The sequence below is a fragment of the Mirounga angustirostris genome, unplaced genomic scaffold, assembly GCF_029215605.1.
Source record: "Mirounga angustirostris isolate CCGP_5_RB_7025 unplaced genomic scaffold, mMirAng1.0.hap1 SCAF_8, whole genome shotgun sequence".
NCBI lineage: Eukaryota > Metazoa > Chordata > Mammalia > Carnivora > Phocidae > Mirounga > Mirounga angustirostris.
The window spans coordinates 113,653,573-113,715,795 of NW_026991716.1; the positions used below are offsets into that span (position 1 = coordinate 113,653,573).

Below are 62,223 nucleotides of genomic sequence, written 5' to 3' on the forward strand. Positions count from 1 at the left end.
TTTACGCTGTCTTAAGTCATCCAGTTTGTGGTATTTTCTTATCATAACCCTAAGAAACTAAGACAAAGGCCCATGTGCCAAATCTCATCCTAGTGGCTTTGGATCATAGTCAAATAAGATGTGGTCCCATCCTCAGGGAAATACCAGATAGGATTTTTAAAAAGAGACAGAGAAAGAAATCAGTTAAGAAAAGGGCTTTAACAACACTACATATAGAGTACATATGATATATATGTATCATATGTATACTCTTAAATAAATAAAAAAGTTGGGCTGGGAAAAGTGGGGCTCTGATGGGATGATACAGGTAAGAGGGCCTCTGTCTTCTCCCTGTAGAAGTCCTGAGATGACAATTTTGGAGACTGAAAAGATGGTTTGTGTTGATAGGAAGAAGGAAGCAGGGATCACCAGAAGTCAGGATGTTTTCCAAGAACAAATCATTACCTTCGACAGGGAAGTCAGACTGGTAGATGACAAAAGGTAGCAGACAAAGGACACACTTGGTAGTTTCCTTATGGTGCCCTTCCAGACAAGATGAAGTGGTTGAGCGAGCTGAGTGAACAGCTATACGTATGGATTGGTGATTAATTAATGGAGCTATGCCGATCTGAGCTGAGGTTTCCAGTGGAATGCCAAGGAACTCTTACATAAGTGCTGCCTTGTTCAACATTTTTATCAGTAGCCTAGAAAAGTCAAGCATTACCAATTTTGTCTTTGATGGGTCAGACTGACTCTGTCTAAGCCTAGAGGTACATTAGAGGGATGCACTTGAGCCACATACTTAAGGAGGGCATAGGGAGGTCAGCAGATGTTTTGAAGAGAGTGACCAGGTGGTAACCTGAAGGAAAATAGTAGTGACGTAACACAAAAAAACGCAAAAAAGCATTTGGGATATTCAGGCTAACCAGTAAAGGACCCAAGAAAGACATGACAGGCGAGAGATAGAATGTTTTACTTATTTTGAAGGGTTGTGATCAATGGAGAAAATAATAGGAAGGCAGTCTCAGCTTGATATAAGAGGAACTTTCAAGATGTTAGAGTATTAAAAAAATGTTGACAATGAAATTTGAAAGAGAGCAAATCTCTGTGGATCAACCGACAAATTTAGTAAAAATTCTGGCAGGATTCTTTTTTAGGAATCTAATAACTTATTCTAAACATACAGGAGAATAGAGGTGCACCTGGGTGGCTCAGTAGTTAAGCATCTGCCTTCAGCTCAGGTCATGATCCCAGGGTCCTGGGATCAAGCCCCGCATCGGGCTCCCTGCTCAGTGAGGAGCCTGCTTCTCCCTCTGCCTCTGCTGCTCCCCCTGCTTGTGCTCTCTCTCTCTGTCAAATAAAGGGAAAAAAAAATCTTAAAAATAAATAAATAAATAAATAAATAAATAAATAAGAGAATAAAGGCCTATACGTAGCTGAACCAGTTTTGAAAAAGAAGAGCAAAAATGTCATTCTTGCCCAAAGAATGGTAAGATATGCCACACACCCATGATAATAAAATGATGCAGACCTGCTACAGCCACAGGGAAATAAGCCAATGGAACAGAAGAAAGAACTCAGTGACAGACTCGTGCTTTTAGGGGAACCTGGTACATGATGGAGATTTGACTCAGTGGCGAACAAATGGATCACTCAGCAGGTGTTGTTGAGGAAACCGGTGGCCTACAAGGGGAAAAATATAGTTGGAGGACTTACCGTTTATAAGAGTGGATGTAGAACTAAATATGAAAGAAACTCTGAAGCAAACAGAAAAAAATATAGAAACCCATATTTATGATTTTAGAGCAGGAAGGACTTAGATGAAACTCCCAGAACACAAAGTATAAGGGGAAAATATTCAATGATCTATTTCAAAATGAAAGATAACATATACAAAATTATCAGATTAAATGCTGACAGATTGGAAAGTTATTTGCAACATGAACACCATAAGAGGTTAATGCCTCGCTATCCAAAATACCAGAAGTAAATATCTAGGATATACAGACAAATTCACAAGTGAAAAATAAGAAGCCTCATTAGAAAATGGTCCTATCAAGGGGCGTCTGGGTGGCTCAGTCGTTAAGCGTCTGCTTTCGGCTCAGGTCATGATCACAGGGTCTTGGGATCAAGCCCCGCATCCGGCTCCCCACTCAGCGGGAAGCCTGCTTCTCCCTCTCCCACTCCCTCTGCTTGTGTTCCCTCTCTCACTGTCTCTCTCTGTCAAATAAATAAATAAAATCTTAAAAAAAAAAAAAAAAGAAAGAAAATGGTCCTATCGAAATGGACCTGCGAGTCCTTGGTTTCCTCGTTCACTCATTCAATACATATTTGAGTGGGATCACACATCAGCGCTGTTCTCAGCACTGGGGATAATACAGCAGACAAAATTCCCTGCTCTTACGGTACTTAAATACTCCACAATATTCTCTTCCATCAATAGGAAAAGGACATTAGTGTCTACTAAATGAATTTGCCCTTTAAATGCCATTGATATCACTTTACAGTTGGAGGAATTTTTAGGGTGCATTTCTCTTAAATCCATACTTTTGCCTGATGACAACCCCCAGGGACACACAGGTTTGACAGGCACGGAGAGCTGACACTTCACCCGTGTTTAGACTGTAAAGCCCAATGGTTAGGTGGATGCAGAACGCCAGTGGATCACGGCCCTTCGTCTACCGCCTGTGCACGGCATTTGGCAACTTCTCTGAGCTCCAGTTTCTTTACCAGTAAAAATGGAACTAAGGGTCCGACTTGCTATAAAATTGGTCTAAGAAGGGCGCTTGGGTAGCTCAGCTGGTTAAGCGGGGCTGCCTTGGCTCAGGTCGTGATCCCAGAGTCCTGGCATCGAGGCCCCGCGTCGGGCTCCCTGCTCGGTGGGAAGCCTGCTTCTCCCCTGCTCGTGCTCTCTCTGTGTCAAATAAATAAATACATAAAAATCTTAAAAATATATATAACGAAGTTGGTCTAAGGATTAAATGAGATAATATAAAAGAACAGCATCCGGCACATGATACAAATGTAACGTAGACTATTTTTACTGCTGATTATGGCATTACCATCCCAAGAATTGTTCCTTTCCCTGCACACTGTATTTCTGAGTTCGCTCGCTAACCTCTTTGGCTTCTTAATCAGGTCATTCATTTTTCTTTTCATAATAATGGGAAAAGGAAAGCCTATGCTCTCCTTGACACATGGGGCGCGTGAGGCGAGTCTCATGGATTAACCATTAAGCCCAGTGTGTGAGACCGGCGCTCAGGGTTGCAGGGCCGGACGCAAAGCGAGAGACCGACTCGCCAGGCCCAGCCCTGTTCCCCACAGGAGGATTCAAAGGCCTAGAGGTGGCAGGTGCCCTGCCCTGCGTTTCCTCAGCGAGCACCATGACACTACTTCTGCGGTTATGATTAATTGATTATGATTAGAGAAGATTCTCAGGCTTAGGAAATCGAGATTGTGGTTAGGAAAGAGCCTAGTCACCCGGCTGGCTTTGTAACATGGGAGTGAACCGGCGACAGGAATACGCTCGCTTAATTACAGCTCTAGACCCAAAGGGACTCGTGGTTAGTCCGGGTCTGAAGACCTCGAGAGACTTCGCCTGACTCTTCCTCCGTGCGGTGGGTGGAGCCAGCCTTCCTCATTAGAATAAGGTAAACAGATTCAGCCCAGTTATAAATGGAAACAAATATGTGGCCTCAGTCACTGACGGCTGTAGAGAGCGGTGCCTGGCTGGAGAACTCAGTGCAGCAGAGAGAAGGGGCCAGAACATGAGTTCCAAGTCAAAATTCGTAGGGATCATCGGAGCGCCTTTCTCAAAGGGCCAGGTGAGTAAAAAGCGTGGCCTTGAATAACTGAAATTCATGACAAAGTCTCAGACTTTAGAATTAGTAAGGTGCTAATGTCTGCTTAGCTCAGTTCCCTGGGACAGCCGGGCCTGAAATAGATAGATGTATTTTAAAGTCCTCTTAACCATTTTGCAACATTGGAGAATTATGGTAACAAACTCACTGATTCTTGTGGCTCCTAATCTCAGCGGCAGCCAGTTTTATTTGAATCGACTACATTTTTCTTGGTATTCTTTAAGAGAACATATTTTTATTTGAATGGTAATGGGCTGTGTCTGTATTATAGCTACCCATTGAGATTCCCATGTTCTCGTTGCTTTGGGTTTCAATAGCGTATATGCCAAGGCCAGAGGATTTTGAGAAAACACTTTGGGTTCCTCATGTCTTAATGCCTAGAAGCATCTCGTGGATTGGCAGCAATTTTCAGACTTCTTTTAGTCTGCATAACCTAAATGTTATTGGTTTATGCAACTTGGTGAATGATTCATATTATTTCAGGGCTTTCATTATCCTGTGAAAATGTTGGTACATGCGCTAGGTAGAATCTTTTGTGCATGTCTCTTTGAGGGAGGGAAAAAGAAAAAGGAAAGAGAAGAAAATCCAACTGGAAGTTGGCAACATTGAAGGGACTAATGCATTTATGAAATGCCCAGGTTGCCAACACATGCCAGCAACCTTGCACTTTGCAGCCTTTTTTTCTGGTGAGCGCACTCATTCTGGCAAACAGTGTGATTAGAGACCTCGGACTTCAGCATGCATCTGTGCTTAAAGGGGGAACGCAAAGAACAAAACAAAAGCAAACAAGACAGCGTGACTTGGAACTCCGAGGGTTGATATTTTGTCATTGTGGTTGTTTCAAACAGGGTCTTCTCCGTTTTCCAGCGTTCTCTTTGCCCATCTGGGCAGCGGATCACTCCTCTTAGTTTTGAACTCATGCTTGGCACTCTGGCATTTTATTGCAAAACAGATTAGGAGAGGTCAGAGGGTAGAGACCCAAACTGCATTTGGAGTGTCAGTAAACACTGCTGCGCCTCCCCTGGGAGTCCTTCAAAGCTCTCTCCCGGAACACAGGGACATTTTGCTGACATAGAAGTGTTTCTTCTAGCGCTCGGGTTAATTGCAAAACCCACAATATACTCACCTATTCTTGTGACAGGTTCTAACGAAGACAGAATGAAAATAACTGACCAAAAGGAAGGAAAGGAGGAAGGAAAATAAAAATTTAAGAAGGAGGAAGGAAGGAAAGAAGGAAGGAAGGAAGGAAGGAAGGAAGGAAGACAGGCAGTTGGGCGGGAGTGGGGGAGGGAGGGAGGCAGACAAGCAGGTAGCAGCCTTAATATATTCCGGCCCTCGGACCTCAGCAGAAGATTTTATGCTATGATAATAATAGCCCATTGAAGGGATAGTATTTTGAAACACAGCCTGATGCATTTTGTTTTTAGTATTTCTTTTTCTTTTCCCCTACAGCTCTTCCCCTATTAAAACTTGGCCCCATGAGAAGGAAGCTTATTGTTTCCTGATAGTAAGGGCTCAGAGAGAGATATTTCTACCCTAAGCCCTAGCATAGGAGGAAAATGGTGGCCTACATATTAGCATCTCTCCTCAGCTAAAGGAGGCAGAAGTTTACAGATAGGCAAAGGAGAGAATTAAGGGCAGAAGGTTGAGTCTGAGAAAAGATTCCACTCCCTTGCAAGGCACTGAGCGGTGGGGGGGGGGAGGGGAGCTGATGACAAAATATGAGAGAAGTATTATATTTATTGTACAGTTCACTAAGGCTCAGAGAGGTTTAGCAATTTGCCAAGTTACTGGCCTTGACTGTGTGATTCCAGACAGGATTGTATGATCCCGAAGCTTATGCACCTGATTTGTGTTAATGCCTGTCAATCCACCGCAGACTTGATGCTTGTGGCCAGTTAGGGCTGGGGGCCCAGCTTCGAAGTCAGTGGAGCTAAGGAAGTGATTTCCAAAGTGGGCAGATAAACCAAGCAGTGAGAAGAGACCAATAGTGAGAAGCAGTTTGAATCAAACAAATAACCTATCACTCTGGAAAATCTAACCACTGCATTAGCACAAATAGGATGTCAACTAAGGGGTCTATGAGACTTGTTCCAAAGCTTGAAAGGAAGAGGGAAACGGCCAGGGGTTTTTCTCAGGGTGACAGTTTTTGAGCATCTATGAAAGGCTACAACATGTAGCCCCGTGAGCAGAAAGAACCTTGGGCTGAAATCTAATAACGGAGGAAAGACAAAGCAACCACAAAACGAAAGGCAAAATTAGAGCCAAGCGGCACTCTACTGAGGTTTAAAGAAGGGGCAATTACGTCTGCTCCAGGAGGGAGGTGTGTGGGGGTGGTCATGCCAGAAGGCAAGGGAGAAAAGGAGCAAAACGTGTCGGGCAGAGGGGTGGCGGGCGCTTGGCGCCCAGAGCAGGAATGTGACATCCAGGGTCTGCCTGGCAGCCGGGGCAAGTCAGCTGTCAGTGGAATTAGGTAGAAATAGCTGCTTCATTTGGTGCCGCGGCCCCAATCCTAGGGACAGACGCACGGGTCTTCTGGCACGTCTTCTCGTTGGATAACCCCAAATAACTTCCTGTGTCTACAAGCCTTGTTGGAAATTAGAATCAGAGAGCTACAGAAGAGAACTGTTTCTTTTGGCCGCTATTCTGCCAGGAAGCTGGAGAGGATTTATGGCAAGGAGGAAGTGTGTTCGCCTCTCTGACGTATAAAAACAGCAAGTGGAGCATTCTTGTCAATCCTGCTGAATGAAGCAGGTCAGAACCTGAAATACCGGGTTGGTCTTTGTGAATTCAGCTCCCAGGTGATGAATTTCTGTGGCCTGTTTTCTCCCCAGGAGCTCAGCAACTTACCCCCGTGCGGATGTGCATGTAGGACACTCTCATGCCACACTTGATTTTTTTCTTATGCTTTTTTTTTTTTTTTAAGATTTTATTTATGTATTTGACAGAGAGAGACAGCTAGAGAGGGAACACAAGCAGGGGGAGTGGGAGAGGAAGAAGCAGACTTCCCGCCGGGCAGGGAGCCTGATGCGGGGCTGGATCCCAGGAACCTGGGATCATGACCTAAGCCGAAGGCAGACGCTGAATGATTGAGCCACCCAGGCGCCCCTCTTATGCTTTTATCCAAGTTGTTTTCTGGGTTTGCAGAGTAGCTCCACCACACCATCCCTTTTCCTGGAAACCTACTCATGTTGCAAGACTCAGCTGAAATGTCATCTACCCCATGTAGCCTTACCTGGCACACTCTGTCCCCGGCAGAGTTCGGAGCATCCTGTTTTTGTTGTTAGGACCTCTTGTATCGGCACTGAAACAAATCTCCCAAGTACTGTAATTGGGGTTAAATATACACATTCCCTATTAGCTCATGAGTTACTCAAAAACAAAAGGCCTCTCTTTTTAGTTGCTTGCATCTCTGTCTCTCAGAGTACTTTTGCACAAACTACATGTCACCACGTTGATAGCGTGGTGTCTGTCGTGGGAAGAGGAGACACAGGTTCTGGGATCCAAAGAACCTGGATATGAACTAAGGCTCTGCCATTTGTTCGCTGCGTGTCTATAGGAAAATGAGATAACCTTTCCGATTCTAGATCCTCAGAGTTGACATGGGACTCATTCAGTCTGCCTTGCTGGGATGATTCAAGGAGGTGGGGTAAATTCCTGGCTCTGGAGGAACTCAAAAAACGATAGTTACTCTTCACCTGATTGAAGAATGAAGAGTTTCTATTGTGGGCATCTGATCATGTCTGAATTATTTTATTTTTTAATCATTCAGCCACGAGGAGGGGTGGAAGAAGGCCCCGCAGCATTGAGAAAGGCTGGCCTGCTGGAGAAACTGAAAGAACAAGGTAATTTTTCCATTGAAAGATGACCAGCCTGATTTCCTTCCTGCTCTGAAGAAAGGAGAGGCTCCTGCTAAAAGGGAATGCATGTGGAATGACATTTATCCCACAGAATTGCAGCATGAGTGGTAATTTTAGAAGTACATCCTATTAAAAAAAAGCAGTGTATGGAGAAAATTCTCCATAGGTATTGTTGGATGAATATCCTCACTCAGATATTTTGTCTTTCCAGCCAGGCTATTGTATAAAAGAATCTGTGGGCTAGAACTGGGGTTGGGTGGGTGGTAGGGGAGTTAGGGGAAGTGCGAAGGAAAAGCAAGGGGCAGTAGGAAGTACTCCGCTAGCAAGAAGACTCCTGTTTGCAAAAGGAAGTAAGACAGTGATGATGATGATGATGATGAAGGTGGTGACAGCACATAGTGTTTGCACAGTGTGAATGTGTGTATGCATGTACTATACATATACATACATGAGCCTGCAGATAGAAAATGATATAGAGTTTAAAAGTATAAATAGGCTAAAGCAAATGTCGTCTTTACATGTAAAATCCTGATGATGTGTTGGCGAGGACACAGAACAACTGGGACTGTCGCACGTTTCTGGTGGGCATGCTTAATGATACGGCCACTTTGGAAAGCAGTTTGGCAGTTTCTTAAATAAACACCCATCTGCCTTCTGGCCCATCAAATCTCCTCCTAAGTATTTACCCAGGAGAAGTGAAAACACATCCACACCAAGACTTGTACTTGAATGCTTCTAGCAGCATTATTTATAACAGCCAAAAGAACGGAAACAATGAAATACCCATCAACTGGTGAAGCGATAAATGACAGGTGGTACATCCACACTGTGGACTCGGACTCAACCACAAAAAGGAACGGGCCACTGACAAGGGCAAGAACATGGATGAACCTCAAAGACAGCATGCTAAGTGAAAGAGAGCAGACACAAAAGACTACCTACTGTATGATTGCTTTTACATGAAGTTCTAGAAAAGGGAAAAGCATAGGAACAGAAAGCTCATCAGCAGTTGCCTTGGGGTGGGCACAGAGAATGACTGCAAAGGGGCATGAGGGAACTTGCGGGGGTAATGGAAGTGTTCTAAATCTTGATTATGGTGGTGGTTACAAGACTGTACATGTTTCTAAAACTTATTGATCTGTACAGTTAAACTGAATGAATTTTAGTAAATAAGAATTATATGTCATGAAGCTGAGAAAAGGAGGGGGAGAGAGAACAGAAGGGTTGTGTAAATGGACTGGACTAGTCTCTCAGTTAACAAGCATAATTTGATCAGATTTTATATCAGGCTAAATCTCTTAAAGGTGTTACTGAATCATAGATATGCACAAACATATAATAAATACAATATACAATGACTGGTTAGTTCAAACACTGAACTGATCTCATGTCAGTTTTACCTGAAGCTCTGTACCTTGACGCCTAATGCAAGTCCTTCTAGGAAGTGCACCCAGGTCCTTAGGAACCTCGGGTTACCTGCAATATCTCCTTATTAAAAAAGTATAATAATTAAGCCTTTATTTCCTGAGCTCACTGAAGTGTTAAGCTCGTTGCTAATCATATGCTTACTGAATTCTGACAATACCACTGTGAGGCAGATACAAAGCACAGGGGAGGGAGCTGAACTACTCCAGCAGGTAACAGATTGGATTGAAACCAAGGACTGTTAATTACAGTCAGAAAATTTAGAAAATACTGGTTTAGGGCACCTAGGTGGTTCAGTCGTTGAGTGTCTGCCTTGGGCTCAGGTCATGATCCCAGGGTCCTGGGATTGAGCCCCGCATCGGGCTCCCTGCTCGGCGGGAAGCCTGCTTCTCCCTCTTCTGCTCCCCCTGCTTGTGTTCCCTCTTTTGCTGTGTCTCTCTCTGTCAAATTAATAAAGTCTTAAAAAAAAAAAAAAGGAAAGAAAATAGTGGTGTAACTGGTGCATTTCCTTCTGGGCATGTACATAATATATAATATGTATTTTTTTAAAAACAATTTATTACAAATACAACACATGCTTATTGGAGAAATGTAGAAAGCACATAAGCAGGTAGGGCCACACAGAGATAAAGACAGCGAGGCCGCTTATTAAGCCCAAACCAGAAGATGATCACTGTCCTACTTTCATGTCCAGCCTCACTGGATTGATTGCACAAGTGTTTACCGAGAGCCCAGTGTGCAGCTGAGATGACAATGTCAGGCAAAAGCAGACACGGTTTCTAGCTTTGCAACTTGAATGGTCCTTCCTGATGTTTTCTTTGCTTATCCTTATAAAAGTACACTGTTTTGCAAGTTTGGAATCATCCTACACAGACTGTTTTGTAATCTTTTTTTATGTAGTGACCTAAAACTTTTGCTTTTAATTACAGAGTGTGATGTGAAAGATTATGGGGACGTGCCCTTTGTTGATGTCCCTAGTGATCCTCCCTTTCAAATTGTGAAGAATCCGAGGTCTGTGGGGAGAGCCAATGAGCAGCTGGCCGGCGTGGTGGCAGAAGTAAAGAAGCAGGGAAGGACCAGCCTGGTGCTGGGCGGAGACCACAGGTCCTGCCTAATGACTCTCTCTCTGAAGTCGGGCACAAAGGGCCTAAGGGAGTATAAGCGAAACCGTGAGAGGAGAGAAAATACGAAAGGAAAAGTGCTGATCAATACTTTATACCGATCTGCCTTTTCTTCTTTTAATTGTTTCAGTTATTTCTTTTGGAAATAGAGACTTAGCTCCATTTAAAGTCTTGCATTACCTTTATTACAGCAGAAAATATATGACATGAATGGATTTCAGTAAAATATGCATCACAAACTTACATTCCTAGATGAATAAACACAAGGAAGTTCCTGGCCGGGTTACTATACTTGATTCCTGATAGCAGGAACAACTCATTTAAGTCAACATTTGAAAGTATGTTTCCTGTTCTAAAAGTAATAATTTCAAACTTTTAAAACACACACACACAAATAAAATAGTAGTAATTGTATTTCCTAACAAACATTTCAAGTGAAATTGCAAATCGGGCATATTTCCTTCCTGCCATACTGTTTCCCTTATACCTGATTTTAACAACCATGTGATCCAGTGCTTTGTTCTTAACCTAAAGTTCAGATTTCCTTATGTTACCTCATGGTATATATAAGCATAATTTTTACTGTTGCATATTTTTCATCAGGGTATTAAATCACTATACATATCCATATTGCCACATATTCAGGTAATTTTCAAATTTTCCTGATTATAAATAATGTGGCAAAGTCCCTTTCTGTGCATGAGCCTTTTTAATGTCTACTCTTGAGGTCCCTGAGTACATTATCAGAGGTCTGATCAGATCAGAAAGTACAAACATGACAATGGCTCACTTCAGCTCCGTTTTCCTCCAAAGCCGAACCATTTCCAGGGCTCCTGTGTGACAAAACTGCAATTGAGAGACTGGGGCTCACTTTCTTTTTTAAGTGGAAAAATTTGTACGTGGAAATGTTAAGAGTGGCAAACAGCCACAAGACAAGAAATCTGAAGGGGAAACAAATACCAAACTGGATAATCAATACCTAAGCTTCAAGGCAGGTTCCCCTCACTTTGAGCATCTACAAGTTCACAATTCCCTGAATGACACTTGACCATCCGCAGGTGGGAGGACACAGGTGCCAGATAGCAAATCCTAATGTTTGACATTTTATGTGAGATATTACTTAGTGCTTCCATTCTGGCACATTTTCTAGAGCTTGGAGTGTTTGAGTTGAACTTTGAGAGTTCTGGACCAGGATAAGAGTGGGTCTTTAAATGTGTGGCAGGAGAGCAGGAGTTCAAGCAGAGCTTCTGAGCATTGAATAGCAAGTGAGCACTCAGGAAATGCTGGTTGAACTAGATGCAAGGATTTCTGAGTGATGCTCCCCAATTGTAAAATAATCGGATTTTAGGAAAAGTGGACTCTGTAGTAATTCACTTGAGAGAATGAAGTATTTACCAAGAGACATGAGAGTACAGGAAGCGAGCCTGATTTAATCTTGAGAATTAAATAGTGTCTCATGCTAAGGAATTTCCTGTGTGACTAGTGTTCTTATACAGATTTAATTTTTGGTTAAAACAATAATTTGCAATTTTATTAGAAGGTGGTTTCCAAAAAATAAAAAATCACAAGTTTTTTAGTAAGCCCACTGATGAAAACTTACCTTGTTAGTAATTAAGCATAAGCTATGCTTTTCTATTGTTATAATTGTTTAATTGGCACCTCCAGTTAAAAACCTGCCAGAAATACCAGCCATTTTGACTTAAAGGAAAACCAAGTGAGAGCACTGAGTTAATAGTATGATGGATGGAATAATATTGCAAACCTGATGTTCACACACTTTTTTCCCCTAAAGTATGGCGGTTGGAAGCATCTCTGGCCATGCCAGGGTCCACCCAGATCTCTGTGTCATTTGGGTGGATGCTCACACTGATATCAACACTCCAGTGACAACCACAAGTGGGAACTTGCACGGACAACCTGTGTCTTTCCTTCTGAAGGAACTAAAAGGAAAGGTAAGGGGCTGGTTTGTATTCTATTAAAAAGGAACTGTCTCTTTAGCAAAGTCGAGGAGATAGAAGGGAAGGAAGAACCCTGGTGCCATCTTATTTTTGGTGTAATCTCAAAGCATTTTCTCAACAGCCAATAAGCTAAGGGTTGGTGCATAAAGGAAGTGAGGCTCTGTGCCTCTACCTTACTTGATAGTTTGCAAACTGACTTTACATATATCTTCCCTTTTTATTCTTAAGCTAATAACCTTTTTAGTATGTGGGGCAGAGAATAATCCCTTATAAGCAAGTTAGCAGAGGTTCAGAGGTTAACTGACTTGCTCAAGATCACATGCCAAACACAGCAAGGCAAGGGCCAGAACTGGTCTATAACCTACCTCTTTCTCCTACGTGACACACAGCCTTTCATGCTTCCCAAGCATCCCCTCCACATCATGGGACCTTTTTCAAAAATGGAGTTTTAAAATATGGATTATAATGGTTTATTATTTAACATCTTTACTGTGAGAAGTTCATATCTACATCATAAGAGGAAGAACTAACTCCTTGCTCCCTAGAAACTTCTTTTCTACAAGATGTGAGATGACAGGGGCGCCTGGGTGGCTCAGTTGTTAAGCGACTGCCTTTGGCTCAGGTCACGATCCCAGCATCCTGGGATCGAGCCCCTCATTGGGCTCCCTGCTCAGCGGGGAGTCTGCTTCTCCCTCTCCCGCTCCCCCTGCTTGTGTTCCCTCTCTCGCTGTGTCTCTGTCAAATAAATAAATAAAATCTTAAAAAAAAAAAAAAAAAGATGTGAGATTACATTCCAGATTAAGATTTAACATTGTGGTTCATATTCATTGATATTTTGTAGCATATCAATAAAACAATTTTTACCGATATAGCTATAGAATATTGGTCTTTATGATACCTGGGCATTCAAACCCCTTGTTAAGTGCTCAGAAGTAACACTTTTTTTATTTTTTTATTAACATATAATGTATTATTTGTTTCAGGGGTACAGGTCTGTGATTCATCAGTCTTACACAATTCACAGCTCTCACCATAGAAGTAACACTTTCTGAACCAAGTTATAGGTTTATAAACTTGCAAAGTGTGTAGTTAGCACATGGCAATAGCCACCCTTGGCTCTAGGGCATTTGGAGAGCAACCGAAGCTGCTTGAAAATCTCCCCTAGTCACTCTAAGCCATCCTTGGGATTAAGTCCTACTGAGAAGAGAAATAAAGAAGGAAGCTACAAAAGTCATGAAAGCCACTGATTTCTTTATAGCAGAGTTTTGGGAAAGCAGGGCCCCGTGGAATGGGGCACAGAGAGGTAGATGCTGACAAATGATTCAGGTTGGGTCTGGGCCAGGGTGAAGGTGGGTAAAGCCAAAGCCATCTAGAGCGCCACAAGGGGAGGGAGGCATTCTCTTCTGAATTTTGTTTTGTGTTTTAATGATTTCCTCGAAATTTATGTTCTAAATATAAGATATATGCAATCCAGTAAGGCCCTTAACTTTCAATGTAAGATTTGCTCAAGATTCATATATACTAATCAAATGGAAACATTGTAGATCCCCGATGTACCAGGATTCTCCTGGGTGACTCCCTGCATATCTGCAAAAGATATTGTGTATATTGGCCTGAGAGATGTGGACCCTGGGGAACAGTAAGTTTATTCCTTGATGTGAATTACCTTTATTTTCTCTCTTTTGCATGCTAGGCATGCTGGTCAAACCTATGAGAAAAAAATTATTTTAAGCACCAAGTATATAAATCAATATCTATATACCCATACAAATATTTATGTCTATAAATCAGGTGATTTTTATACTAATTGACTTGCTGTTAAAAATACATTAATATATACATATAGTTCATAGGACTTAAATATTTTATGTATCTTGCCACAGTGATCTTTTCTTTAAAGGGAAACGAGGGCATAGAGTTAGACTATTAACTGTAGGATTATCTTAATATCTCCTCTTTCATAGCTACATTTTGAAAACTCTGGGTATTAAATATTTTTCAATGACTGAAGTGGATAAACTGGGAATTGGCAAGGTGATGGAAGAAGCACTCAGCTACCTACTAGGAAGGTATGATGCTTGTGTGTGTGTAACGTAAATATTAAGAGGACTTACTACTGATGTTAATGATTATTAATAAAGCCTTCATGTAAAATTATGGAACTTCACTGGATTGTTACTTTTTATAAAGCAAGGTAAGAACTGTATTTATGTACTATGTATTAAACCACCAACTTTAAACTGAATTTCTTTCCCATCTCTTAAAAGAAAAAAAAGGCCAATTCACCTGAGCTTTGATGTTGATGGATTGGACCCATCTTTCACACCAGCTACGGGCACACCAGTTGTGGGAGGTCTGTCTTACAGAGAAGGTCTCTACATTACAGAAGAAATTTACAAAACAGGTAGGTAAAAATTGGGATGCATAAAGAAGCAAGTGTACACATGGCCAGGATATATTTATACCATCTGATCTGAAAATCAAGCCCCATTGGACACTTCCAGAATGCCCATCACATGATGCAATCACCAGCGGTTTACACTCCTGGATAATATTTCAAGGCAGGGTACTGAATTAAAAATGTCAACTATTTAACAAACTACATTATTTTCCATTGTTGTTATAGGGCTACTCTCAGGATTAGATATAATGGAAGTGAACCCCTCTCTGGGGAAGACACCAGAAGAAGTAACTCGAACAGTGAACACAGCAGTAGCAGTAACCTTGGCTTGCTTTGGAGTTGCACGGGAGGGTAATCATAAGCCTATTGACTACCTTAACCCACTTAAGTAAATGTGGAAACATCATGTAAAAATCTCACAGCTAATGTCATAATTAGTCAATCTTAATAATTTACTTAAGCTTAACAGTTATCCTCCCAAAAATTTGGTCTTTCTGAAAAATGTTCGGCCTCTGTAAATATTGGTATAATTAATATAAACTATCAATTCCCTTTTGGTGTGAAATTCAAGATTTGGAAATTCTAAGTTTTGTGTAATTAAAAACACATATAGAGTGGGACTCCTGATATCGGAAGATAAAGCTACCCCACCTGAAAAGGGACCATATTCCCATGTTGTTCAAAGATTTGATTTTTATAATAAACTCTTTATATTAATAGGTTGTATTATGTCTATATGTTTCTAAACACATGGATTTACTAAGGATTTCAAAAGCCCACAGTGAAATCGTCATCCCCAAAACACTGTAAAACTGGTGAGATGAAACTCTGCCTCCTGGTTTCTTCATCTGTAAATGGGTAATGGTAAGGCCTTGTGAATCTCCCAAGTTCATTAATGTTAGATGACCATGTTTTACTTTTTCTAAACCTCAGACATGATATTGGTTTATATTTTAAGCAAGGCTGCTATTCAGGTAGCCTTTTGGGAGGTAGAAAAAAGAAATCAAACTGCTATTTGTTTCTAAAACCTTCTAATTCAGATAGGAATTTCACCTAAAATTATCTGTGGCTTCCAAACACTCCCACCGTCCCTTCACTCATTGCAATTATAGCGTCTCATTGGCTGAAATCCTTAAACAACCCAAAAACTCATCTTGGCTCTGGAATATAGTGAGGGAAATGGAATAAAATAAGTAAGAGTAAACTACAGTTGACCCTTGAACAACATGGGTTTGAACTGCATGGGTCCACTTAAACACGGATTTTTTTTTTTTGTTTTGGATATAGCACAGTAATGTAAATGTTTTTCTCTCTCTTATGATTTTAATAACATTTTTTTCTAGCTTTATTGTAAGAATACAGTATATATACATATTATATATGTACTATTATCAGCAAAATATGTGTTAATTGGCTGCTAATGTTATCAGTAAGGCTTTTGGTCAACAATAGGAGTCAAAAGTTATAAATTTTCGACTGTGTGTGGGGGTCAGCACCTCTAACCCCTGTGTTGTTCAAGGGTCAGCTGTATAATCAAAACCAGGGAAGCAAACTCTTCCCCTTCTCCCCAACTTATACAGAACTCCAGTGGACTCTGTAATGAAGCCAGTCCCAGGAAAGGATTTTTACTGCTGTAGTAGCTATGTGTTAAAGAGCCTCTATCATCTGATTTTTCACATGCAACCCAGAATCTTAAACCTAACTGATACTATAGACTCTGTAAGATAAATATTTTACTGAATTACTTTTAGGTAAGAGCAATTGTGATGGACCTTAAAGTATAATGTTCAATAATGTAGGCACATGGGGTTATTTAAATTAATTAAAGCTTAATAAAACTAAAAATTCAGTTCCACATTTCAAGTGCTCCAGGCATGTACAGCTTCTGACTCTGTATTGGACAGAACAGATACAGAATATTTCCACCACTGCAGAAAGTCCTATTGGACTTTTTTTTTTTTCCCAGAAAGAAAAAACTCTTAGGATGAAATGAATACAAAGGCGTTGTTTTCCCCTCAAGTGCATTCTAAAACCAAATAAATCTATCTTCTTCTAATGTCTGATTAACAATTCTTTTAAAAGCCTATTTTGGGAAAATCATATCCCCATATTTTTAGTAAGAGAGGAAAAAAGGTAATTTTTAATAAATTAACTGGAATGTATTTGTCCTTGAGAAAGTGGTACTGATTTTCACTTCCTTTAATTCTATTTGTATAATACCAGTGTCACAATTATTCCCACTCTATGATCTCAAAGCAATATATTCTTCAAGGCAGCAAGAATATATTGAAACTATGTTAAAAGTAATACTTGAATTCATTTCTAGCATAAAATTTCTGGAGAACTTGCATGGCAAATAAAGATTTAATGATCAGAATAATATGAACCACAAGGAATATAAAGGTCTAAGAAGGATGTATTTGGAAATAAAGATCTGAAGTATAGTTGGTCAAGCTTCTCTGATTCTTAAAAAAAAAAAAAGTAACTCAAGTCCCAGGCCAATGTCTGTCACCATCTGTAGTGTACAACCCATAAGAACTGTTCTCTGTTACAACCCAGTTAGCATACTGCCTGGAATACAGCAGACACTCGCTCAGATCGAGTAAGTAATCAGTTTATTCATTCAGCAGATTTTACCAATTACTTTTTAAGTTTTTTACAATTTTAATGCCGTATCCCACTCCCCCAAATTAACAGTTTGTCTCTCAAAATCTGATAAACCCTAAACCAAAATGTAGGCTATATTTAAAAATATAAATACTTAAAAATTTTAAGATTATAAAAATTTAAAGAATCGCATCCTTGGCTAGGTGAAAGTGCCAACCTGGAAAAGCAATTAATTTATTTTTAAAAACAGAGATTGCAGAATCACCATTTAACCATGATTTTATTAAGTTTATGCATTTCTATGTTATTTTCTTACATGGCTTCCAACTCATTTCATACAGTAAGTTCAAATCCACAGCAAAGGCAAAAACTTGCCAATCTGCCTTGATAGAAACATCAACCCATTTATTTGGAAACCTATGGTAAAAACTTTAAGCCATTTCTAAAAGAATATGAAACTGTGCTCCTGCAATGCGATGAAATCTATAGAGTCCTTCACTTGACAAAAATCTCTTATCCCAAAGATAAACCAAGAGATTTATGTATAAAATGATTGGGTAACTATTTTACATGTGTGGTGCCTTTAAAACAATGTATTTGAAGACTGAAGTCATTAATAATAAAAATTAAAAATAAAACCAGTGGCTAGAATAGGAAAGACTGAAAGTATCTGATAAAAGTCATTTGATCCCAGATACCTCCATATTCCTAGGTAGTTCTAATAAATTGTTATGGATATGAGCAACATGTAGCTTACTTGATCTCTTAGAGACAAAATATAGATAGGGAGATGGGAGTTATAAAGTATCAATAGATTCATCATTAGAATCAAAATAAAACAATCTGAACCTCACTGCTTCTACTACGTCACTATGTAGGCTTGAACATGTTCAGATTTAATAGATTTGAGTCCACTTTCAAAGACAGATGTGTTTCCCTTTTCACCACCACGCACCTGGATTTCACTGAGTTACTGGTAAAGACCCTGGCACCTGATTAGACTGAGGTGCTGGAGACCCACTACTCATGGCTTGTGCAGGCACGGCAGCTGGTTCCATCTTGCTAATGTGTGTGATGAATCGAAGACGAAGTTTTAAAGCTGGTTTTAAATTACAGATAATCTTCTCTACCTAAGAAATAAACACATTAAAAAATATTTTAACCAGAGAACTTCAATTTTCCACTTTTTTTTAATAATTTTTTTTTAATAATTTTTTTTAAAAGATTTTATTTATTTAGAGAGAGAGACAGCAAGAGAGGGAACACAAGCAGGGGGAGTGGGAGAGGGAGATGCAGGCCTCTCGCCAAGCAGGAAGCCCAATGCGGGGCTTGATCCCAGGACGCTGGGACCATGACCTGAGCCAAAGGCAGACGCTTAATGACTGAGCCACCCAGGCGCCCTCAATTTCCCATCTTTAAAGATGTACTTTATACATAGCAGGAGATAATAAAATCAGGGAGTGGAGTGGGCTGGATAAGAAGTTTCTTTCTGTGTTTTATGTTTTAACAAAAGCAAATAAAATTATTTCTCTCTTACATGAGGAAAAAAATGTGTTCTCCCTTACACACGTTATATATGTGCATATAATCTATATATGTCTACACTTACAAAAACATATTCACTTACTTAGCTAGCCAGTCATCCCACTGTCAAAAGCTAATATAGTTTACACTGGAAATTTTATGTATCCAACCAGTCCACCATCCTTTTTATTTTTCTTTTTTAATATATTTTTTTAAGATTTATTTATTTGAGAGAGAGAGAGAGAGAGAAAGAACAAGTGGGAGGGGCAAAGGGAGAGGGAAAGAGAATCTGAAGCAGACTCCACACTGAGCATGGAGCTGGACACGGGGCTCAATCTCACAAGATCACAACCTGAGCTGAAACCAAGAGTTGGACACTTAATCGACTGTACCACCCCCACCCAGGCATCCAGTTCACCTTCCTTTTAAAATACCATCATCACAGAAGCATGAAGTATGATTATATTTTGAAGTTATTTGAGTAACTTATGTCTGTAACATTTATCTACAAAGCTAATTTTTTTGGTTTTGGTTTGTACTTGGAATTCAAACAAAATATTAGATCTACTTTTACTTAAAATACTTTAAAGAAATAAAAACATCAAGCAGTTCCATGGCTTTCTTAGCTTTACTCAAATGCTCTTTGACCTTACCAGGAAAGATCAGCCTATTAATAATTTTTCCTTTCTGTATTCCCTTGTGTCAAAGTTTCTCAAGCCCAAATATAAAGAATATGCTAAATCAAACACTTCTGTATTGTTTTCCACTCAACTTTGACAATCCTGCTGAGGCAATAAAGAAGTGAACATCCTCCCCACTCCATGTCCCTAGCTCCAAGGAAAGAACCCCGTAGACTAGGATCCATGTTTATATGTCAGTTTACCTTCCTTTCCTGCCAGAGAAAGAAATAACATTAAGGTATGGAGCGGAGGTCACTTCACCTATCTGCCCTACCTCCACCCTTCTAAAAGAGCCAAGCCTCTGTTTCCTATAGAGATGAAACTCAGTTATGATTCAAGGACGTCCTTTCCACTTTCAGAAGACTTTACCAGGAGGTGGCTCTTTAGATGCTGAATCTGAACGTGCTTCCCTTTAACTTCACTGGAGTTTATATGCCTTTTGAAGTAACACAGAACAAATCTAATGCCTATTCCAAATGGCAACCCAGTGAGAACACAAACAACTCCCTAGGACTTTGAAAATTCAAGTTAAGTACCTCCAGTTCCTTCAAATACCCTTTATATGAATTATTCTCTTGATCCCCCTGGCTTCAGGCTTCTAGTTATGCTGCAATCTGTCCAAAGTCCCCATAGTGTACCCTAGTCACTGTGAGAAAAGTGGGATCTCCTTCACTCATTACATAGTACCTCTCTGATCTTTTAAAAAGTAGACATTCTGTACTGTTTCTTGCGAATGAGATTACTATTAATCAACCACCTAGGTCTTTTCAGATGTCCTGCTGCAACTATCAAGGGGAAGAAGTGTGAGAAATTATAACATGTATTCACTAGTACTTGAATTATACATGCAGAATAATGTGTTCATGTAGCCTAAAAAGGTCTAATAATAACCTTTTCCCCTTAGAAGAAAAAAAAATAACAAAGTACTGAAACAAAAGTGTATCATCATATATTCAAGTTTTCTAAACTAAAGATCATTAAAAGATAAAGTTAACTTACTTGTTCTTTTACGCTGTCACCAGTAAACATATACTTCATATGATACAGGAAGTCACAGATGGGATCCATGTAATTTAAGTGGGCACTACACTGGTCTACATTCAGCAACATGTCATAAAATGCCACTCCAATCTATTTAACAAATAATATAAAATTATTTAAGGGGGCAAATAAGGTTCAAGCATTTAGAATGATGTAGCTGGACTCCATTACAAGACTAACACAGAGGGATAACATGTTTGTTGAAGAACTGTCACTGATCATACAAACCTCTATGTGCACTGGATATACGATATGGTCTGCATTTTTTTTTAAAGATTTATTTATTTATTTGAAAGAGAGAGAGAGAAAAAAAGTATGTGAGAGTGTGCATGTGAGTGGGGGAGGAGCAGACGGAAAGAATCTCAAGCAGACCTCCCACTGAGCAGGAAGCCTGATGTGGGGCTTGATCCCACTACCCTGAGATCAAATCTGAGCCGAAATGAAGAGTCGGATGCTTAACTGACTGAGCCAACCAGGCGCCCTGATAATGGTCTGCATTTACAAAGGAATCCAAAGTGCTACAAAATGTCCCCTGATAGGGCTTAAATGCAATTTCTCTTCATAACTCCGTAATGTCGTTTAAAATGAAGAGATAGACAATCTCCTTTCTAGAAACCATTTCTCAATGTCTAAATTGCAGTCTCAGGGATACTTTACATTGTACCTTCTTGGTTCCATTTGGTGGCTCATACTTTAAGGTTCTATTCTTGTCTCATTTTCTTTTCTCTGCACTCTTGTTAGGTGACTGACTTCATCCATTCCCATGATTTTAATTAATTACTCTGTACTATAGGGCCAACTCTCAAATTCACTTCTCCATCCTTAACCCTCTTTTCAACCTTAAGAATGAGTATTTCCCATGCATTTCTAATTTAATACATCCCACATCAAACTCATTATAGACATACTAAGTTATGGGCACACTAAATCCTCTAAAATTGTTCTTAGATCCTGCTAAACTAATTTCACTACTAATGGTTATGATGATATACAGTTTGGAAAACACTGGGAAAGAAACAACAATAGATCTTTTAGAACTTAATCTTATCACAGACAACCCAGGTTATATTTTACCTCTATCATACATCGCGTTCTCTCTTGCTGAAATCTTTGTAAAAATGGCCCCACAAGATGGTACACATAAAGCAGCTGGAATTCGGTCTTCACTATAGGAAGAAGGACTTCAGTGAGAAACCTAAAATTTGAAGATTAGCAAGATTTCTTTTCACTTCAAATCAGCTGAATTGCTTGAACTTTGTTGATACAGCCTACCCAGGCATTTCTAAAATTTGTAATTTTTTGTAAAGTTTCTTTTTCTAATTAATCGTACATTCTCACTGGCTATGATTTTCATTTGATTATCAAAATAAATTATTTCAGATTTAGGAGTCATTCTCAACAGTAAAATTACGGAATGACAGAATGTGAATTACAGGTATCCCCTGCCTGCTTTCTGAAAATTTGCTTTATGCCACTTTGCTTTTACAAAAGGCCTACATTATTATAGCAATGGCTTTTTTTTTTTTTTTTTGTAAAAAGCAAAAATTCTCTTTGGTTTTCTTTTGGTTAGCAAAAATAGGTACTAATGTAGGTTTTCTGTAAAAATGAATTGGCATAACATGAACTTTCAGAAAGGGTGGGATACGCTTCACTTTATGTCATTTTGGCTTATGGAAGGTTTCATAGGAATACTCTACTTTTGAATAGCAGGAAAAACCAGTATTTGAAATAAAATGAGAATAACCAATCTAATATAAATGCCATTCTGAAGAAATCTGAATCTAATTACTACCAATTTTATAGTAAGAAAAATAATCAGAAAATAGGTTAATATGAGTTATTTGGTTCAAAATGCACCTTTTGGGATATATTCTGGAAAAAGCCTGCATCTGACTAAACCTCCTGAAACTGTAATGGAAAACAAGATGCCAGACTATTTTTTTGCACATACAAATTAATTTTTTCAAACAATTCTGAAATAAAGGAACTTTCTCATTATCTAGAAATTCTACTTAAACTCACTTTGTAAGTTATTCTACTGAATGAGATACATACCTCCTGTGTAAATGAGATTAAAAAAACACAAAATGAAAAAGTCCAATTTACTTAAGAAATCATAATACCTACTTGGGAATGAGAGAAAGTTGCCCAATGCTAGAATGGTGCCACACAGCATGTGCGAGAGCCAACGTATAGCTGCAGCTCATCTCGGAGTAGGATTGATGACAAGCAGTGAAGTCAAATAGGCGGAATGGATAGCCAACCCACTCTGACTCGGTTGTCAAGCTGGGACTGCTGATTACACTCACAATTCGATCATGCAGGACAATCCAATATGGTTCCTTTAAAATCAGAGGAAAGCCTGATGAAAAATACCCTTATCCGGTATTCCACCCCCTTTCCAATATTCCACTCCAAAGCCTAAAATCATGGCACTTTCTCATTCTTGAAAGTTTTACTTATCTAGCTTGTGTTTTTGTGTAATGGAGATTTTGAAAGCAAAAGTAGGTGGCTTCATAGTAAGTCAAATTAAGTCAATAAGAACCTGGGGATAAGTGTCTGTGAGTTAGAGAGCTCTATACATGTGTCTGCCCCATTCATTTAGTGTCTGATATTTACTATACAGTAAATTGTTTTTACCAATACCTATTATACAGACAACACTAGTACACACAAATAACTCAGAAATAAATACATATATTTTGGAGGTGTGTAAGGAAAAAAATGATTGATTTGGAGAGGTGAATAATCAAGTTTGGAGAGCACAGGGTTAGACAATGTTATTGAAAGATACTGCAACAGTCAACTATTGCCAACAGTCAACTGAGTAGACACATGTGAGGTCACAGAAGGGGTCACTGAAGAAGCAGGACCTAAGCTGGCAAAGAATGAATAGGCTTTAGAGAAGCTAACAGAAGGAAGAGGGGTTCTGCATGTCTCATTACGCCACACATCAGAAGTACTTAAAACATATTTCAACAAGCATTATTTGCATGAGCAAAGGCTCAATACGTAACATGTTAAGTGGTCAAAAGTAGATCAGATTTTAATGTCAAAGTAAGGTTGGATAGATAAGATGGGACCGAAGGATGCAGGGACCCATAGGTCAGGTAGGTTTTTAGATCTCAGGCAGAAAGCAAAGAAAATACTCACTGCAGGTTTCTGAAGCAATAATACCATAAAAACGTAAAAAATACAGAAATACTTCCTTAATTGTGTGTTGTCCTCGTACAGGGCATCTTACATGCATCTTACTCTTGTGGCCGACAGGGGACAACTGCATTCCATTACTATGTACAAATCACAGTTATTAACTCACTGGTAACGCAGTGATGATCAGTCCAATTGCATTCATCCATGCTGTAATATTCTCTCTTGGCACTAACGGCTGACTTTAAGTGAAGAAAAAAAGAATAAAAAATGTGAAATTACAAAAATACTTTTATATGGTTGATAATGGATCTTATTTTGAGAATTTATATAATTCAGGGCTAACAACTGACCTACTCCAAAAAAACTACAATGAATTTTTATTGAGTAAAAATTTAATATACCCAAAAGGTTAGTAAGGCTTTTCTTAGTTGTCTCCTTTAACAATGGTTGCTGGGATGAAAGACTATTTCTACCTATTTATACTTCTCCAATCATTACCCCCTACTTTATGTTGATCTTCAAGAAAGGAATCTTGAAAAACTATCTTTGGTGAGATGTTAACATTATTCCTAACTTTATTAAATGTCAAACAGCTACTGAAGAGTAGAGGTGGGAACAAACCCAGGTCTTCTGACACTGTCCATGGTTCACTCCATTACATCTGTATCACAAAGATAAAATCTGGGACCAAAAGACAATTACCATCCCATATGCATCAGCCTTGGGACAACAGGTTTGTCTAACAGTTCCAAATAAAATATCATTCTTTTTACAAATAAACAATGAATCTTATCACATGAAACAGAACACACACCTTTTCAGGACGACATTTAGAAGCGCATTTCCAACATCTTCACCTGAAACAGCCAAGGCCATGAGTTCCACACAAGTAACATGCAGTGCATGCGCAGCTGGGTTGGGAAACTCATTGAATCTCCAGTCGCAGTTTGGGAAAGGACCAGGAGATTTGCCAGCCATCGGTGCAGATGGTTAAAGCAGTAACTGCTTATTTTGAGATTAATGGCTCACATTTGTAGTGCTTCATAGTTTTAAAAATGTTTCACGTGTAAATATCTCATTTTATTATCAATTTATCTGATTATAAGCCCCCAAGAAGTGACTGAACAGAAATTAAGAGGCAAATAAGAACCAAATACACATCAGTTTGACATACCTGAAATGTACTGACAGCAACCATGTGATTAACCACAAGGTATAAATGGCAGCTCTTGTGCTTTTATAACTGACAAGATAGCTAGAGAGGCAACCAGAGTAGCCCCAGGCTTCATCCACCTATTTCTTTTAATAGTTATAAGACAGTTGATAAGAACATTACTTTATAATGAGTAAATCTTTTACTTCAGGAAACAAATGCCTTCACACAGGAAAACAAATCACACCCATTTACGTAAAATTGCTCTACCTAGTAAACAGTGGCATGGTGTACAGACATAGTAAGCACAGTGTGCTAATAACTTAAAACATGAAATCAAAATAAAGAAATAAAAAAACATATACAGCAGCCTTTTCATTAAAAAAGAAAGTTTTATTATTATCTATTAGTATTTTTTAAAAGGACCTAAGGATTTATTTAAAGCAACAAAATTCTATGTTCTCCAGTAGCCAACAGATGCATTTACTACAACAAAGAGTACTTTTTTTAGAAATAAGAATTTTTTTCTTTGCAACAACCTCATTAGGTCTGTTTTTAGATATAACATTTAATGGAGTGAATGTCTGCCTATCTGGCAGCTAACTTGCTGCTGCTAATTTAAGATTTCAAAACCTCTACAAAAGTAAAACTAAAAATGATCATAAAAAAAACAAGTTTTGGAATATATAAAAATATTACTTTGAAAGGATAATATGTGTTCTCACAAATCAACATATAGTTATTTCTGAAGGGTCTGGAAAAATCACAATGAAAAGGATATTATCTACTAGTCTGCCAATCAATCTGCAATAGTAGGAGTCATCTGGGACCCAAGGATTTTCTTCTCGTGCATTCATGCCACACTTCAGGTATGTGTCACTTAGACACCAGCCTTGCGGTCGGTTATCCTTGAGTGAGCCAATGATGGCATGGACAAGCTTTCGCTTGAGATGTGGGCGTTCTCTCAGGTGCATTTCATAATAGTGCAGAGTATTATACAAATAAGTCACAGGGCGATCTGCCAAGAAGAAAACAGATCATCACAACGTTAATCTGGTTACCCACAATGAAAAACTAACCCCATTTTTCAAGATTACCAAAAAATAGCTCAGAAGCTCATGAAACTATTTCACATGCTGGGCAATTGCATACAATGAGTATTTTTATTTTAGGACAAGGCAGAAGGCTTCTAATAACATACATATTATGTAAAGGAATATCCATTGCAGCTCTCTTTACATTCGCAAAAGATTAGAATAGTCTAAATGGTCAAAACAAGGTAAATCATGGTATGTGTGGCATGAATGAGTTTTTTATGTACTGATACAAAGTAATCAATCCTAACACATCATAAAGGCATTAAAAATAAGGTGCAGAACAATGTGCATATCCTATATTATTTATGTGGGGAAAAAAAACGAACCCCAGAATATCTAAGGAAGGATACACAAGAAACTGGTAACAGTGGTCTCCTAGAGAAAGAAACTGGCCAGCTGGAGGTCATGATGGGGTTAACTACTTTTCACTGCATACCCTTCTCTACCATGTGGATGTTACCTAATTCCCCCACCCCCCAAAAAAAGTTTTTTAAAGGAATGCTTGCTTGAACTTCATACCTATTCTGTAGTGCTAAAATGCAATTTGGATTTCTGGTTAGGAGGAAGACATCTTAGACAAAGGACTGAGAAGAACTCCCGTCCCCCCGCCCCGCCCCCGAGAAATACACTTAGTCCCCACAGTGGCTCTAGGCCTTTCACGCTCCTGTCACTGACTCCACCATTCTCTGGTCACCTGGTTTAAAACTTCAGAGTTGTCTTTGACTTCTTTCCTTCTATATTCTCCCCACAAGCTGCCAATCAAGTCCTCTTCCTTCTTCCTTGACTATCTGTCCCTTCCTTCTCATTTCCAATGTCATCATAGTTGTTTAGGTACTAATCATATAACTGAATTTTTTGACAGAGGTCTTTGAAATGGCTTCTTCCTTCCAAAACATGCTGCCAACTACAACTAGATTTATCTTTCTAAAGTGTCGCTTTCTATGCCATGACCTTACTCGGTAACTTCTAGCTGACTCTTGATTATCTGCAGGTTATAAGATCAAAACTTCTCAGCCTGGCACTTCAAGTGATCTAACTGTTGGGTACAAAGTTTAAATTCTCAATTTAGCCAATGAGGAGACTGTCTTCAAAATGCTATGATTTTTCCAAAGGATTCCTTCTGCCTAGGATGTTCTCTTTTCCTTCCTGTTTATATAAATCACATGTATCAACAGCTCGAATCCTATCATCTAGGAAGCCTACTGAGTTAGTTCATAGTAACATAGTCAGTTCTGAACTCAGATCATACCCTTCTCCTTCTCTATTCACTTGACAACTAATCACACACTACGTAAAAGGGGGCATCTCTTGCATATCACTTTTATTTCTACTTTTTAATACATTTGCCATGACCTACCTATTCATATTTTTATGTCATCTATTTTACACTTCATGGCATTGCTATATAGCACTTATTCTCAAAACACTTTTATTGAAAAACAATTAAAATAAAATCTTTAGAACCATGATTACCCATATAGTCATGCCCAGACTACTTTTGTTTATTGAGTTATTAGATGGAATTAAAATTTGAAAAAGCTTACCATGAAATTTATATAAGCCACCAAGGTGATCTAGTAGAGTCTCCAGTGACTTGGAAACTGGAAGCAACTCTAAAAATCTGTGGATTACTATATCAAATACTGGGAGAAATCGAAGACACACATTTCCAAAATAGATGGGTAGATAGGGAGACTGGATCTGCACAGGAGGATCAACCTGCTCCGCCAGGCCCTCAAAATATAGTTTCTCAGGGTATTTCTGTGGAAGTGAATAAATGGCCAATGTTCAGGGCATCTTTTTTTATTCTCTTAAAAAAATAAAGCTAAATAAACTTGTCATTTTTAAAAGAATATGAAACCATGTTTGTTTTTGCAATGCAATGAAATAAATCTAGAGTGCTTTACTTAACAAAAATATTACCCCAAAGACATACCAAAAGAGATTTATGTATAAAAGAATTTGTAATAACCCTTTCATTTTTTAAGTACTCACATCTACTAAAACTGCAGTTTCTTTCTTTTTTTTTTTTATTTATTATTTGACAGAGAGAATGAGAGAGAGAGAGCACATGAGAGGGGGGAGGGTCAGAGGGAGAAGCAGACTCCCCGCCGAGCAGGGAGCCCGATGCGGGACTCGATCCCGGGACTCCAGGATCATGACCTGAGCCGAAGGCAGTCGCTCAACCAACTGAGCCACCCAGGCGCCCTAAAACTGCAGTTTCAATAAATCCCTAACATAGAGATACTCTAGAACCTTGAGGCAGTTTAGAGAGCTAATTTCCTTCTATACAGATTAGAGAGAAAACAGTAGAACCACAGAGAAAACAGCCAAACCAATTAGCCAAATACCTAAGAATGACGTAAACAAGATTCACTGAAGCACTGATTTGAATTAGTACCTTGTGATAATTCATGTGCTTGGTGTGCCAGTCATTCTGTAGCCAGTGTTCTGGAGAATTTTCCTTCACAAAGTCACTTACTCGATTTCTAAAATCATTAGGTTTGAGTAACAGCAACTGAATTATGAAATAACAAACCTGGGCTTCATTTCCTTCATGACTACGCATGGCCTTTGGAGAACAACAGAAAAATGATATTACAATGTCTGACCTGTGCAAAAAAAAATGATATTACAATGTCTGCTACTAGATAGTCTATATTTGAAGACAGTAATATCTCACTATTATTAGAATTTTATTATATGTCGAGTCTACCCCTAACCAACTGTTCAGAATTCCCTAAACATATCTGACTTTCTTGCCCATTTTTGGTTCTCACCATTCCTTCTGCCCAAAGTGTCCCTCTTTTTTCTTTTGTTGAAATTCAATCCATCCTTCAAGATCTCTCACCTAGATAGATGTGGTCTCTCATTGTTCGCTGGCGATATTTTCCTTACACCTCTATCTTATCCTTCTATTTTACTGATTTATAGATTTAGCTTATTTCTCCTATGTCATAACCATATTTATATTTATGTTCCATAGCTAAGAGGTTAATGTTAATCAAATAAGCCACCCCAAATATCACCATTATAGTTTTAAAAAAAGTAGCATTTTCCAGCCTGGTTCAGTGTCTTCTCTTAAAATTTTGCCTGAAATAGACACCAACTGAAGAGGAAAAATAATTTGGGGAATACTGGGTGGCTATGAGAAACATTCAGTTCTGAATATGGCTGCCAAAGTATACAGAAATGATTATTAGCACTCTACAAAGAAAATCAATGGCTTTTTTTTTAAACCACTTCCTGCTTCTAGTGGGAGCCTTTGGGAATCAACTCAGGGTCTAATTGCTTGTACTTTTACAGCATCACAAGGCCAGGACCATGACTGTCTTATTTACTTCTATACTTTCTATGCATAGAACACAGCAGATATTTAATACACACTTGCTGAATGAATGAAGACACTGGGAAATCTCTAGTTCCTTAGGGAAGTGACAGCAATGCTTGATTATCGTATAATTTCCTTAAATCTTTAGAAGCAATATAGCTACATTAATACAAGATCTGTCAGTCACACACCTTGATCCAAAAGAGAATGAAGCAGCTTAGAAACTTATTCTTAAATAAGCGTATTCTTACCAGGCAGAGAATTAATCTGTCCAGTGTAACAATGTTATACTTCCATACCATGTCATTAAGAATTTCAATGCATTTGTTGAGTTGTTGACCCCCAGCTGACGTAGAGAACTCATATACTAAGAAATCTGCAAATGTTCTTACATGGGCTACCAAGGCCCTGGCTCCAATTCTTTCTAACACTCTAGAAAACCAAGAATAAATAGTAAGTTATATTGCTATATGGTATAATGGTTTGTCAAATGGAATGCAGATGTAGGTTTCTGGCTTACCTATAGCCAATCTGATTAATATGATCTGTTTCCAAGAGCATTTTCCAGAGAAGACAAAGGAAGAGAGGAGGAGAGCCTTGCATAGAGAAGTGGGTAATGATGTCATTTTCATTGGTCATTGACTTCCACTTCCTATATTCCTCCTCCACATTTTTTTTCAGATTAAAACGGCTTTCCTGAGGTACATTATTTTGCTTGAAGAATGCCTAAAAGGAAGATCAGAAGTTTACTTCAAGGGTTATACTAAAAAGAAGAGCATTGGCTATAGAGTCAAGAAACCATTCTAGGCTTGATTCTGACACTAATAAACTCTATGTGACCTCAAGCAACTTAGTAATCAAGACTGAATTTCTATAATGGGAAAACACACAGGCTTGACTAGATTATCTCTAAGATTCCTTTCCTAGATTTGCTAAGCAGAAATTCCAAGCAAGCCTGAATTCAAAGCTTCCTCAATCACCTGTTGATACTTCTGTTCATCTTTAAAAAAAAAAAAGAAATTTATGTACCTTTTGGTTACATATTTTATTATCTCTATAAGGAAAATCCATTATACTATCTCAGACCATCAATCAGCATCACCTGGGACCTGTAAGAAATGTAGACTTGGACCCCATTCTAGACCTACTGAATTGGAAGCTCAGCAGTCTATCTGAACAAGCCCTCTAGGTAATTCTGATAAGTTTGCTCTAACCCTATTGGAAGTTCTAGAAAGCAGATGTTCATTATGCTTTTAAACTTTTCTCTGAAAAGTAGAGGACAGATGAGGTTTTCCTTTCTCCATATTATAAAAGCCAAGTTTATAGTCTTTCTGTGTGATTAAAAAAAATTCAGTCAAGTGTAACAATGTGTATTCTGTGAAGCTTTGTTAAGCTGTATTTCTCCCCATTTCAGTTCTAAGAGAGAGAAACCTTTTTTTCAGGTGATATGTTCATTCTCACAAGGTTCTAAGACTGTTAACTAATAAGACGAAACCAAAATTATATTTTTAGGAACATATCCAATCCTGGAGTATGACAGGGAACAACTCAAGAGACTTTGGAATAGCAAAAGATTTTTTAAAAAAAGAAATAAAAGTTAATTTCCTTTGGATATCACTAAAACAAGCTCTCTAGAATAATACTAAATGGGAAGAAATGAATTAACGGGAAAGAATGATTTCATATATATTAAATGGAAGAATGATTTTGTATACATTCAATATGTAATTCAAGACCAAATTACCTGTAGTGGGCCTGGAAAACAGCTAAGAGTGTGTGACGCCCAGTTATGAGGAGTAAAACTCATGATGGTCTGAAGTATGTCTTTACACCAAGTTCCCTGAATTGAATCAGAGCCTGTAAAAAAATCTAAACATAAACAAACAGATGTAATCCAGATATAAATGACCCACAATTCATAACTATCACAGAGAAAGTAACAATTATGTAAACCCATTGAATTTCACTGTAATACACTCACTGCTTAGCTAGTTATATTCAGTTTAAACCTATATTCTCTTAGTTTATAAATGATTTGAATTATTACATTAGTAAAATGAACATAATTTTTGAAAAGAAGACAAAAGACATTGCAATCTTTTTTTTTTTTATTTAAGTAAGCTCCACACCCAGCGTGGAGCCCAACATGGGACTTGAAATCATGACCCTAAGATTAAGACCTGAGCTGAGATCAAGAGTTGGACGCTTAATGGACTGAGACACCCAGGTGCTCCTGCAATCTTTTTTTTTTTTTTTAAGGTTACAGAGCACCAATGATCTAACAGTGATACAGGCCCACCACGATCGCTCATGTAGTTCACTCTGACAATGAGGTATCAGCACTTTATTGGGCCAAGGAAACAGAATTAAGAAAGTAGGTATCTTTTCTAGTGGTTGAAACAGCTATAAGACTTTAACTCTTTAAATCAAGAAGGTTAATTTATGTAAAATAAGATAGTTTACACAAATGTATTTGAGGTTGCTAAATTCAATAACTATTTCTTTAAAACAGCAGTTCTCAAAGTGTGGTCTGCAGATTCTGTGGGTCCCCAATATCCTTTTAAGGATTCGATGACATCAAAACTATTAAAATAATACTACTAAGATAATACTGATCTTTTCACTGTGTTGATATGTGCACTGATGCAGCAAAGGTATGGTAAGCAAAACTGCTGGCCCTCAGAACAATCAAACAGTGGCACCAGACTATACTAACAGCCATTGTAATCTTCACCACACTCTCAGGGCGGGTGGGGGGAGTAGAGGGGAAGTGCCAGTTTTACTCAAGACTATTCTTAAAGTAGTGAAAAGGACTATATCCTAGCCCTTAAGTACCTCTAATCTTATGTTGTGATAAAAATGGAAGTATGCATAAAGTGTCCTAGCTACACATCAAAGTACGATGGGTATCCTAAGTAAAAGTACTTGTGCAATTGTTTGAATATCGAGTTAAATTGCTTCTTGGCCTTTTGGCTAAGATCAAGTGTGGAATATCGAGTTAAATAAGCTCTTTTTTTTTTTTTTATGGAATTCCATTTTTACTTGAAAGAACATCTGACAGAAAACTACAGTTATTTGGACTTGGGCATTAAGCAGAAATTTTCTTGAAAATTAACAAAGGGAGCCTGTTACTTCAAGGAAAACAAATGACCACATCTTTTGCCAATGATAAAATCTGACTTTTCAAGTGAAAAATCAAAATTTTGGAAAACTTGTATCCACTACTATAAGCCTGATAGTTTTCTAAAACTTAACAATTTTCCTAATGAAATTTGCAGTGATACTAACAAATGTAATTTTATGATACTGTATAATGAAGTGTGCCAACATTTTAAGATCTACATAACTCAATGAACCAAAGCTTTCCAAAAACGAATTCATAGTTATAAAATATACATGAATTAAAAAAATCCATTAGGTGTGCAAAACAGACCAAAGGATTATAATGTAATAGAGTACAAAAAGTTAACTGATAGAACTTCGATTCTACAGTGCAACTAAGTTTAAGAAACCATTACTTGTCCAATTTTGTGTGACATCAAAGAATATTGACAATTACCGGAAAAGGCCATTAAAGTACTCCTCCCTTTCCAACCTCATACCTGTGTGGGGCCATATTTTTTTTCAGTTCTAAAATAACATATTGCAATAAATGAAATGTAGAAGTAAATATAAGATCCAGCAAAGCTTCTTTTACATCAGATATTAAAGAGAGATGCAAAAAATGTGAAACAGTGGTGCCTTTTCTCACTAAAGTTTTGTTCTAGAGAATATATAGTTTATTTTTCACAAAAAAATATGCCATTTATGTTAATATGTAACAAGTTCATTATTTTTAAGTGAATTAAAAAATATTAAAAAAGCATCCAACTAATAATACAGTGCATATTAACTAAATTGAATTTAAATAAAAAAATTTTTAAAAAGCATGTATCTTAATATCTAATAAAGTAAATATTGATATAACCCATATAAATGAAAATCTTTGGGAATTTCTTTTTTTAAGAGTGTAAAGTGGTCCTGAGACCAAAAATCTCAAGAACCACTACTTAAAAATGATGTAAAATGGTTGAAAACTGAAGCTCAACTCAGTTAAAATGATAGTACATAGAAGAACCTCCATTAATGATTAAAGGTATTAAACAACTATTTTTTTTTTTAAACAAATGAAATGGATCTTTTCAGTATGTTATCCCCTTAATAATCAGTAGGAACACTGCATGCTCTAATTCATCTGTTTTTGTTGGTGATAATCACCATATTCACTGTTACCTGTTACGTGAGTTGCTCTAGCTAAGGTCAATATCAAGGCTCGGTTCAGCTCTTCAGATTCTGCGGATAGCACCGTTTTGGGATCACTCAGGAAGCGTGTGAACTGTGGCTGTACCTCTGAGCTCCCTAATGCTGTTATAAGCCTAAGTGCAGTGCTCTCAACACTGAAAGGTGGGAGAACAAAAAGAAATGAAAAAATTAAGTTGCATATAAAATTTTAGAATTTTAGAATTAAACCTAATTCTAGGTTAATTAAAATGGAAAAAAACATGCAAACTATGAATTCCTCTTCTTTGATTAAAAAAACACCCTCCTCCTTTACGTGAAAATGAGCTTTAATTTGTTTTAAAAACCTGAGGTGCCAAAAAAAAAACAAAAACAAAACACCGAGGTGCCAAATTTTATAGCAAAACCGACATTATTTACACATTTGAAAAAGATAGCTTGTAGCTTATAGGACTAAACAATTTCACCTGGATATACAGCATTTCAAAAATTATATTTTTCAATCAAATATATTTTCACTTAGAGCAAAATCAAAGTGACATGATAATATAACCTTAATCTGAAGTGTATTTAAATCCAATATTCTTAAGGGCTAAATTAGAACATTTTGTCAAAAGCCTTGGAAGTACTTATTCTCAGGCCAAAGAGCACTAGGTGAGGATTGAACTACCTTAATAACTTCTTATTTAAAAAGCTGTCCTCTACTTCTTCTGTACTGGAAATAAAAGACTCTAGAAGCAGAGGAGATTTATGACATATGAATACAAATACTATAAAGGATTAAGTTCCCCATGTTCAACAAAGTTTCTAAGAAATCTTAAGGAAAGACCGTCATCCAAGAGCTCACCAGAGATGGAGCTGGTTCTGGTTGGTTTGTGCAACTGCGGCTAGAGTATGAAGATGGCTCAGGAGCTGCACTCTATAATGAGGCTGGATGTGGTGCATCCGGTAGCTGAACATCTCAAGAAGTGTGTGTAAGATCCCCCATGCATGGGACTTGAAAACAGTTGGTAAAAGTTGACCTTGAGGAATAAGACAATTTAAGGTACCAATTATAAAAGCTATGAATTAAAAGTACTGAAGAAAAGTCACATGGAGTAAAATCTACATAAAGATTTGATCATGAACACACACACACACACACGCAGACTCTTTCCAAATTTTCTCCATTAATTTCTCCTTTAATGGTAAGGAAAAAAAATCTGTATCTTAATTAGAATACCAAGTCTGCTTTTTTTTTTTTTGGCTGGAATATGACAAATGATACTCAAGTTCATCTGAAAAAAATGAGACAACATATGAAAAAAAAATTACCCTTCCTCACTTCAGTTGTCTTTTATTTTTTTTATTTTCTTTTACTTTTATAACGTAATGTTCCCAGTCTTTTGAAGTATAAGGATCATTTTTTAATATACAAATTGCATGACACCCACTCTTATTCCTTCCTCTCTCCCAAAAAGGCTGTATTCAACCCTCAATTATCTGGGAAGAAGAGTAATTATGGTTCAAATAAAAAGTATGCTGTATTAGTAAAAAGTTGTAATTACCATGAATCAGAAAAACACTTCTATATTAGAAAGTATCTATTACTTAGAACTGCTAACAACTAAGAGATCTATAAGCCATCTCCTGAAATGCAGGAAAACTCCTTCCCTATTGCCAGTCAGACTTAGCCCCAGGGGCAAACCAGCAAAAGAAGCACATGGGACCACACATTCCTGCATGAGAATAGGTACCATGTCTGTCTAGCTCACTGCATCCCAAACACTTAACACAACACCTCTTTCTTATCATAACTTTAAAGTACAACTCACTCTCCTCACTCTCACACTCTTATCCCTCTTTTTTGATTGATTTTTCTCCTTAAGACTTATCATCTGACATAGTCCATACTTTATTTCTTTGTCTGTCCCCCTCATTAGCAGGTAATCTCTATGATGGAAGTGACATCTGCATACTATTGCATCCCCGGCACCTAAAAGAATACCTATTGAATTAATGAATGGGTTAATGGTTATAAACACCAGAAAGTTCTGTCTTACTGATAAATCCTTTGATGCCCAAGGACTCTATTTCCATATAGACCAATAAACGACTGTAAGTTTCCACTAGGGCTGGAGCCAAGGCCACACTGGATTTTGCATGAGCAAGTTTTATCACTCTGGTAGCAATGCTATGGATAAGGCTGAGGAAAAACAAAAGAAAAGAAAAAGCCTTATTTTTGACATAGATAAGCAGTTACTCTACTTATAGGGAACTTGGTATAAATCTAAACTTAGGGGCGCCTGGGTGGCTCAGTCTGTTAAGCATCTGCCTTCAGCTCAGGTCATGATCCCAGGGTCCTGGGATCGAGTCCGCATCCGGCTCCTTGCTCAGTGAGGAGCCTGCTTCTCCCTCTGCCTGCCATTCCCCTTGCTTGTGTACTCACTCTCACATTCTCTATCTCTCGTTCTGACAAATAAATAAATAAAATCTTCAGAAAAAAAAAATCTAAACTTAAATACATGAATGCATGAGCTCCATTTTAATCATTTAAGTTGTACAGGACACTTGGTAGTGATGCACTGTACAACCTGAGACTAATTCTGGTTTCCATGATGCTTTCAATGCACATCAGGATCCCTCTGCACATGGAAAAGCAAAATTTGGGTATGACTCATAAAAACACACTTGAATTAAAAAAAAAAAAAAGACTAAAACACACAAAAACCAAAAACAAACCCCAAAATAATTTAAACAAAAAGAGCATGTATGGTTTTAGTCTGTTTTTCTTTTTCAAATATGTAACAAACTATTTCAGAAATTAAATGACTTTTATTACAGAATTACTTAAAAAAATCACTGCTAAGATCCAAATGTTGGGTTCTAACACGGTTTTCCTCAACTCTGTCACACAAGCAGGTAAAGCACATATATAATGCTATGACAATGTTTACCATTAGAAAAAGAGCATGGCTCTTCTAGAACTGATGTCCCACGGATACATTCTCCTTTACCTACATAGTGTCTGAACTTTGAGCCAATACTTAAGAGCTAAAAGACTAGAAATGAAAATCTGGATTTCTAGCCCTTCTCAAAAAAATTTAGAAGATCTAGCTATACTAGTCTACATTCTTACATTATAGAAATTAGCTAAAATGGCAGCACCATGAGGTAAGTCCTGCATGCTTCAGTCAGCCTCAATCCCTTCTAGATACACATACTTGCATGTGCATGAACACCTGGCACTCTTTCACTCAGCACCATGTGGCACTCACTCACATTGTCAGCTTGGCTCTGAGGGGTACCTGAGGTTCTAGAATCACAACCAACAGAGCCATTCCTGTCTTTTTAGAAACTATGCAAATGTCAATTCTAAAAGCATCCCTATTTATTATCAATATAGTACAGGCATTATAATTTTCATATCCCTGGACTCAGCAATTCTACCTTCAGCAAATTATTTAATCAAAATGTATTATAGGTAGGTGCAAATACAGCCTTAAAAGCAGTTTTCATAGCCATCATTATAATACTAAGACACTGTGAATAATTCATGTCCAACAATGTGGAACTGACTAAATAAACATATATAGCCACACAAAAGACTTCTTTATAGAAATTAAAACAGATGTTTTTAAAAAAACACTAGACTGAAAGAGGTGTTTGTTCGATTATTATGGGGAAAAGGTGGTTATAAAAGAGTATTGCAGGGTGTCTGAGTGGCTCAGTTGATTAAGCGTCCACCTTCTGCTCAGGTCCTGATCTCAGGGTCCTGGGATCAAATCCCTCATCTGGCTCCCTGCTCAGAGGGGAGTCTACTTCTCCCTCTCTCTCTGCCCCTCCTCCCGCTGATCTCTCTCTCTTTCCCCAACTCTCTCTCAAATAAATAAAATCTTAAAAAAAAACAAAACTATTGCAGTAAGAATCCATTTTGTTAAAAGAAAAATCCCAACCCATAAATGCATATATTTATACACAGAAAAAAAGACTCAGAACATACACCAAAAAATTTTACAGTGTTTATTTCTCAATATTTTCTTGAGGTTTATTTGTACACTCTAGAATTCCTATAATACCACTTTTGGGATGCCTGGGTGGCTCAGTCGGTTAAATGTCTGCCTTCAGCTCAGGTCACAATCCCGGGGTCCTGGGATCGAGCCCCATATTGGGCTCCTTGCTCAGTGGGGAGTCTGCTTCTCCCTCTGCCTGCCGCTCCCTCTGCCCCTCCCCCTGCTCGTGCGTGCGCACGTGCTCTCTCTCAAATAAATAAAACCTTAAAAAAATAAGTAAATATCATTTTTGTAATAAAATAAACCTAATCATTTCAAAAAAAATGTACCTAACCATAGAACACATACATAATCATGAAATAAAGCCTATACTACACTGATATCAATTTCCTGACACAGGAGCAAATAAATAAAAAGAACATACCTCATTTTGGCATGAACTGTCAGTGAATCCAGGAGGTTCATGGGTAAGGGAGTAATAGATGCTGAAGCCAAGCAGCTCGTTCCAGGAAGAGGTACTCTCATAATTCCATTTCCATAAATAGTTTCTACCAGAGCTCCCATGGGTAATGTAAAACATTCTGAATTTGTAGAGTATGCATTACACAGCAGAGCAATCTTATAGTCATTCATTTGTAAACTCTTATTTCTAAGACTCTGCTGTAGGAACCTAAAATTTCAAGTACCATTAAACAGTAAACAATGCAAATAATTTCCAGAATGTTAACTCTGTGCTTTAAAAAACATTTAATTTCATGAAATGATTTACTAATACTATCTTTATTCCTACAGATGTGACAGTTTCTGCCCAAAATGTAGAGTGGAAACATAGAAAAGTTTGAGTAGCCTTTCAAAAAGAACTTAAGTAATCACAAGTTATCAATTAATGGATATTTGTTAAGTATTACTATACACACAGCACTAGGATTCAGATAATGAAGAGATAACTCAAGAATTCATGAACTTTGTTTCTATTTATTATCTATCTGGTTAAACACAACAATGTGGCTTCATTATAGATGTCACTGTGAAAAGATGATTAAGGAATGTCTCATAAAGGGAAAGCCAAATGAAATGTGAAGTCCACCTACCCTACAGTCTCCTATGAAGAGATTTGGCAGTCCTTGTCAGAAGTTCTAGGTGGGAATTTCAGGTGTTCCTAACACCCCATCTAAAGCCAAGTCTATATCTAACAAGGCAATCTTCTCTGAGTAATCACAGCTCTGGAAACGGTGTAAGGGAGCACACCAGCCAGAGCAGCTCAAATAATCCTGGCTGCCCAGAGAGTGAAGACATCTGTCAGATCACTCTCAACTCCTGAGTACTTAAGAAATTTTGAAACATTTTCACATGCTTTTGGAAAATAAGAACTTTAATTAAGGTAAAACATGTAAAAGCAAAAATTAGACCTGGAAATTAAATAAATATATATATATCTGCAAACACATAAAAATTTTCTAGTTGTTCTCTGATACAGGTATTGGTCAGTTTTTCTTGGCAGGCCATTACACATTAAATATTCACCTTTACCCCCAGTGGGTGTGGGGAGATTTCCATACTTCATACAAATACTGAGACCAAGAGTAGCCTACAATACACTACTTATTAATTAAAAAAATTAACTTAACCTACAAATTACTTACTCATGGTGAAGCTTTAGGGAATGAGGTATTGGAATCTGTAGCTTGGAGTTGTCATTTTGGGCTTTTCTATTGAGATGAATCCAAATGCAAGTCATTGCAAAGGCATGAGTTGACTGGGGTTTGTTAATATCGGGAACTGGGATATACTGGAAAGTAACAATATGCACATTATAGGAAAGAGAATTAACTAATTATATGTATTCTAATAAATACGTATTCTAAATAATTCATTATTGATATACCTCTTTTTAAAATATCCTTTAACTTCAATTGTTCTTTGACTATTCAATAATACAAATCAGAAGATCTAACAGCTATAAAATAATGAAACTATTACAAGATTGTTTTTCCTTGCCAAGAAATTAACAGAAATTCACAGACACTTAGTTGAGTTTTTCCTACTGTCACGAGGCATTCACAATCATTTAAAATTATATTCTTAAAAAAAAACACATTATGAAATTTTACTGAATGTGATGAATATGCTGAAAACACAGAATTTCTAAGTCACATATACACTTTTCAAGAACATCCAACAATTAAGAAATATACAATCTAAATAAGTACTAATAAAAAAATAAGTACTAATAATATACATCATCATACATATACATATATTATATACTGATGGGGGAAATGACATGGATGTCTGGAATTTGCTTTAAAATTGTCTAGTGTTAACAAAAAAGATGAGTAGAAAGATGAAGCAAGGATATTTCTTAAAACTACAATGAGATATCCCCTCACATCTATCAGAATGGCTAAACTCAAAAACACAAGAAACAAGTGTCGGCAAGGATGTGGAGAAAAAGGAACACTCTTGCACTGTTGGTGGGAATGTAATCTGGTGCAGCCACTATGGAAAACAGTATGGAGGTTCCTCAGAAAGTTAAAAATAGAACTACCCTATGATCCAGTAATCGAATGCACTACTGGGTATTAAAATACAAAAACACAAATTCAAAGGGACACATGCACCCCTATGCTTATTGCAGCATTATCTACAATAGCCAAATTATGGAAACAGCTCATGTCCATCAAGAGATGAATGAATAAGATATGGTGTGTGTATATATATATATACACGATGGAAAATAACTCAGTCATAAAAAATAATGAAATCTTGCCATTTACAACAACATGGATAGAGCTAGAGAGTATAATGTTTAGCAAAGTAAATCAGTCAGAGAAAGACAAATAACATATGATATCACTCCTGTGTGGAATTTAAGAAACAAAACAACTGAGCAAAGAAAAAAAAAAAATGAGAGAGAAACAAACCAAGAAATACTCTTACCTACAAAGAACAAATAGGTGGTTACCAGGGGGGAGGTGGGTGAGGAGATGGGTGAAAGAGGTGATGGGGATTAAAGAGTACACTTATCAAGATGAGCACTGAGTAATGCATAGAATTGTTGAATCATTGCATTATACACCTGAAACTAATAAAAAACTTAAAAAAATATTTCTTGGTGATGAGTACATAGGAGTTTATTTTTCTATTCACTCTACCTTTTTTGTGCATTTAAAAATTTCCATAACAAAATGTATTTTTAAAAATGGCAATCATCAATATAGACCATATTTTACTCAAATACTCATATAATGAAATGGGGAACACACTCAATTGGCAAACAAACAAAAGATATTAACAGATACTAATGTTATTTGGTCAGTCAATGACATGTATAGATTAAAACAGCTTAATGCTTTTATGTAAACCTATTTAGAATGCAGAGAAAGAGCTTGCTATACAAGATGTTCAATTGTAATTTAAGATAAACCAGAAATAATCTAGTTCAATTTCTTCACTTCACATATGAGTAAACTAATGTCAAGAGGGACGGATGTCCTTCCCAATTATGGTTAGTCACAGAATTGGGAAAGAACTCAGGTTTTCAGCTTCCAAATCCAGTGATCTTTCCACAAAATCACACTAAACATAAATTAGACATAATCCATTCAACACACTGTTAACTATTTTATAAAACTTACTTCTTTTTCTGGGTATAGAAGGTCAAAGAGCTTCATGACAGGGAGAAAATCAGCTAGTGCATTTTTCTGAATACTTCCAGAAATGAATTGCAGGAGAACCCACATTAGATGATCTCTGCCTTTAATCAGTCCTCGCCCTGCTAACTGTAAAAGATGTTTAAATACACATCTACACAGCTGGTTAAAGAGATGGATATAGTAAAGTTTAAAGAAAAACAAAATAAAACAAAAAACCAGGAGAAACCCTGTTCTCCAAAAGTTAGCATCTAACTTCGGCATTTACAAAGTACTTAGTCTCAACTCAAGACACACCAAGCAAAGCCTTTTAAATTATTTTAATGTTCTATGTATGTTTCCTCCGTGACCCACAAAATAGCTATGCATATCAAAAGTCAAATGTTTTAGAACATAACTAGGTTGCCTATGTATGCAAGAGAATCAAGTTTAATATGATATCATGACTTAAAATATCTCATCACAACACAAGGAATACTTCATGATACCAAAAGGATTTTTTTTTTTTTTTTTTTTTTTTTTTAGTTTAAAATCTTCAAGGGGCGCCTGGGTGGCTCAGTCAGTTAAGTGTCTGCTTTCAGCTCAGGTCATGATCCCAGGGTCCTGGGATCAAGCCCCATGTCAGGCTCCCTGCTCAGCGGGAAGCCTGCTTCTCCCTCTCCCACTCCCCCTGCTTGTGTTCCCTCTCTTGCTGTGTCTCTCTGTCAAATAAATAAAAAATAATATCTTAAAAAAATAAATAAATAAATAAAATAAAATCTTCAAGAAGTTGTTATCAAAACACACTTCTGGTTTCCTGCAAATTATAACAGAAATCAATGGTGGTAAGGGTGGCAGTGGGGGTCACTGGTGGTTGGAAGGATTTTAACAATGCTTACAAAAAAGTTTCCCCCAAATAATCCATGTTGTAGAGCTATTACAGATACAACAACACTTATTTCCATTCAAATGTGACTAAAATCTTATGATAAAACCGACTCTTCCAAAAACATACTCTTCCACTTATAGTCCCTATTTTGGATTCATTGTCCCACTTTTTCATTCACTGCCAAAATAGAAACCAGTGAGTGATCCTAGACTCCTGTTATTCCCTGTTACCTATCCATGGCCAAGTCCTATTCTCAGCATACCTGTCTCAGTATACCTGGTCTTGGGTTCCTCTGTTCTGGTTTGGGCCGTCAGCATCTCCCACCCAGATCATTGCAAAGGCTCCCTTACCAATTTCCTTGCCTCTGATTTTGGCCCCTTCCATCTCTTTATGTCACCGTCTTCCTACATGTGGCAATTAGCAGTAATTTTTCCCACTTGTATATGATGATGTCATTCCCCTCCTCATTTGCCTCCCAAAGAGGATCTAAATGCCTTAGAACAAACATTTGGCCATATAAAGTTTTCCATGTCTGGTCTTGTCTTCTTGCCTTCCTGATCTCACCAACATGTTCCTGTTCATATTTTTCTTTCCAGTTCTCACACATATTTATCCTTTTCCAAATGATCATGTTATTGCAATGGAAACACTTTCTTATCTTTTCCTCTTGGCAAATTTCTACTTGTCCTTCAAGTGCTAGCTTCAAGATCTCCTTGATAAAGCCATTCCTGATGTCTTGAATAGGAACTGTTCTCCTTCATACCTACTGCAGGAAAACACGCTTCCATTATGTGAACTATTAAATTGTAATCACATTGTTTACTCCTGTATCTTCCCAATAGTAAGGAGCTCCTTGAGGGTACCCCACTGCCTTCTCATTTTGTATCCCCTGGTCCTTGCACTCTGAATATGTGGAATGAATGACTGAATCCAATATTTACAGTGATAAGAAAGTGTAAAGTTTAGAAACCATAAAAGCACCGCACAAAACAGAAATTAGGGCTAAGAACTTCTGTCATTGTTGAAATCACAAGGCAATGTCCATACCAGTCTAAAACATACTAATCAACAGGTGAAGTGGCTCTGATGAAAGATTTAGCACTTACCTTCTGATGAAGAGAAAGGACCATGTGTGGAAAACTTGCAAACTGGAAAAGCACAAAGAAAATGAGCTGACTTGAGAGATGCTGCCACAGGAGTTGGCTTGTTCCGCCATCGTCAAACTTCTCCTCAGTCTCGGACCGCTCCATGGCATAAACCACCAGATCCACCAACTGGTCCTCCAGCACAGGGCAGCGCTGTTTGTGCTGTAGGGCAGAGATTAGATACAGTATTCCAAAAACCTCCCGGCTAGTTTTAGAAGTTACTGGTTAATGGGCATTAATTGTAACAAGAGGCTGAGAAGCATGGAATGAAGTTGAACTTAGAAAGTTAAGGTTAGATTTAGTCTATTAAAGCTGCATCATGTTACATTATCATAGAGGATGAGTTCCATAAAAAAATTACTTTTCAGATTTCATGGAAAACAGACTAAGTCTTATTAACTTCTGGCTTTCACTACACACGTCATTGTTTCAATTTGACAAGGGGCACTGCACAGTAGAAAATTTTGTTATTTATCCTTTGAAAAAAAGATAATTTAAAAAGCATATGAAATGAGGATAGCAGTATTAATTTTGCATTCTAACTCAAAATATAAAAACCCTGAATCTCCAAGAATCAAATATTGTGATGAGAGCAAACAAAGCAGAGAGAATCTATGTATTTTAAAGCAACCACCACAAGTTTATACTAACTTTACATACAGAGGTATATCTAAATAGCTGCCAGATTACTCAGTATCTGTTTTTCAATGTGTGTTATTGATCCTGATACTGAAATGGAAACTTCCTCTACAAAAACACTGATCTCAAAGTTAATCTCTGCTCTTCCTTCTTAGAAGCCAAACATAATGCAGCTTTAATTTTAAATTAGACTATTTTAAAATCTAAAACAAGAATTGAATTTAAACACTAAAAATGAAAATGCAACTTCCCTTTCTAGAGGCAAAAAGATTTATGCTTTTAAAAGTGATTTAAAAAAATATACTTTTACCAAAAGAAATATGTTAAGCCATATTTTAAGCCATTTTCATATTTCTTTTATAAAATATGTTATATGACTTAATGGCCAGGCAGTTGGAAGCCTTTCTAGTGAATACAATTACTAATACAGATGCTTTCCCTCTAAACTTTAGACATGATTATTAGTCTTTTGCCATGAAAAAGGGATATGATTTCTTTAAATTTAGGGAAAAAATGCAAAATGGGGACAGATTTGGAAAAAAACAAAACATAATGAGTAGCATCCCCTCTTTTGCATGCTCTTTGCCAGCTCCAAACTTGTAAAGCTCCAATATAGCTGCACTTTCTTAAAGCATGCAAATAAAACAAACATCTATCCAAAACAGTAAGCATCAATGGTTGTTTCATAGTTTTTCCAAAACACAATGCCATGATCACAGTTCAACCACATTACAGGTTTACAAATAGCAATAGTAACACCACCAGTTGAGACTACAGTACTTTCCCTCCAAATGTAATTATCATTATGAAGCAGAGCAAAGTGCAACAGACAACACTACAAACTATTTCTTAAATCAGCATGCAAAACTACTGTGTACAGGGCTTGAAATTCACTAGTTCTGCCAACCACCAACAACCTAAGAAATGTGTCAGACAACACAAATTTAGAGTGAAATCATTCAAAGTATACAAGAGTCAGAAAAATTTGTGAAAAGAAGTAAAGCCAGGATTTCCAGTAGGAATTTTTCATTAGTGATGGGAATTTGCTTCTAGTTTGGAAACTAACCAATTTGTCATCTATTCCTCCATCCACGATGGTCTTCCATTAGTCCACTTCAGGAAAAAAGAACTAAATAAAATTGGTTTTTAGCACCTGAGTCATTTTGGAATTTCCCTTTTTAGTATTAGCTATTTATTTTTTAAAAAACTAGATTTTTACCTACATATCTTTAACTGTGTTGTAATGGTCATATAGTTAATGATTTAAAGAGGAAAACCAAAAATATTAAGATTTTGACAAAGTAAGAACTGGGAAATTTACAGTTAAAGCTGATGATCTTTCAATACATACCACGACTCAAATTACCTCTAAATTTTCTGTTAAGAATTACATTAGTCTGGAACCCCTATGGTATCCAATGCCCTGGTGTCTGAGTGTGGCAGAACATCTATCAGGATTAACTCCATGTTTCCCCGGTGTTTTGGTTAAAGCCAAGGATATTTCTCAAACTGATTTTGGGGATAGCTTAGTTCCTTTGTTTATTTGCCAATTTTATTAATATCAAAAAAAAGAAAGAAAAAGAAAAAGAAAAGAAAGAAAAAAACCCCGCTGAAATAGAAAATGATGTGTTAATTACTTGAGAATAAGTTTAACTTTAGTTTTCATTACTAAAAAATAAGTACATTAAAATTAATATTCTCCACCATGTAGATTATTTTACAAAGTGGAATAAATGTAAATTTGTAAAGCAGTTTAATAATTTGATAAAGATTAATTATCAATCATGAGGCTATGGTAATTTGGTAAGCCACTGGATGCTTTGTCTATGGCTATTTACAATGTGCTTTTGTAAATTTAAGTCTTCAAGATATAGGCATGTAAGTCAAATTAGCTATATGCATATTTAGTTAAAACCTGTTTAAACAGTAAGAATCTAAGTTCAATATTTTAACAACTTGATTTCTGTATAGTAGCTCAAACTGCACTGGAAACTTATTTAATTTTCAGCTTTGGTAAAAGCTGAAAATGAGGCACAAGGCATTAATAGAAACACTAGCATTAACCTCTACTCATGCCCCTGATTCTTTCCCACCACTATTTCAAATGGCAAATGGTAATGCTTTTCACTCTAAATAACCATATCCTATATTAAGTGGCCCCCGACAATTTTGATGTAACAGTTCTGGTACTGCTTTTGTTGTAAAATTTTGACATATTGTAGTGAGGTGGACTTAATTTCAAATCATTATTTCAGTGCTAGAAATCAATTTTAGAGCAATACCTATTCAGGACAAGTTGGGAAGAGAAATCCCTTTGTATGCCATTTATCATATTCTCTGCCAATCAGAATTGGAGCCCTATGCCAGTTAATACCACTTTCAATGGTGCCTTTCAAAGATAACTGAGTGATTAGTCTAGTACCTCAATGTCTCAGGGTAGCCAGAATTTACACACCACCACAAAAAAGCTTGAGGAGTGTATCTGTTTTGTAATGTTCTTATTCAGCAGAAAGAACACAAAGTTGTGTAAACACACAAAACAGGATTCTTCCACTGTGAACCCTCCACTTTGCTGGTCACAACTGGGCTATTTATGACCTTCTGAATGTGACCGACTTTAGGATAATATATAGCCCAATTCCTACTGGAAAATGCAATATGGATAGCTCTTAAAAGGTTTCAAGCTTTAAGTAAATTATTGCATTGCTAGAGAAAGGATAAGAAAGTATAGTGCAGGATATAGTTCTGTAATGATAAAAGATGTAGTAAGATCACTTGTTTATTTTTAATCATATGTTTATACTTTGTATTCTCATTTTCTACTCTACTTTCCAGGTGGTAAAAATAATATATCAAGTCAATTCAGCATATATCTTCCATCTACAGTCCATTCACTACAGAGTTTTCTACCAAAACAATTACTGATGAATTGTGAACTTTTGACAATGTTTACAGTGGGACCAATACTAATAATGTTCTGTCAGCATTTCCATTATAAACTTTATTTTTTATGGATTTATGTCTTAGTCATAAACTTTTTTTAGGTTGAAACTTGTTATTAAAATAATCAAATCAGAAATACTCTTCTATGAATTGTTTTGTCAACTTCTACTTTGAGAAGAGCTGCATACCAAGAGAAAAAAGCTAATGATAACTAAGGATATCTGGGGGAAGGTACTCGCAGCTCAAATGACCATGGGTACATTTATCCACCAAACTGTAAGAAAAATTGAGTCAAGTATGACTTTAAGTTCATTGCAAAAATTAATTTTAAAACAGAGCATGAAGCATTCTTTCAAAGTTGACTGAATACTTACCTCTAACTCAAGTGAAAGTTGATCAGAATTAATGACTTGGTATTTAAGATGTTAAATTGACAGGTTATATGAAGTAACTGTCAGACACTGTAGTGTGAAGCAGTTTCAGTTTCACATGTACATAGGCTTGTCCAAACAAGGAAAATTGGTAAATTTTTCAGAAGAAAAAACTTAAAATAATAAAAGAGATACTGCTACTAGGGTGAGGTTTGGCATGCAAAGTTTCAACACTGAGCAAGTTTTATGGCCAAGCTATATGTCCTTAAAAATAGGGCTTTATAAATGGAAGCACTGGCACAACCTTCACTATAGTATTGCAAACAGTAACGCTATTTTATATAACCTAGACAAGAACGTCTTTTTAAAATAAAAAAGCTGGTCTATTTTAATATGTTGGGCTCAAAAATTTTTTAACAAAAATAATTGGAACCACTATTTTGTTTAAAATCTCAAAGGTGAAAAGTCCTGGAACAGACTTGGGACTGTATAAGAGTTTGGTTTATAAAGTTTGGCCACAGTGTTTTTCTCCTACTACAGGTGAGCTTCAGTTGCAAGGAGCCCACTCTAGGAGGAGGACACTTCTGGCAAAGACTGACAAAGAAGGGTGTTTGTCAAGCAGGTGTGGGGTCACCTAAGAGTGTGACATTTCTTAGTCAATCCCCATGTTTCCAAAAAAACCTTCCCTGTATAAAGTTTACCACTCCAACTTTTAAAATAACGTAACTCTATTAAAGTTTTTCCTCTTTTTTGTTTTGTTTTTAATTTGTTTTTGTTTTAAGGCAAAGCAACGTAAGTATTTTTATAGATGTTTTTTATTTATGTTTTAATAATCTGGAAAGATAAAGGCCACCATAAATCTTTCCATCTCTGAAAATTCCACAAGGCAAGCTTTGGCCTAAAGTATTAAAAAAAAAAAAAAAAAGTAAAATGGAGTGGGAAGGAAAAACAACCCATCAAAAAGTGACAGGCGTTATTGTGTGCCAGGTGTTGTCTCTTAAAAAAAAAAGAAAAAGGAAAAAAGAAAAAAGAAAAAAGAAAAAAATATATAAAAAAACAAACACCAAAAACCAAAACCAAAAACAATCCACCAAAAACAACTCTCATATCCCAAGAAGAAATTCATTTTAGTGGCCTTGGTCTCAGCATGGTCCTGCCAATTTCAAGCCCCGACCATACATGTATTCTCTAAATGGAATCAGTGGCTACAAAGCGGCCAGCGTATCGTTAGTCACAATACAACAGTAAGGTTGTGAACATACCTGAGCAATGTTCAAGGTCTAGAGCATTGGAGGATGGGCAGGACAAGACAGGACAGAACAAAAATAAAGGAAGAAAAAAAGAAAAGACAAAACAGTGACTATGAGGCCAGCCTCAAGGAACCCAGAGTCAGCACAAACCCTCCCACATGTTAAACCACCAAAAACAAACATATACCAAAAAGGGGGGGAAAAATCAGCAGTCAGGCCACGCTGAAGATACCAAGGGTTATAAAAATAGGCACCCAAACAACAAAAAAAATAAAAAATTATGGTTAAGACATGTGTAGGTTTCTCTGGCAAAAGGTATACTTGAGACTGGCCTTATAGAAAAAAAAGCAATGCAAAATAAACCAACTTTTAAAATATCTCCTTTTTAATTTAAACATTTTTAAAGCAATATATAAATAACAGGAACAATACACTGTTTAATAAACCATATATTAAAAAAAAATCACCAAATAGTTCTTAACTGTTTTGCTCAGTTAGCTCTAGCAAAGAAAAGAGAAAAGAATAGTGCAGATTCTATGCAGAATTTACTTGGTTTCCAGCATAGTACAGTACCTGCTTATTTAAACCTAGCATATTGCAGACCATATCCCTGGAATAAGGCTGCTCCAATACATATCTCAACAAAGCAGTCTGTGGTTCAAACAGATCCTTTAAAGAAAATAAAAAAAAATTATTGCTTCAAGATCAAAGTAAATGTTAATTCAAATTTGAAATTGGGATAAAAAAATCTGCTAAAGGCACTTGTTACCTTCACACAGTAGGCAGTATCTAGTGGGAAAAAATCATAGGATTTTAGTGCTTACAGTTAATCTGATCCCACCCCTCATTTGATAGGAGATATAACTGAGGTGAAGGGACTTGCCCAAGGTCATACAGAAGCTCAATTTAGAAAGACTTCAGTTACTGTCACAGGAGAGTCTTAAGCATCACTGTAAGGAAAGCATTTTCTGCTCAGAAATCTAACCAAAGAGGAATGGAGGTAGTTTCCAATCACTTTCATACAAGTGTAAACAAACACACTACTTCCAAATTTGGAGAGGAGAAATGACTTGATAGTACAGGGGTCAAAGTGTAGATTCTGAAATCAGATTGAGTTCAAATCCTCATTCTACCATTTCGTAAACATGGGGCCTTAGTCAAATTACTCAGTTTCATCATCTGTATAATGGAGATACTAAGATGATAGTTGAGAATAAGGGTTACTGCAAAAAAGTTCTTACAACAGTGGCTGGCATACAGTAAATACATAAAGAATTGATCTATTTTCAATATTACTGCTATCAAGATAACTGTAAATTCCATTTAGTTTACCACTTTTTCACATTCCTAAGTTTTGCTGACTAATATGCCAAGAGTCCAGGATTGCGACCTTAGTTTCACTATTTCCCTCTCCTCGCTTCTGGACTAGTTTCCTAATCATTCTGTACATCATTTTTAACGTGAAACATTTACATGAAAAATCTCTAGTCCAAAAAAAAAAAAAAAAAAATCTCTAGTCCTCCTCTTACCCTGCTCTGTAACCATTTCAACCCCCAAGATACTATAATGAATCTATCAAATTTCATTCTAGCTTTAGGTCTATATCTCATACTTCATTTTATTGATACTTGTAGATTTTTTTCTTTTGAGACCATTCTACTCCACTTTTGTCTTCTTCATCCCCCATTTAAAAATATCTAACACAGGTAGGGGCACCTGGCTGGGTCAGTCGGAAGAGCATGCGACTCTTGATCTCGAGGTCCTGAGTTCAAGCCCTATGCTGGGTGCAGAGATTACTTAAATAAATTTTTTAAAAACTTAAAAAAAAATAAAAATTAAAAATCTAACAAAGGAGAGCTCACTCTTCAAATTTTAAGAGAAGTGCAAATTCATTTTTGGTCCTCACTTTGCAAAGGAAGAATAAAAAGGTTTCCATTATAAAGATTCAATTTTCTTAATCTAAGTGCTTTGTTGGGGCCAACTGGAGCATAAACATCCAATATTACAAACCACAGGGTATACTTGGATACCAGAATCAAGTGATAAACCATAAACTATTTTTCATTAAATATATACTTCTTCAGTCTATGAAGAGACAATTTAGCATAACACATCATATAATCCAGGATGAAGACTGTTAGATGGACCAAAGTTCCATTATATTCATCAACATACCTTATCATATGGCAAAAGGCCTTTCAAAGGAAAACGAAGAGTTGCAGGATCCAATTTCCATGAATTACAAATGGCTCCCGAGTTATTTACAACTGGCAGAAGGCTGCAGCGGCCTGTATGTATTACAAAAAATGGTTTTAAAGTAAATGTGAACACAAATGCCTGGTCCTTCATTCACTCTATGAATATTTAATAAATATCTATTCTGAATCAGGCACTGATTTTAAAAAGGTTGTAATTAGATATAACTTTTAGGAATTTTCTTTGATTATTTTTAGTCCAGATGGTTGGAGACCAATTGTACAGGCCTTCCAAACCCCAAAATAATGGCATTTGTCCAAGTATATAGGATAAAGATCGGCAAACTATAATCCATGGGCCAGATGCAGCTTGCCACCTATTTCTGTAAAGTCTTATTGGGACACTGATGCTTTCCCACTACAATGGCAGAGTTGAATAGCTGCAACAGATTGTATAGCTCACAAAGCCTAAAATATTTATTGTATCACCATTCATAAAAAAAGTTTGCAGATCTCTAGTCTAGGGTCAACATGATTAACTTTATGCATGATGTTCCTAGAGGCCTTAGATGTAGCATATGACCATCAACTCATATATCCAACTGCCTAATGAATACTGTCACCTGGATGTCTCCCACGGACCTCAAGCTTAACAGATCTTAAATTGAACTCATCATCCTTCTCAAGCCTGCACCACTTCCAGAATTCATTAAATGATATCAATATCCACTCAGCTACAAAAGCTAGAAGTCTGAGAATTATCTGTCTAGCGTCTACTTGTTTTATCTTTGTATTTCCAATCTAGAATAGCACCCGACTCACAAGAAGTGTTCAAAATTTGGTCACTGACTAAATAATGGTCTATATACCCAGACAGTGCTGGGCACTGCACAAATTGCCAAATCACATGCTTGTTTTTAAAAGCAAATTCTGAGAATGAAAGAAAACATGAAAAAATGAAAAACAAAATAAATGAAGTACAGAGCAAAAGCGTGAATTGGAATGGGCTTAAAGAGCCTGAGTCTTGTGTACTATGGACACACAGGGATGGTCAATTGAGACTTCTAGTTGCCTGGAGATTCCATGGTGGTTTACTAGCTGTATTAAAAGTTCCCTCTAGTTACCAGGAAACATGTCTTCTAGAATGATTCTATCTGAAGCTTAGACCCAGTCCAGACAGTTGCTTTTCCCTCCCTATACTCTGCAAACAAAGTACGCGAAAACAAGTAAATGGCTATTATTAAGCTTCTACAGAATTACCAAAATGACAAACCACCAAGACATGTGTAAGATACCATCTGCCAATTCTGTTGAATAGTTCACTAAAAACCAGGTACTATTTAGTACATTTTAAATTATAATCCTACCACAAATGGAATTTATCCTTGCTGTGGGCCTGAAGGTATCCACAAAGTCTGATACCAGGTTTCCAAGTAACTAAAAACAAAACAAAAAACATATATAAGTATAAAAATAAAATCAAAATTGCTTTGAATATAACCATCATTTATGTAAAATGAGATAGTACGTAAAGATTTAATACAATACCTGGCATATAAAAATTACTCAAAAGTCAGTCCTCTTTCACTTCCTTTCAAACAATTACTTCCCAGTTCATCTGTCCCTGAATTAATAAGCCAAATCATACCACCAGGTCCTTTGATATTTCATGAAGCTGGCATATTTTCACACATGATATAGAAACTGTCTTGGGGTGCCTGGTGGCTCCATTGGTTAACTGTCCAACTCTTGATTTTGGCTCAGGTCACGATCTTGGTGTTGTGAGATCAAGCCCTGTGTCAGGCTCTGTGCTCAACAGGGAGTCAGTCTGCTTGAGATTCTCTCTCCCCCACTCCCTCTGCCTCCCCCACCCCAGGCGCGTTCTCTCTCTCTAATAAAGAAATAAATCTTAAAAAGAAAAAAAAAAGAAAAGAAACTGTCTCAACAGGATAGCAGAGAAATAAAAGAAATACATTATAATGATAAAAAAGTACATTTTATCTCAGGATAAAAGTGACCATTTTAAAAATAAGCACACAAAAATAAGATTAATATAACTATTTTTTATTAAAATTGCTCCCCCCCCAAAACTTGGAAAATATCAGATTTACCCAGTGTGGAAGTTTTCCTTCAGGATATAGTTTCCTAATCTCTGTGACTGCAAAGTAGGCTGGTAATAAACAGGCATTTCTTTCCAAGATATATGCTATAACCTAAGAAAAATAAAGGAGCAACGTTATTCTTCCTGGTTAGTTCCACAGAAAAGCCCTTTAAATGCAACAGTGGCAACAACAAAGATATTAAAAGCAAAGATATTACTTCATGGATTTATTGGGCTTAATCTGTAGCACAAAGAATTCATTTATATGTGAAGAATCTCTAAAAATGAAGATTAATGAACAATGAAATGGATGTCACTAAGTAACATTGCTTTAAATACTGGTAGACTCCAACAGGAAAGCAACTGACCAAAGTTATAATTCTTGCAACATCAGTTACAAAGCACAAAGATCTTTTAAGTGGCCCATAGGCTAAAGTCTTTTAACAGCTAAAAATACTTTAATGTCTATATTGTTGTTTTCTCAATTAAAAGCCATGAGTTAATTAAAGTTTAAAATTTTCTTTTGAAATATAATACAAATAAAACAGCATCTTTAAAACTAAAAGTGATTTTTGTAGAAGTACCCAAATGGAACAGTCCACAGACTACCATGTTTTAAAGGCACAGAACTATATAAAACTATTTTTTTTGAGGTTATGATCAATGAACTGCAGACATGTCTAAATTACCTCTCTTGCTGCTAGAAGCTGCTGAACAACAGCTGAGCTCACTGTATTGGGAATTGTCAAGATTTTCTCCAAAATCACTTTTAAGAGATCTCGAACACCCTGATATAAGAAAAAAACCCATAGGTTAAAACTAAGTAGTGCCCCCTGTGCTAGTTAAAACACCTAAAGATTTCAACATTATATACTCAGGAAAAAAGTTACCTTCAAGATCACATCTTTAATTTTTCTGAATCAGAGCTCCCATTCAAGTCCCTAACATTAGCCCAAACGAAGAGTCATGTTCCAAAATAGAATTCTAAAGAATATGAATGAACAAAGAAAGTCCCTTACAAATAAAAATTAATCTTTCCACACTCTGCTAAGCTTTCTGGACCCTCACAACATTACAAGAGTTTCTACTGTTACAACAGTCCAAAAAGCTTAATTTGGGCTTAGAGGCAGAAATAATTTGAATAGAACCTGAAAATACTCTGAGACATGGGCCATAATGTTAAACTTTCCGGAAGGTGATTCCTTCTGCTCACTCCCTTTGTCATATTCTAACTTTATTCCCCCTTCTCATCCATCACTTATCCAATAAAGCTAGTCTGTTAATTGGTCATCTCCTCTTATCTATTACCAGTTGCATTACTTTAGAGCAGAATCTGATACATGGAGAAGAAATTTCATTCTACATGCATTTATTGAGTATAAACTGTGTGATCAATCTTGTAAAAAAGACAGACAAAACATACACATGAGAGAAATTAGAAACAATTATAAAGCACCATACAAATAAGAAGGTAAAAACTTCATGTTAACCTGCTAAGAAAACTAAAGAGAGAGAGAAAAAAACAAAAAAACTGAGCAATTTTAAGTCCCCTTAGGAAATATAACAAAACATAGATTTTGTAAACGCTTCCACTTCATTTCTCCCATCAGAAATTAAGATATACACACTGAAAAATTATTCATGTCTGAAAGTGATTATTTTTTCTAATTAGGAAAAAATACCTTGTAATCCACTCCCCCAATTATTTTCCGAACCAGTTTAAATGTTAAGGACCAAAGTTGTGTTCTTTCCCATTCAAGTGTGTCGGAGTTTATCAGGGATTCACAAACCATCCTAGAAAATAAGAATACCCATTCCAGTTACAAGACAGAATTTTGCCAAGTTCTCCAATAGTCAAGGTCTGTGTACTTTGGATATGATATATGTCATTTTGTTCTTCAGAAAGGTACATTACTACTCAAGAATAGTTAAAAAAAAATTATATATATGGTGTATTATGTTTTTTACTTGTGTGAAAGATAGAATCCAAAACAGAACTAAATATTGTTATATTTTTACTAGAAAGAAATTTACCAAAAGCTATTGATTAAATGTTTACCATCTATCAGTTTGTGGTAGATTGTATTTTTCCAAGATGGCTGCAACAAGCTTTTCAATCCTACATGCTCTTCTGAAGGGTGACATTGATACTCCTCCCATGAAGAGGTGGGAGAAGGGTCTACATTCTCTTCCCCTAAACGTGGGCAGGCCTAAGACTATGGCAAAAGGGACACTTACGACCCCCAAGACAAGGTAATGCAACTTCTCCCTAGCCTTCTTTTGAATGCTTGGTCTTGGACACCATCATGCTGTAGGAAAGTCCAGGTCACATGGACAGAGCCTGTGTAGGTTCCAGCCAACAGCCCCAGCTAAGGTTCCAGATGACAGCCAGGCATCAACCACCAGACATATGAATGGGGAAACCTTTGTCGTAACTACAGCCATAGCCACCATTGGATTGCAGTCACAAGACCCTGAGATAAAACTGCCTACTCAACTCAGTCAACCACTATAACCATGAGTATTAATAAAATGTTAAATGATCGTAGCCCCTGGGCTGAAAGGTAAAGGCTGCCTGGTTTTGAACCTTTAAATATACAATTCTAGGGCGCCTGGGTGGCTCAGTTGGTTAAGCGACTGCCTTCGGCTCAGGTCATGAACCTGGAGTCCCGGGATCGAGTCCCGCATCGGGCTCCCTGCTCAGCGGGGAGTCTGCTTCTCCCTCTGACCCTCCCCCCTCTCATCTGCTCTCTCTCATTCTCTCTCTCTGAAATAAATAAATAAAATCTTTAAAAATAATAATAATAAAATAAAATATTATTAAAAAAAATATACAATTCTAAGAATACTACATCCTAGAAACTAAAACCTGAGGTTTTATGAAGGATTACTTGTTTTGTTTTGTTTTTTTTTAAAGATTTTATTTATTTATTTGACAGAGAGAGACACAGTGAGAGAGGGAACACAAGCAGGGGGAGTGGGAGAGGGAGAAGCAGGCTCTCTGCCAAGCAAGGAGCCCAATGTGGGACTCGATCCCAGGACCCTGGGATCATGACCTGAGCCAAAGGCAGACGCTTAATGACGGAGCCACCCAGGCGCCCTGAAGGATTACTTGTTGAGCCTAACTTCCTTCTTCATTCCTTCATCCTTTTATAACAATCTTGACCAATTACCAAACATTAATTAAAAAAACCAAAATTCTTTGGATTGCTCATATCCACCATTAAACATACCTGGGTGGAAGGAGACCAGTCTCCACTGCCATTGCTAAGCAGTCATAAAGAAAAGAAATTCTTTTAGGACTATGCTGGCCATGAATAAATTTAACAATCCACTGGATGCATTGTTCATGAGATTCCTGGAAAATTAGAAAATGATTACATTTTAGGTCCAAAGTGATATTTTATAACTGACAAATACCTAGTACTACACCTGGGAGTATATCAAGACTATGAATGAAATACTCCATTATAAACATGCATGGATGAAAACAATTAAAAAAAAAGTGGATAAATTCAGATTTAGTACTTCAGTTTAATCAAAATGTAGTCCCCATGTCCTACATGTCCTCTTCCTCTGCACTACCACCATCCCTCATATACACTTCTATTGTTGAATGTATATTGCTGATTTAGAAATATGTATTTTCTTCGTGACTCCCCCATTAGGATATAAACTTCTTGAAAACAAGGGCCGTCCTTAATTCATAGAATGTTTAATGGATTATTAAAAAATTAAAAGATGTTGAAAAGATGTTCAACAGCAAAGAAATGCAAAATAAACCATGAGATATAATTTCTCCTGTTTTAGATTGGCAAACATCAAAAAAATTCACTAACACCCTACCGTGAAGCCCTAGGGAAGATACTCTTACACATTGCTAGAGGGGTATAAATTGGTATGATGCTTATGGAAGGCTATTAAGCAATTTCTATAAAAATTATAAATAGACATACCTTCTAACCTAGCAATATTACTTCCAGGAATGTATTCAGTGTCCTGTGCATAATATTGTTTTTGTGCATAATAATGTCCTGTGCATTATATAATTGTTTAAAGTGGAGAAGTTAAGAAATAACCTAAACGTCAGTCAGTAGGGGACTGGTTAAATAAAGGAAGGTGCAGCCACATAATAGATTATGCTGCTGTAAGAAAAAAAGGCAGACGTAACTTTCAACAGAATGATGTAGAATTACTTTCAGAAGTGAACAGGAGGAAAAAAGGTGTTAATGAACAGCGAGCACATTATATGAATGTTCTATAAAAATGGGATCCTCTATATGTAAAATACTTCCAGAAGGCAACAAACTGGGGATACTGGCTGCTGATATGAAAAAGAGCTGGTGATTAAGCTAAGGGAGATGGAAGGCAGACTATTCATTGGGTTCCCCTTTTGGTACCATTTGCCTTTGGAGCCATATGAATAGATTACCTATTAGGAGATAATTAAAACAAGATTTTTAAAAAAAATGAACGCACGCCATTATGTGACCCATGTTTGAGTAGCAAGTCTCACCACCAGTGGCTCAAATGAAAACAGTTCTCATTTTCCTACCAAGAATACACCATGAGAAGATAATACACTACTGGAATACCAACTCTGTAAGGATCACACATTTTGTCTTTTCATGGATACATTTTCTGGTGACCGTTCTTTGTTACTAAGTTTTACTGCTCCTTTCCTCATTTTTATTAGAATATCTTTGTAGGGACACCTGGGTGGCTCAGTCGGTTAAGTGTCTGCCTTCAGGTCAGGTCGTGATCCCAGGGTCCTGGGATCGAGTTCCGCATCGGGCTCCTTGCTCAGCGGGGAGCCTGCTTCTCCCTCTGCCTGCCGCTCCCCCTGCTTGTGCGCTCTCTCTCTGACAAATAAATAAAATTTTGAAAAAAAAAAAAAAAAAGAATATCTTTGTATCTTTGTTATAGTATCCTTATTGTGGCATCTTTGTTTCTCTACTATATTTTTAATCAAAGTATCTTTTTTTTTTTTCAAGATTTTATTTATTTATTTGAGACAGAGAGAATGAGAGAGAGAGCACATGAGAGGGAGGAGGGTCAGAGGGAGAAGCAGACCCCCCTGCCGAGCAGGGAGCCCGATGAGGGACTCGATCCCGGGACTCCGGGATCATGACCTGAGCCGAAGGCAGTCGCTTAACCGACTGAGCCACCCAGGCGCCCTCAAAGTATCTTTGTATCAATGCTTTGCTAGTTCCTTTGTTGAATGAAATTTGTATCTTTTAAAATCCCTACCAGAGCTGTTTTCACATGCACCAAAGAAATCAGAATAGGATGAAAATGGTTTTATATAATGTAACCCGGGGGAGATCTTTAAAGACATCTCTCACTGTGCTGTCATCAGTTTGACTTCTTACTACAGGTTCTCCACTGGAAAAATGCAAATTGAAACAAATGGAAGCCAGAATATACAAATAAGAAATGACATTTTTACTTGTCCCTTTCCAGAAAGACCTTCACGGCGACATCAAAGAAATGTAAAAAAGAAGGCATCAAAAATCATCAGCGGAATGTAGTAAAGATGCAGTGCTCACCTGAGACAGACCACCCCAGAACTGTCTGAAGGCCCCTAGACAGCTAATCAGTTTTGTTTTTTCATCTTCAGGGGTGTCCATAAACATTCTAAAACGCAAAAATCACATTATTTGCCACGAGTTCTGAAAGGGTAATTCAACATAACCAGAATCTTACGGATCTTAGATACCTTCAAGACAAACCTAAGTAAAACCTTACAAAGATACACTCACGTAAAACCACAAAAATCTGCCATGCATATATACTCACCCAGGAAAAGCCTCTTCTATAATTTCCGTTTTCTGTAAAAAACAAAAAGGAAGCGATGTAAAAACAAAAAAAAAAAAAAAAAAGGAAAGAAAAGAAAGGCGGGACCTCCCCGAGGAAAACATTATCGTAGGGGACAAGTCACCTTAACCGGGGACCCGCACAAAGTACCATTTCCGGCCTGGCCTGTCATGCAGGGCGCTGTGGACTTCACAGGAGACTGAATTTGACAGCCTTCTGACACCCGCGAAACCCTCGCAGGCACACAAGGTGTCGTAACAAAGGAGAGGTGGGGGAGAGGTAGCCCGGCTGGGCTCCGGGGGTCTCCCCCTCCCCAGCCACCGCCCTGGGTCCCTGGCGGCTCCACTCACCACCACATCCTCAAAAATGCTCTGCAGTTGCGTCTCCATCTGCACCATCGCCCCCGCCTTCCCCGGACGCCCGGCGCGCGGCCCGGCTGAGGCCCGCGCTCCGGGAATTGACGGGCAGCGAGGCGGACACGCCCGCAGGAAACCTCCGCTCGCGGAGCTTGCCTTTTCCCTCAAGCGCTCGGCCGAGAGGATTCCCCCTCCCCCGCCCAGCAAACCGCCGGCGCCCGCACGGAAGCCGGGAAGCGCCGGGTGCGTGCGGATAATGAAACCTGCAGAAACCAGGGACCCAGCCCCTTGGTTCCGCTCGTGAAGAAGGCCGGCCCGCCGGGCCCGACGAGAGCGCCCTCAAGTGGAGCCTTGAGCCTACGTCACCCCGAGGCGTCGTCGGCTGCAGGCCGCCACCTCCCGGCTGGAGCGGGAGTTGCTTCCTGCTCTGGACTAATGCTTTTGCCTACTGGGAAGGAAAAAAGCTTGGAGCCCAGGGAACGGCCCCCGGCGAGAAGAGCTCCTCCTGCAACCTAGGTCAACCTGATGTCCGTGAGCTACTGACCTTCTGGAGCCAGTTGAAACACAACTTTCTTGATGACAGGGACCATGTCTTCTCAAGTAGGGTAACCTCAGTGCCTTGCACAGTGCCTGACACATAGTAGGCTTTTAATAAAGGTCAAAAAAAAAAAAAAAAGAACGCATTATTACTGATTTTTAATTAATCAAATAATATCTACCGTTTAAAAAATTTTAAAATATCTACCGTTTTTAGTTATAATCATGTAAAATAATATTTATCAATTACTGAATACCTAGAGCATCTTTGGTGAAGGTAGGGGTGGAGAATGGTTGGCAGATAGGAAGGCTGATCCATTGGCAGGGTCAGAGCAGTGGCTAAGTGCACTGCGGGGAGTGCTCGCCCCACCGCTGTATTCTTCCAAGCATCCGTTTGACATATTCCTGGAAGCCTGCCCTCCTAGTTCAAGTTGATGTAGTGTCTCTTCCTTATGTTCATATAACACCTTAGTGCATAAGTAGTAGAGTACTTCATATATGAAATACCTGTTCACCCTTTGCTCAGTGTTAGACACAATGTTAGGTACCTGATGAACTGTATTGCAGGAATCAATTTTGTAGAATGTACAAGCTAGAAGGATGACAGAGCCAGAATTATTAAAATCTAAGTAGCCTAACAATCTATTGTTCTTTTTTGTATGCTAACCACATTATCTTATTTTGGACTATCTTTAATCAGATACACTTCTAAGAGTTTTCAGTTACTGTCAGGCAGATTTCCATGCCTCCACTCTGTTTCCAAATCAGTATGTTCTCAGCAAATGCTAGCAAATCTTAATATTAGCCAGGGCTTGTGTAGTTAAAAAGACAGAATGGTCAGGAAAGAATTACATCTTTTTTTCATAACCAAATACAATTTAATTTTTATATCATGCTTGCTGATGCTTCATCCATTAAATAAAAATTGACCATCTAGTTCTAGACCTTGATGTGTTTTCCCCCAATATTCATTTTTTCAATCGACGTATCATCTATAAACAATGAAACACCTAAATTTTACATGTACAGGTCCATGAATCTTGACAAATATTTACACTGATTTAACTACGACTTCAGTCAAGATACGGAGTATTTTCATACACGGGAAGTTCCTGACGTTCCTTTGCAGCCAATCCCCCTTCCAGAGGCAAACACTGTTTTAATTTCTGTAACCGCTAATTAATTTGCATGTTCTTGAAGTTTATATAATGGGAATCACACAGTATGTACTCTTTTGTGTCTAGCTTCTTTCACGCAACTGCGTATTTTGAGATCCATCCATGTGTATCATTCCATTTTATGAGTATACCAGAGCTTGTTTATCAATTCACCTGTTGGTGGACATTTAGATTATTCTCAGTTTTTGAATAATGTGAATAAAGTTGCTATGAGCACTCTTGAACAAGTATCCCTGCAGACATATGTTATCTTTTCTGTTGGTAAATGCCTAGGAGCAGAATTTTGGGGTCATGTGGTAAGTATATGTTTAACTTTATAAAAAATTGCCAAACAGTTCCCCAAACTGGTGTTTACCATTTTTATACTCTAATACTACAAATGTGTGAGAGTTCCAATTGTTATGCCAATATCATAATGTCTCAATTACTGTAGCTTATCAGCAATTCTTGAAGTAAGATAGCCTAAGTTCTCCAATTTTAATATTTTTTCAAGATTACTTTGGTTATTCTATGTTCTTTGCATTTCCATATAATTTTAGAATCAGCTCATCTATTTGACAAAAAAAAATACTGGGATTTTTATTAGGATTAAATTCAATCTATAGAGTAATTTGGGGATAACTGATACATAAACAATATTGAGTCTTTTAGCCCACAAATATGGTAGATCTCTCCATTTAAGTAAGTCTTCTTTTATTTCTTCAGCAATATTTAATGAGAACAGCCGTCAGTGACAGAGTGGTTCTGTCAATTCTGTATGCCATAATCAAGAGTCAGTCCATTCAGTTAAAATATTCTTCTAAATCCTTACCTTGAAATTTCTATAAAATGGAATATAATTTCCTCAGCAGAAAATGTCAAACCATTAAGTGTTCACTAGAAGGAAGAAAAAAAAAAACATATTAAGGAAAGGACTGGTTGGAGATATGCTTGAATGTGTAACATATCAACTGTCTTAGCTTTCCTCAAAAATGACCAAGCTTTCAGCAGGAAGAATAATTACCTGGGGCAGCTCAAAGCAGACTGAGCAAAGCTGAACATAAAACTGCACCCAAGGAAATGTGCTAATGATCAAATCAGTGCAACTGAACTGGTTCCAGGTGGAGGCTTGGTGCTGGGAACAGGAACTAAGTCAGAAATTCAAGAAATAAGTAAAGGTAGGAATGGAGGTGGAGGTGATCAGCAAGACGGGAACACACTGAGAGCACCCAGGACGTCTCTGTGAAAAAGGCTGGTACATTCAGATCATTGTTAGTGCTGGACTCAAGACAAATACTTGAATCAGCCTGGAAAGTGAGGCCAGTGTAGGCATCATTCAGAACTGGAGGGCCCTGAAAGTCCGGGTGAGTAGTCTGAGTCAGTAGCTAATGAGATGTTTGCTTTGGGTTTGTAAATAATGGAGTGAGCGGTAAGAAAGATAAAAGATTTAAAAAAAAAAAAAAAGGAAAAGAAAAAGAAAAAAAGAAATTTTAAAACAAGCACATGGTGTAGAAGAAATACTAGACTAGATTTGAGGGTCCAGGGGTATACCTTCTTCCCTAAGGAATAGGATATAGCAAATGTAAAGGGAAGCTGGAAACCCTAGATTTTGAGGGTGGAGATGAAGCAGCTTAAGGCCTTTGGAGGATGGGAGTAGAAAGGAGGCATACCCCATCAACATGTGAGCAAAATAAGGGTACCATCTGTATCTTTATATTTTCTATTCCAAAT

General features: G+C 37.4%; 2 protein-coding genes across 5 annotated transcripts; one reads left to right on the plus strand and one right to left on the minus strand.

Annotated features, from left to right (window-relative positions):
• Window positions 1–3,746: 3,746 nt before the first annotated feature.
• ARG1 (arginase 1) lies at window positions 3,747–15,827 on the plus strand. Its single transcript, XM_045865548.2, has 8 exons — window positions 3,747–3,803; window positions 7,612–7,684; window positions 10,054–10,228; window positions 12,038–12,197; window positions 13,748–13,842; window positions 14,168–14,272; window positions 14,471–14,607; window positions 14,830–15,827. Exons 1-8 carry the CDS (start codon window positions 3,747–3,749, stop codon window positions 14,994–14,996), a joined length of 969 nt encoding a protein of 322 aa, XP_045721504.1. The 3' UTR covers window positions 14,997–15,827.
• Window positions 15,828–17,472: 1,645 nt separating this feature from the next.
• Window positions 17,473–59,028, minus strand: MED23 (mediator complex subunit 23). 4 transcript variants are annotated; one of them, XM_045865549.3, is made up of 30 exons: window positions 58,793–59,027; window positions 58,425–58,456; window positions 58,175–58,262; window positions 55,859–55,983; window positions 54,308–54,419; window positions 53,315–53,413; window positions 52,636–52,737; window positions 51,892–51,961; window positions 50,505–50,617; window positions 48,903–48,998; window positions 48,342–48,359; window positions 43,088–43,288; window positions 41,099–41,242; window positions 39,104–39,249; window positions 37,885–38,130; window positions 35,511–35,653; window positions 34,316–34,490; window positions 33,463–33,626; window positions 30,935–31,059; window positions 29,711–29,916; window positions 29,442–29,622; window positions 28,261–28,431; window positions 27,404–27,620; window positions 25,544–25,780; window positions 24,424–24,589; window positions 23,776–23,848; window positions 22,584–22,798; window positions 21,531–21,651; window positions 20,415–20,546; window positions 17,473–18,341 (listed from the first exon to the last, which is right to left on the minus strand). In XM_045865549.3, exons 1-30 carry the CDS (start codon window positions 58,838–58,840, stop codon window positions 18,174–18,176), a joined length of 4,134 nt encoding a protein of 1,377 aa, XP_045721505.1. In that variant the 5' UTR covers window positions 58,841–59,027; the 3' UTR covers window positions 17,473–18,173. The 4 variants fall into 4 exon arrangements, 3 of the variants coding, with proteins under 3 accessions (XP_045721505.1, XP_045721506.1, XP_064454182.1); XR_008505404.2 differs by having other exon boundaries at window positions 18,169–18,341; window positions 21,531–21,622; window positions 58,793–59,028; XM_045865550.3 differs by lacking the exon at window positions 48,342–48,359 and having other exon boundaries at window positions 58,793–59,026.
• Window positions 59,029–62,223: the final 3,195 nt, after the last annotated feature.

Coding starts and splice junctions, on each gene's coding strand:
- ARG1 (XM_045865548.2), top strand. CDS start 3,747: ATGAGTTCCAAGTCAAAATTCGTAGGGATCATCGGAGCGCCTTTCTCA. Junction 13,843..14,167: donor GATGTGGACCCTGGGGAACA/GTAAGTTTATTC, acceptor CCTCTTTCATAG/CTACATTTTGAAAACTCTGG. Junction 14,608..14,829: donor AGAAGAAATTTACAAAACAG/GTAGGTAAAAAT, acceptor TTGTTGTTATAG/GGCTACTCTCAGGATTAGAT.
- MED23 (XM_045865549.3), bottom strand. CDS start 58,840: ATGGTGCAGATGGAGACGCAACTGCAGAGCATTTTTGAGGATGTGGTG. Junction 48,999..50,504: donor GCCTTTTGCCATATGATAAG/GTATGTTGATGA, acceptor TTTTCTTTAAAG/GATCTGTTTGAACCACAGAC. Junction 31,060..33,462: donor TAGAGCAACTCACGTAACAG/GTAACAGTGAAT, acceptor GTTTATGTTTAG/ATTTTTTTACAGGCTCTGAT.